A 72089-nucleotide genomic window follows, 5' to 3' on the forward strand; every position below is an offset into this window, starting at 1 on the left:
AGTACTAAACAAGACTGTGATCCAATAACTGAGATGATATTGCAGTAAACATCCTAAGCTTTGGGATGAACACTTGTGTTATGTGCAGCATGCTTACAACAGAGCCAAACACTCTTCTACACAAAGATCTCCTTTTGAGCCCTGCTTTGGTTTCACACCAAGGTCCCCTTTGGATTTTGTCTTTGGTAAAGATACCATGGTTGATGGGCACAGTGAGGATAACGCAACCAGGTTCATTGAACAGATCCATGAGATCCATCAGGCAGTACGGGAACAGTTAGAAAAGACCCAGGCCAAGTATAAGGCTAGGCATGATAAGCATCGGATGGAGCATAGTTTTCAAGTTGGAGACCAAGTCTGGTTGTATATCAGCAAGGACAGGATGCAAGGTGAAGGTAAAAAGCTAAAGCCTATCAGGTATGGACCTTTCAGGATACTTGAGAAGATTGGTGAAAATGTGTTTCACCTTGATCTACCAGCTTACATGCACATCTACTCAGTCGTAAATGCAGATTGTTTGAGATTGTTTGAACCTTCAATGATTGAGGACCCTGAAGAGCAAAGTCAATTGCCTTCTATTGATGACCTGCTACCTGAATACCTCAATGAGTTGCAGGAAGACATAGTGCTAGACAGGAAGGTGAGGACAACACGCAGGGGAGAAGTTGAGTACCTCAGGATTGGGCTCAAAGGTTCAAAGCCGAGCAGCGCAAGGTGGATTGAGATTGGACAAGTGAAGAAACAGTGTCCTCACTTAGTCGATGCTTAAAAACCAACTTTTGGTGGTCCAAAATATTTTTCAGTAGGGAGGCCATGATCCGAATTGGATCCATAGAAAGACTGTCAAGAACCATGACTGAATCAAGTCGAACAAATCTCTAAGGAAATCCAAAACAGTGTCAAAAACACCCTGAACCAGTGGCCATGGCAGCCGACGTGGAACGACGAGGACCTCAGTCAAAGCGCGCTGACCGAGGCCCATGGAGACCGCGCAGGAGGCCAAAGCAGCCCTTGGGAGCCCTGGAATGGGAAAAGGGCGAAGTTTTTGATGCGCGATTAGCGCTTAGCGAACAGGGCCAAAATGGGAAAGCTCGAGCACTCGGTCGCATGGGGGAACTGGAGGACCGCGGGCGGGAAAAGGTAAAAGCGCTAAAATACAAAGGTGGGACCCGCGCTCTAGAAACCGACGATTTTGATCGGGGTGCCCTTGAATGGTAAGAGGTTTTGGACAGGAGCGGAGCGATTCCATACACCGATCAACACGTGGCAGGTGGAGGTGAGAGAAAACCGTCATTGATCGCGCGCTATCAGTGGAGCAAGTCAACTGCGCGAAACGTGCGTATGGCGTTGGATCTGGAGGGCCCAAATCGGACCGCTGAGATTGCGCCCGATGGAAAGAAGTGGAATCGATGGGGAATTAAGCCGCGTTCTAAAGAGATTCGAAATCCTTTTGACCGCCACGATGGAGGAAGAACGCATCCACGGCGTAACCGAAGAAACGAATCGACAAAGCGTGTTGGCACCATTTAGAGGAGGACAAGTGGCCACTCCTTGAGCGTTCATGATGATGCCAAACGCAGGGAACTCCAAGCGCAGCTATAGAAGGCGAGTCGACAGGTGGAAGAGGAACCGAACAGGCATAGGGATCGAATGGCTAAAGCCATGAACAGAGACAGTCGAATCAGTCAGATTGGGAATCCGAATTGAGGAGAATCCAAGCGACCAAGAGAGACAGTGAATAGTGAACCCTGAGAGGAGGACTGAACACAGAGAATAGTAAAGCCAAGCAAAAGAGACAGAGGGCCGAGCTGACCACAGGCAGCGTCGAGCACCAGAGAGCTTGAAGATTCAAGCCTTCCCATAGAGGAATCTGTCCGGACTGAGCATCACATTTGGCTCTTTCCACTGTAGACCAAGGGTCACAGAGCTGGTAGGAAGAAGAAGAGTCTGTGTACTCCGAGTGGCTTGGGGAATCCAAGAACCACCCTACTAAGCAAAATCTGCTTCAGGAGAACTCATATTGAGTCCTTGTATTGTAATTTTCTCTGTTGAAAGACACAATAAAACAAGGCCACCACTAAAGCTGGACCGGAGACGTAGCCCTGGAGAATAGGGTGAACTCCTTATTAAAATTGTTTGTGTCTTTGTGTTGCTCACTGTATTTCTCTACTGTCTTTCCATTTCATTTTTTGTGTATTGGCAATCTGATAGATTCGTTGTTTCAATAACACAGAATACACCCACCAGCACATGAGTCTGTAATACCTTTAGTTTAATAAATCTTTAACTGATGGCACTCATAGGGTGAATATCAAATCACTAAAGGTGCATGAGCACTCATGGCACAGTCATCATATGTCTCAACTTCTTTCTCCGCCTTAGCTGGAGCTGCCTTGGAGTCAGAAGCCTCTCCCTTATTCTTCTTCCTAGAACACTGGGTTGCATAATGACCCATCTCCCCCTAATGAAAGTACTTTATCTTGGAGATTTCCTTTTTATTCCCCTGTTGTCCCACAGATGCTAGAGCTGCAACCTCTTCCTCCTCTTTCTTGATTCGACCTCCTTTGCTGCTACTCCCTGCCTTGGTCAGTCGTCTGATCTCTTCTTGGCAAAGAGCTTGCCACTTCTCTTCCCATCCTGGAAGAGTCGCTCTACCAAAATGCTTTGGACAAATGTCTCCCAATCCTCGAACACTGCATTCAGGGCGGTCCTCACCATGAACTCCTAATCTGGCGTGGCCCCTATGGAAGTAAGTTGGTCACGAATCTCCTGCAACCTGCTGAGGTATAGATCTATCTTCTCCCACTTCTGCATTTGGTATGACCGCATCTGATTCTCCAGTAGCATCTTCCTCTGCATGGAAGTGCCTTGATACAATCTCGTCAAGGTATCCCACATCTCCTTTGTCGTGTTCTTTTCGGCAATATGTTGTAATACATGATCCTTGACTCCATCAAAGATTATGCACTTTGCCTTGGCCATTGCATCCTCATACCTTTCATTATCAACTGGGTCGATTGGGATAGCCACGGTTCTCAACGCAAAGCCCTTGATGTGATGTCTATCCAAAACAGACAAGATCCTGGCCTTCTAGATGGAAAAATTGGAGGCCTCGTCCAACCTGTCCTGATCCCTCAGCCTATTCATTTCCATCTCCGCTCTTCTCCAAGACTCCCTCTGAGTCTCGACTTTCCTCCTGGAAGTTTTCTCCTTAACTCCCTATGAGTCTCGATTTCCCTCCTGGAAATCCTCCTGCCAACTGTCGAACTGCTCCTCTCTGATCCTCTTTGCACCTGCAACACGGATCTGGATTTCTTGGCTAGAAATCCCTTAAGGCAGCGGCTCCCTCTACCTTGGTTCTATTTCATTAGGTACTGTTCTACTTCGACAGCAACAACACCCCACCAGCTTCCCAATCCACAATTTGCCCACAGCTCCCTAGGCCCCAGCGACTGAAGAAATTGAGCCTCTTAGCTCTGTGCAATCCAAGAAAGGCTTAATTGCTCCTCTCGCAAATTGTGTCAAGCCTACTTAACTAAGTAGGAAGATGTGGCTCTTCGTGAGCCTCTTCTGCCTCTGTGTTGGCCCTTTCTCTGGCTCGAAATGATGACGCAGGCCCTCTGTGTCACTCCTTCTCTACTGCTTTCTGCATAGGAACAACTCCGTCTCTCAGAACTGTTGTCTCTGCTGCAAATTTTCTAATTTAGCTAGTGGCTTCAGCTCTCCTGTGATCTGCAATGCTATGATACCATGTTGAAATTTCTAAGTCTAACACGTCGGAAATTCTTCCTACATTATCTGGTTTATTTCACCTACTTGTTTATTCCTTTAAATAACTACCATATAAATACTGAAAATAAACACAAATTAGTCTCAACCATCTACAAATCATCAACTGAAATAACAGACAAACACACAAGGGACACCATTACTTTTGGACAATCGTTCCTGGAAAAACCCAACTTGGGAAACCCGGTGCAACAGTTCTTAGGGTTTTATTATTAAGCAGCTTTCTTGAGTACAACTAGGGTGCCAAACTGGCTTACCCAACAAAGATATCTATCTGGCAGTAATACCTCTCTTCGGAAGTAGATATTTAGCAAGTTTGCTCCATGAAAATACTTCCAACACTTCTCTGAGGCTCTGCGTCAGCCCTCCTAGCCTCTACATAGCTCTGGAACCTCCTACGTCAGCCCTTTGTTGCTCTGCGCTGGCTCTTTGGCCTTCTGCGTCACCCACGCAGGCCCTGCTAACCTCTACACAATCTCTTTGGCCCTTTGCGTGGCTCTTACTGGCTTTTTGTAGCCTCCTCAATCACTGCACTAGCCTTTCGGCATTATCTCTGCCTCTCTGCTATGCACTCACTGCCCCTCGCTGCAACTCAAATCACTTGTTCGAATTTTCTCAACAAACCCCACTCCAGAAAATTGAACTGACTGATCAATCTTGGTATATCTCCAACTGACCCTCAAGCCTCCTCTATATTTTTTCTGTTGAGTCTTCAACGCCCGAGATTAAGTCTCTAATCAACAGCTAAGATTAGATTTGGCTTGATCCATGTCATTTAGAACATTCTCACCCAGTTTTATATTAATACCCATTAATATTTTATTTTTCCTAATTTTAGACTTAGGAACTCTCATTAAAAATATTAATTATTTTAATATCTCTCTAACCGGGTAGAATTTCCCCAAACCATTTCTGGGTCTTGGAGATCTCATGTGCTTTAGCCCTTCCACCAATTCTAATGGCTAGAACACATCCGATGCTACCCCAAATCAACACCATAGTCACCATTTTATGGCTTCTCCAATAATCCTACTACTATGGTGATTTTCTACCAGAGACTGCAACAACCATGGGACTCCCCTTCAGCTTGACACATATGTTGCCATCACAGCTAGCCTAGTGGACATCAAAGCTAACATCTGTTGCCACAAACATCCATGCTAGTATGATTGACATCAATGCCAACACACTTGCCAACAATCAAATAAAGCCAATCTTCCCAACACATCTCCCAACATGATTGTTGACATCAATGCCAACACACGTGTAGCTGTTAGTCATCCAAACAATGTCAATTGTCTAACACTTACAACAAAAAGCATCGAGCTCTATCCCACTATCTCACCTACCCTGTGAGATTCAAGGGGGTTGTCAACGAAGCATAAAAACCTCACACACACACACACATAGAGAGAGGGAGAGAGATTATATTATTGAAAGATAAATATTTGAATTTTTTTATATTTGTAAAATCACACAAATTTAGATCAAGAATTATAACCAAAGGATATTTGTTTTTGGGAAAAAAATCATTATGGGAGTAAATTATACTAGTTTGAAAAATCAACAGATGAAAATGTCTTGATTCCATAATATTTACCGATAGAAGAGAATTTAGTCATATAACTTCTCAATTTAAAGAGGTCACCATATTAAATATATAAAAAGTTGTCATATTAAAGATAAACTCTTGCCATTATAGAGATAAAAACAAAGATTAAGACTACCACAATTAGAGCCATCCATTGTTATCAAGAAGAGAATCATCACAGTTAAGACAAACCGGAATATGAAAGTTATTTCTACTCTAGCTTGAGATACAACGCAACCACCACTAGTTAAACAAGTATCATTCAAAATTCAATTCATGTCATGATTTTGTTGCCATTGACTATTCTTAAAGAATGGGAGTGAACCAACATAAATGTTGTAGTTGTCGTATCAAATTGAGGAGGGTACAAACATCTACATAATTTAGACATAAAAAACCCTAATAGAATCATTTTGTATACCTTAGCATATATGTCTAAGAGGAAAAGATGACTTGTATATCATAGGCGGCACAAATTTAAAGGCATTTTTCAAAGATTTGAATATGATGTATGTTCAAAGATTTCATTTTTTTTGTTTCATTTCAAAAACCAATGAAAGAAAAATATTGTATAAGTTACATTATTTCCAATATTTATTTTCAACAAGTGTAATATTAACATTAATAATATCGATATTTTGTTCGAAAGCAAGGGCACTGCAATAGGTTATAGATTTGAGAAATGAATGGTGCCAGTGGTTCCATTCTGTTTTGTTTTACGGGTGAGCATCTTCACTAGCTATCTGAGTGATTCAACAATTAAGATATTTTCATAGGAACATTTTATGTTAAACCTTGTATCAATATTTCAATTGATGTAGAAAAAAAGCATTTAACCTTTGATCAAAACATAGAATAATAAAAACATATGATACTTTCATGTTTAAAAAGACCCACTTAGCAAACAATGAAGAGATCTAATGTATATACAACCCAACATGGATGGTTGCCAAAATAGTTTAGAATCTTGTGAATCTTGGAAATCATACCCGCAAATCACAAAACAGCGTGATATTGCATTGTGGATGTAGTTCAACATAAATGGTCGTTTGAGTTGGAACTTGAGAACAGGTATTTAGCTCAACACGCCTTTATAAAGGTTACAAGACATCTTCATGGAACCTACTCAATACAAGCATTTTTTGTCTACAAGAAACATCTAAAGAATGATTTAGTTGACATATTTTTTATTGTACCATAAACATTAAGGATGTTGAAATATAGAACTACCTAATGTGAGTCATATTAATATAAGTGATTAATAAAATAATATTTGACCATGTTTAAATAAGTTACAATATAACAATAACACAATTACTTAGTCAATTGATATAAAGGGGTCAATTCCATCATATCAAATTACTTCATTGCATTAAAAATAAATATTTACATTGAGCACACTAAATCTATTTCTAGTCATGTTTGTAAACTATCTTGTATATTTAAAGAAGTAACCAATACCATAAAACCAAATACTTTCAAAGATTTGATTAACTATTAAATTAAATTTTCATTCTACATGTCTCCAATAACACTATCAAAATGTAATTTTTCTTTTACTTAAAAGTATACTTTAATTTAAATATATATATAGAAAAAAAAACCATCATTTTATTTAAATTATAAATCAAAATTTAAAAAAATAATAATAATAATATATATATATATATATATATAACAAACAAAGAATAAAAATAGATAAATAATAATAATAGTCTGAACTTCATTTAGCATTTGAATCTTTGAATCTGTTATTTCAAAGTAATTTGCAATTGTAAATTTCAATTTATCTTTAAGAAAGTTTTAAAAAATGTCTAATTTTAATATTAACCGAAATCAATATTTATATATTTATAATGCAATTAATATAATTATTAACATGAAGCCTAACCGAATCAAATAAATCATAACTATTCATCAACCATTATAATGATATATAAAACAATAACGAAAGGAATAACCATTGTTTAATAAAAACAAATCCAAGCAATTCCGAAATTTATATAGCTATAATACAATTAATATAATTTTTAATGAACCAGAGCAGAATGAAATAAAAGATACCTATTCATTACTCATTGTAACGATAAATGAAACAATCATGAAGCTAATCCATTGTTTAATGGAAAGTCATAACTATTAATGATAAATGAAACAATAATCGTTGTAATGATAAATGAAACAATAATCGTTGTAATAACCATTGTTTAATGGAAAGCTTGACACTTATTGAAGATTACACAATATAGACCAGTACACCAAAATATAAAGCATTTTAATGAGAGTGCGTGAACCCAAACCAAAACAAATTTTTATTGAGTTTTGTAAGCAGCTATATAAACCAAGTGGAAGAATAAAAAAAGGTATAACACTTGATTATAAACCAGCATAGATCTATTTAAAGAGAGTTAATATGAGCTGAAAGATCAAATTTCTTTAGAATGCAAAATACAATATGTTATTTCTCATTGTTTAAATTGTATTTTTAAATGCTATATAGAGTGTATACAAAACCACAGGACCAAATAAACATTTCACACATAAAAACTCACCTATTTTTTTTACTTCTAATTACTTTACAAAATATTCATTCCTTTTATTATAGCCAACAATATTTTTCTATTTAGAGCATAATTTTTAATTTTTATTTTAAAGGGACAAGTGTCAACTCAACGGACAGATGGATTGATGGACAAACTTACACATCCCCTCATTCTGGGTTGTAGAATGAGCATCTCGGATAAATAATACAAACCAAAACATGGCTGGACAAAATAGTTTCAAGTTTGAATTATTTATGGCTGGACAAAATAGTTTCAAGTTTGCAAATAACTCAAAGAAAATTGCAAGTGCATATAGTTTTTAACATGAGAACATGAGTTATCCACTGGGCCTTAAATATACTGTGAACAGGTGCATTCTTAAAGTACTCCTCGATGTTAAGTCACTGGTTCAATTCCAAGCTCTATATGGATGTTATTCTTAAACATGATCATGATGTAACCTCACCAATGCCGAACTTTCAATTAAAAACAAAAAACAAACATACATGAGAAAACATCTGTTTGCCAAACCAAAACAAACCTTTATTTAATTTTCAAAACAGTGCCAAACCAAAACAAACCTTTATTTAGTTTTCAAAACAGTTACATAAACTAAGTGAAACAATAAAATATGATGATGTAACATTTGATTGATTGTGATGTGAATATGTTTGTTGCTGAAACTTAACCAAAATTTGAAGTTTGTAAATAATTCTAAGAAAATTGTATGACATGAAATTGACACCCACAACTGTTCAACTTGAAACAAATTGGAATACACATTATATTAACACCATAAATCAGGATACGATTGCAGCTCAAATGGACTAAATGACATTTTTTTAATCTTGACGGGATTTGACTGCAAAGCTAATGGATAATTTGATGTGAATGACAAACAGCAATAGCCCAACAAGAGCTACCTGAGTAGAAAGTCCAGATTGCTTGCAATTGCAATCTTACAATTTAATTCTTACAGACCCAAGAAGGATTAGCTAAGCTGATAGATGCTCATATCAAACCAGAAAAGAAAATTTCCCCTTTCTGTTAAAAAAAAATCAAAACAATGACAAATATTCCTTGTTTTGTGAAAATCAAAACAATGAACTCCACACACAATAGATAAGGTTCAAAAGCACAAAGGTTTTATTTTACGTTAATATATAAAATGACCCCTTGTAGAAAGTGCTTGGATTTTCACAAGGCCAACAAAGGTGGTTGAGATAACAATTATGAACAAATATATTTTAAAAAAATTCAAAGCAATCACCTCCACACACAACAGATGAGAAAAAAATTCCTTGTTTTGTGAAAATCAAAACAATGAACTCCATACACAATAGATAAGGTTCAAAAGCACAAAGGTTTTATTTTACGTTAATATATGAAATGAACCCTTGTAGAAAGTGCTTGGATTTTCACAAGACCAACAAAGGTAGTTGAGATAACAATTATGAACAAATATATTTTAAAAAGACTAACAAACATAATAAACATAAGAGTTATCTTCACTTAGGTAAAACATTATTATATGGAAAATGGAATTAAGAATATCAGCACAGAAGGTAACGGCCTTCTACTATTTTTAGTAAGCATTATTTGAGCCTTCTATATAATTTGGAAGAGAATCCAGGAGTTGGACTCTCTTTCCAAAAAAAAAGGGTAATTCGACTTGAAAATAGTGCTTCTCTGCAGTTCACTGACCTCATAAACAGGGAAGGAGCATCATATTTCAGTTATTGGTTTAAGTAAAGTATTCGGCATGTGATTGTACTATCTATCCATTCTGATTCTTTACAAGATATTGTTTAAGTACAAGAATGTCCGTTTTCCTCCCTTGTCATCGGTATCTCTCAATAAATTTATATTAGCAACTGTGCCCAGTACAAGCTAAAACATACCATCTTTATGAATGTATGTATATTCGATCTTCCAACATTAGCGGGTCGAAATAACCAAATCATTGCATTTTTTTAAGGAACATTTGCATACCATCTTCCAACGCTAGCGGGGGTCGAAATAACCAAATCATTGCATTTTTTAAGGAACATTTGCAATCCTTAAAAAAAAAAAATCTAATTATTACGGAGATTTAAATTGAGATTCATAGAATATGGATTACCCCAATATCGAAAGATTTTTTCTACACTAACAAGAAAATAACTAATGTAAATTGATTATAAACTTCTGAGCTAAAAGAGAAAATGCATTATATTACCATAAAACTCGAGGAACATTCAACAATTGTCAAACTCATAATTTTCACAGTATTTCCATGAGAATCTGAAAGTTTACAATTACCTAGTAAGAATCTTAATCAGAATTTTATTTGATCCGTTGAGAGAACCAGATAAATGAAAAAATCCAAGGATCTGAATTCACCTTCAACAGAACAGACACCAGAGAAATAAAACTATCCATGTTAAAAGCCATTGAGATCTAGCATGGTTTGCTTGATAGATTTCACCTGTACACATTAAAAAAAATGTTTTTGTTATGTCCAGAGACAGTAGAGCAAATATACACAATTAACTCCACCGAAGAGAAGTGCAATTGGAAAAATATAACGTGCGCCTAACACTATAATTTAAAGCATTGTAAGAAATAAACCCCCGACAACAAAAATGGATTTGAAACTAACAGCAAGAACATGACATGTTACCAGAGACGGAAATATGCTCATATCTAAGCAATATCAACACGAAGACTCAAGAATAGCCCGGAGATATCTGGGTTCCTCCAGATAGATAAAAAAGCTGTCTAACATAACCAATTGTGCTGAACAGTAACCAATAGCTAGCAGATTAGAAACAGCTGACCACATATGACACATTAGATGGTAAATAAATATTACTCTACGCTCTATATCCACCTTAACTCTAGATCTATTAACTCTAGATCTATTAAAACTGACAGGGATCAAAAAGAGGTTAACACGCAAATTTCTGTGTGTTGAAAATATCCTCCACAAATCTGTGTGTGCGTATTTCTTGAGATTTCCTTCATGGCTGTTATATTTTTTTAACAGATTATATTGAGCTGACTTATGACACATGTCAGATCATCTTTAGGCATGGACATTACACATCTCCTAGGCTGGAGAATACACCTCGTTTATCTCGGTACAATCAAAGATAAAAACAATCATGTTAAGAGCAGTGTAGATCCATCATAACTCGGGGTTTACACATCCACCATAACATTAGATGTTACACATCTCTTCAAACTGCATTGTTATTAATTTAACTTTTTTGAAATATTACATTGGGCTGACATGTGTCACATCAACCTTAGGTGTAATATCCCGTCTTAATGGAAATTTATCAATTTATACCACCAGAGCAATCGCCAACATAAAAATCAGAAATTAATAATCACTATAAACTCCAACAAAATTAATATCAAACATGGCAATTGCAATATAAAACAGATGCAGAAGATCTCAGTTTATTTATATTAATATAAATATGATATTACATGTCCATATAAATAATGGAAGAATGTTAAGATAAAACTCTCTGAGCTGCTGCAAACTGGATCATCTACTGCGACACTGGATCTGACCTCCAAACTGCAACTGCAACTGATAAGCACTCCGGTGAATTCTGAATGAATTCACCAAGGAATGAGATGGATTTTCGTCCACTCTCACCAAATCACCAGAAGGGTTTTCATCTAGGTTACCGGAAACATCCCTCCAACCCCAAAAACGCCATTCGGCATTTCGGAAACAGAAACACGTACGATTTGCAGGTGAAACGCCACTGTAATGTTTCGTAGCCATTTCAAATTTTCAGACACGCCAGATCCCAGTTCCGAAACGTTTCGGATGTTTGTAAATTTTTTTGGATCAGTTTCCAAAAATCCGAAAATGTATCACGTAAAATTGTGATCCTTTTCTGGATTTTCAGAAACGGATCCGCCCATAAAACGTAGGAAAAGTCACAGAGTTTTTGTGTTTTTGGGCCCACCCCCCTCTTAACCTATATCACCCCATTTCATTGTTGGAGGAGGTCGTCAACATTCATTTCGCGAAGGAGGCCGTCACTGCTTGGGGTTGGAGGAGGCTGTCTCAAGGAGAGCTTGGACTCAATATTATTGCCAGGGAAGAGGTAAGAGCAAAATATGTGCCTTCAATCAGTGACAGTCAGTGGCCAGTTAGCTAATATTCATAGGCAGACGGCTTATTCTCTCAGTCTCCCTACCTTCCTCCCTCTCTGGAGGGAAAGGAACAACTACCTTGATATTGGATTGGCCAACCGTAATCATCACGTGGGAGATCTTCTATAAGTTCATTGTCCAACCAACATGATCATTATAGGATTTATTTCTCATGGCGGAATGGGCTTCCCCGCTTCTGTGTCTGTCTCTGCCTTGAATAAAATGAGGGTCAAACCTACCCCTTGTTCCAGGCTTATAGACGAAGTGAGGCCAACTCAGCGAGTGACCGGCCTGTCCTCGTGTCACGTAGTGAGAAACTACAAACTTACAAAGCCCTTTCATTTCATTGATGAAGTGTTACACGTATAAGATGTTCCCATTACTTTCAACCACATACTTAAGAACTGTTGTAAATAAAACCCCTCTAAATTCATGGCTAAGAACCCTCGACTGGCATCATTATATGATAAAATTAGCAATAAGAAGGGTGACTATTAATTAAATTTTTAATATCTCTGTCAAATGAACCCCGAAGAATCAGTGGTGTCCTTACTACGATCCAACAAACCAGATCCTTTCAAGTTGAACCTATAAATACATTATTTATTTATGAACAGATGGTATAACTTCAGGCTCCAGGTACATTCGGAATAATAAAAAAATTGCACATTATTTATTTAGATTTAGTTCAACTTAAAGCCTTTGTGAAGAAGTTGATTACTCAACTCAAAGTTATTTAATTTTAATTAAGTGTGCAAAATAGCCCTTATTCTGAAAATAGTTGTTGCTAGAATTTGGAATGAAGTGGGGACTGAATATGACCTATAATTTATTCACTGAACATCAATAGATCTTAAATTTTCACCCTTTATAGTGTGGCAGGTGTTCTTGCCATGATACATTTCATCCATTGCTAAGTTACTGGAAACATCCCATTTCTGGCATCTTCAAGTTAATCCATTCATAATGAGGAACAAGAAATTGAATCGGCACCTAAAGTTGATACAAACTCACCACTTTGGAAATATGTAACTATTGTAGGGAAGATCCAAGGAGGGGGATCATTGGCATGGGTTTGCAATGAGTGTCAAAAGGAATTTAAAAGATCATACACCCAGCTTAAAGCACATTTACTTGTGTTCAAAACACTGGGATTTGAATATGCACTGGCCCACCTAAAGAGAATGGGATAGAGGGAAAAGGTTTAAGAAAGGAAAATGTTGCAAAATATAGGAACAAGACGAGACAAATTCTCAATTCAAGCAACCAACAAGGTTGGGCGCATCTTCATCAAAGCCTCTGCTTCCCTCCTATGGAATTGGCAGCCCTAGTTCAAAGCGATCTAATTTGGGACCATTTGAAAAGAGTTTTAATAATGATGCTCGAGAGAAGGCAGATGCCGCTATAGGTCAATGCATTTTGCAAATGGCTCTCCCTTTAACCTTTTGCAATCTCCTTATTGAGCAAAAATGATTAGAGCAATGAATGAATCCCCAAAAGGGTACAAGCGCCCTAGATATGAGAAGGTTTGAACAACATTGTTGAGTGCTGAGAAGTTAGATTTGGAGGCCAAATAAAACCCCATTTGTATTTCATGGTGCATTTCAAGGGTGTCCAACATTTCTAATGAATGGAAAGATCAAAGAAATAGGCCTATGATTAATGTGATTGCTCAGAGCCGAAAGGGGGCAATATTTTTAAGGCAGTGGATTGTGAGAGGCAACTAAAAGATTCTCAATTCATTGTTGACATCTTGATTGAAGCGATTGAAATGGTGGGGCTAGAAAATGTTGTCCAAACAATAACTGACAATGCAACGGTGTGTAGAGCAGCTAGCCTAATTATTGAAGGCAAATATCAGCGCATCTTTTGGACCCCTTGTGCTATACATTCATTGAACCTCATGTTCAGTAACATGGGGAAGCAAATTGAGTGGATTAGACTTATTTTTGAAAAGGCAAAAGAAATTCAAGCCTTCATCACAAACCACCACATGTCCCAAGGCATCTACAAGGAATTTGCGAAGTTGGAGCTCCTTAAGGTACCTAAACTTTAAAATATATTTCAAGAATTTCTAATTTCTATGACTCTAAATTTTAAATTCAAAAATGTAAATTGGATTCTCAAATAAGTAGAGAGTTCAAAACATTGGCTCTGAAAAATTGCTCGATGTGATCTCTCCGAAAAAATCTCTTCTAAACATTATGGATCACAGAAGTTTAGACTCAGAAACCGAAAAAAAAAGGTCATGCTTCGTGAATCATAATAGGTATTCTATCAATTATGATTTTTAATTTATTGAAACATTGGCACTTTCAAGTTGTCGAGACTCGTTTTGCTTCTCATGGCATAGTCTTAACAAGGCTTATGCAAGTGAAATAAACATTACAATCAATGGTATGCAGTTCTCTTTGGAATCAATGGAGGCAATCCCCAACTGAAAAAACACAAGCAGTGAAAAGTTTGGTTGTTGATGATGAATGGTGAGATAGAATGGAGTAACCCTTGGCATTTACTAAGCCAATTGTGGATTTGCTACAGATGTTTGACACAAATATGCTTAATTTGGGAGAGATGTTGAGGGCATTAACTCCATGACAGAGAAGATAAGGGTGGTTATAAATGCCATGGAGAAGGACTCAGATGAAGTCTTTTACAAATAAGTAAAAGATATATTGACCAAAAGGTGGAACAAAATGACCACACATTGCCCCTTTTCGCCTATGCAATGATTCCAAAGTATTATTCTACAGAGTTGCTAAGTAATCTAGAAAGAACCGCACCAAACAAAGACCCAAAAGTCTCACAAGGATTTAAGAAAGCTATTAGTAAATCTTGATATTGGGATTCGGATTCGTTTAGAATTTGCTCATTTTGTGGGATAAAGGGGTTGGGTGCAAATCTTGATTCTATGCGGGACAAGACCATATTAAGTCCAATTGATTAGTGGAACTACTATGGTGGGAAACTTCCACATATCCAAAAATTAGCCATCAAGATTTTGTCACAGGTTGCTAGATCCTCTTCAACAGAGAAGAACAGTATTACATATGGCTTCATCCATTCAGTGAAGCGAAACAGATTGGGCTCCAAGAAGGCTAAGGAACTAGTGTATGTTCATTCGAACCTTTGCCTTTTGTCACACGAGAGTGAAGAAAACAAATTTGGGCCCACCAAACTATGGGATGTGGAACCAGAGTTGCCTAACTTGGATATGAGGTTGAATGCCATGTCTCATATGACCTTGTTTAATGAGGAGGCAACAATAATTGCTTCTTCAAGTGGACATGGCAGCAATGCTCACACTCCTGGAGAGGATTCAAATGTAGATGTGGATCTTGAAGAAATATTTGATGATATGTAAATGTAATTTATGATGATGTTTTAAACTTTTGAACAATGAACATTGAATAACATAATATGTCGTATGATAGTAGACTATCAATGATAGTTCATTTTGTAATTTGTACCATGTAGTCTGCATTATTAATTTTGGTGATGATGTTGATAACTGAAATCTAAAACAAAAATTGGATGATATGTTGAATGTTATAATGATCATTGATGATGATAACAATCAAACATTGTTTACGTTGAATTGATGATGATGATTTCAAACCCTGTGTCTGTATCCATTGTCATATTTGTTTCAATGCAACTTAGGCTTTCGTCTTGGGCCTACTAAAGTTGAGAACCTAGTTCTCCAAACCTCACCAATCACAAAATACAAACCAAGCAAGATGTCCCAAATGATTTGCTTCCCCTCCTTTTAAAGGCTTGATGGATCCTTCTCCCGCTTTCTAAAAGCACTTTTTTATTATTTTATTTCTCGCTCTAGAAGGTTCCCATCTCGTCCTTATCTTATGTGACCTTTTATTTTGTTTTATTTTAGTCACTTGGCCTTTTTCCTTAATTAAGCATTTCCCCTATTTATATTTAATTAAATAACTAATTAAAGTCACTTTTAATCTAGGAAAATGGTAAATTTGCCTCTACAATCTCTCTTAAAGCCACATTTTACCATCCCATCTTGTAGATCTCTACATTCCAGTTCCAACGAGTTATTACACTAAGGTGTTTCATCAAATATTCTTCCCAAAATGACACCTTAAGCATATTTAATTAAGATATGCTCATTAATAACCTTGTTTTATGGGAATTGTTGAAATGCGGCAAAACCAAGAATAAATTGTGCGAAATTGGCCTTGATGATGAAATGTTGCGAGTGATCCATGTCGGATCCCATAAAACTCCTCCAAAACCTTTTGGGCCACTGACAACAGAATCTATTCACATAACCAAGTTATCACCAACCCTGGAAACCCATCCTAACGACATCATAAGGGAAACTGAAAATGAGGGCATTACAAATCCTCCCGCCCCAAGATTGTTTGCCCTTAAGTAATCTACATCTATCCACTGTAGAGGCATTTGTACATTGATACCAAGATCCCATACAAACCACTAGGTCACAACATGACTCCATGCCAACCAAACATGAATGTATCCCTCAATACCTGGATCCCAAACCCATCTTTGACTCAACCTACCATCAATAGATCGACCTGGATCCCAATGCCAACTAGGCTTTAGGACCTGTGGGTTATGACACCACCTTGGCCCTCCATCATTGCCCATGCCATGTTGTGCTATGCCCCCGACTAAGAATATCCTCCCAAGAATCACCCCATCAATAGGATACCAACTCATAATCTCCTACCAATCCATCCCGTGGGAAGAATCGAATGCATGAAATCCTATACATGGAACAAGTCTACTATGCCAATGTTGCTCCATGTTGTAGAATGGCATGGACTCTCTCCTTTTGAAAAAGGTTTGTTGTTTTATTTTGTTCTTTCGTCCAAAGAATCATTGTAGCCCAACGAACAAATTGATGCACAGTTGTGCTCATTCCACTTTCTGTCTAAGTTATTTATGGATTTTGTGAGGCCTTCTAAGGCATGTTTCCATTTGTCATCCATGAACAAAATTTTTAAATTCCACCTTTACAAATAGTCAACATGCTAATCACAATTTTTTTTTTTAATTTCTTAAGCAATCTCCAAAAGTAATTTTACTGAAAATTTTAATAAATTCCAATCGGTAAATCACAAATTTTTAGTTGAAAAATTCCATACCAAAAAACCCAACCATTAATACTGAGGAAGAATCTTTTTTGACTTGGAAAATTTAATCAACTACTCCGCCAATAAATTCAACTATTGCAATGATTCGACCTCTCCACCAAGAAATTCAGCCCAGCGAAATAATTCGACTTAACAAGAGAAATTTATAATAGCAAGAGAAAGTTGGTACGGCAAGATAAATTCAGCCGAGTAAAATAATTGTGACCCATCTGTTGGAGAATCTAGGGCAAAGTAGTGTAAAGTGATTCTTCGTTGCTTGATAACAATTTGTGATGCACTTTTACAATTTATCTTCTTTTTCTTATTAATGTGTGTGTTTCATCAAACTGCTACCAAAACAAAATAACAAGAACACAAAGTTTGGCTCTCTACAAGGGACAAACCCTCTCCACTCTTGAGAGGAAAACCCTTTGTAAGATTTCTCTTATTGAAGCTTCTTATTTGAACAACTGCCAAACCCTAGACCCTTGACTAGGATATCCTCCAAGCATAAGTCAAATCCTTCCTCTTTTTGCACTGTCACTTCCGCCACATCTTCCGACACTTCTTCTGGCACTTTGTCTTCCAACACTTCGTCTTCCAATTAGTCTTTTTCACCTTAGAGATGGACTCCTTCACTAGGCTTGTGAGTCCTTGGAGGCTTGATCTCTTCACCAAAACAAAAGATTGTTAGCTTGTTGTCATAGCCTTGGTGCACCTCACACGTGTGACTATTTCTAGCCCTAGAAACAATCCTTCATACTTTGATTTTCTGCTCCCTTAGTTTGCTTGAGAGTCCTTCCAAGCTGGAGTTGGAGGCCTTTGTAGGCCTAGTTACTAGCCCAAACCATGAAAACTATGCCACTGTAATTTCACTGTTGATCTGGTCGCAAACTGTCCTTATTCTTTCACAAGTGTGACTGTTTTCTACCATAAAAAATAGCCTTTCACCTTCATTGTCCTTCCTCCTTTCTTCGTTGTCCTTGTAACCATTTTCCTTGCCTTGTATTCGCCCTTCCTTGTCTTCTTTCTTGCTTACGGATTTCAGAGTGAGATTGGTGTCCTTATGAGGAGTGGACAACCTCTATAAATAGAGGTTTGTCCATCCTTTTCAAGCTGACATGACTGTCCTTAAAGCCGACTTGACTGTCCTTAAGGCCAACTTGACAGTTTGCTCTTAAATTCATTTTTATTCATTATTTTGTTGCTTGTAGACTTCGTTGGTGCTAGGAGAGGATTTGACTATGCTTGGAGGTGTTCCCATGACCTTGTATGTTGACATACATGATGTAACATGCCCTCAAAGGGTCTTATCATAATTACATTTTGACTTTGACTCTCTAGAAGCACTTCAAAATGTGCTTGTCCTATTTTCAATGAGCAAGAAACTCATTGACAAATAATATCAAAATAAATTCTCTTTTCTTGAATAAGTACAAATATCAAAATTACATTTATGAAGACCGAACCTAGTTACATTTCCTCCAACACTCCCTCTTAACTAGGGAGGTATTCATACAACATTACAAGGTGTTTGGCAATTTTCATCTTGAAGAATTCACATAAGAGAAACCGGATTAGCAATCCATCTGTTTATAGCATCATATTCATCAGCATTGTCATAGTGCAAGGCCTTGACTAACAGCTCCATCTCTTTACGAGACCATGAGCTACAATGCTGGCGAGACCAATGATTTATAGACACCTTCATCATTGTCTCTCAAGGTACATACCCACCCAGGTGTTCTCGAGTATGACCTTCTAGGACTATTCTTATCTTGGGTTCCCAGCCCTCGAAGAATATGCATCCTCTTGCCTACTCTTGTCTTGGATGCTCTACACATCCTCAAAGAGTATTAGATGCCAAATGATTACCTAATCCTCCCATTCTTTCTTCCCAAGTGAAGACAAGAATGTTGTGTCTATCTTGTGTTTACATTTCCATCTATGGCCTTCATCTAGACTTACGGGTTTTAGTCCTGGTCTAGTGCATGACCCATGAAATGGAAAACACAATTGTCACTCCTTTGTAATCAGGGGTGATTCAAAACTCCCTCTTGATCAGGGACATATCAGAGCTCCCTCTTAACAGGGGACTCTTTCCTTCATCAGTAGCTTCTTCGTGGGTCCTTCAGCTTGCTTGCTCTCCTTCATTTCTTGATGTCATGAAGTCTTCGATCGAACTTCTAGGTAGAGCACCATCCATTGATCATTGTCCTTCTTGGGTTTTCATGTCATTGCTTTGTGGAAAGTGATTATCAAGTTCTTCTTGTCATCTTGGCTACTCCTTTGTCATTTTGTCCATGCTTCGGAATGCTCTCCTTATGGATGCTCCATCGTACTTAGTACCCCATCATGACTTCATCCTGATATTGCTTCAACATTGCTTTTCCTTTTGTTGGATGGCTTCTTCATCACAACATCTTTGTAGAGTAGAATCAGTTATCTGCACCTTCATATCTCCAAGGCCTTCATAGTTGTCAAGGGTCCTTTTATCAGAGTTGTCCTGCCTTCTTTTGGGAGATATCTTCAAGGCATTTTGTCATATAGTGATTCTTGGTGATCATGGTGTTCTTCACATGCTTGATCTCTTTCTTCATTTGCTCTTCCTCAGATAGATAGGTCAACCATCTAATGCTTCTTATGAGAGCATTCTTTCATTGCCTGCTTTCTGGACTTGTCAGCATTTCTTCTTGCTTCTTAGTCAGCAACCTTATGCTCCTTATGTGAGCATGCTCTTTTGTTGACCTTCATTGCATTGTGGTACATGCCTTCAAGCATGTTCTTGGTGAAAGAGATTCTTCGATGCTTGATCATGTTATAGAACTATACCCATGACTTAGTAATATGCAAATGATAACATGACTAAACTTTGATGATACATACCTCATCTTGATTCTCCTTTGATCATCCTTTAGTGTGGTCCTTCTTGCTTCATCTTAGCTTGCCTGCATATCATCCTTTTCTTGAAACCCATGAATGGGATTCCCAATGAGATATTTGCCTTGGTTCATGAACCTTCTTTTGAAGATCCCATCATAGGATATTTAAGATCATAGCCTTGCAAACGTTTCCTTTCTTTTGACGATGTAGGTCTTCTATGATTCTTATCATGATCAATTTTCATTCATCATATATGAGGTCATATACTAGGTATGCTTCTTCTACATCAATATCTTGAGCTATATTTGCCATGCTCCTATATTCTAGAAGATATTTCAACTTACGCATTTTTGTTCTTCTCGTAAATGCTACATCTATATGAATGTTGGGAACTCTATGTACATAATGCTGCTAGATTCTAGAGGGTGATTCTAGCCATGCAATTTAATTTATTCCTACATGCTCCTATTCTACTTAAAACTTTGAAAGAAGTCTAGAAGTAAAGAGTTTGACCTAGTCATAGTAGAGATCAGGAGGATCTTCCTTCTTTTGCTTCTTTCCATCTTCTTTCACCTCTTGAGTTATGTGAGCTTCTTCCCTCTTCCTTTTGTTATTGTTGTCCTTCTTAAGCTTAGGACAATCCCTTTTGTAGTGTCCATATTCTTGGCATCCAAAACATTGGATCTTGGCCATGTCTTTGTTGTTTGTTCTTCGTGGACTAAACTTGCCAAATTTTACCCTTTCTTTTGGCCATGGTAGCAAATGCTTGCTCCTTTGATCCCACATCTTCTTTTGCCTTAAGTCTAGTTTCCTCTGTTCTGCATAGAAACCACATTTCACTGAGAGTGGTTGCTTCCTTCTTGGCATATATGCTTCATGTGAATTTCCCCACTCCTCAGGTAGAGCATTAAGGACAATAGTTGTCATCTCTCTGTCAGACATGACTTCCCCAAGCTCTTGAAGTTGATCTCTCATTTCAGAGATTTTCATGAAGTAGAGAGCTATTCCTTCCTTTGTTATCTTCATCTTGTATAATTCATTCCTCAGATATATTACTTCTCCAGTTGTGGATACCGCAAATAGCTCTACTAGCTTATCATAAATTTCTTTTGATGTCTCAAACTTGAAGACATAGGGAATGAGAGTCTTTGATTAATTCTATCAGAATCCTTTGAGCTCTTGTCTCATCCTTATTGTACTTGGCTAAGGCTTGAATCTGTTCATTAGCAGGGATAGTGATGTTCCCTTTGACATATTCTAGGAGTTCATTCTCCTCGGGTAGTAGATCAATCCTCTTCTTCCATGCAAGAAAGTTATTGGTGCCAGCCAATTTATTGCTTTCCTTGCAAAAAGACATTGATGTATATTCAGAAGGGGACATGTACTTACTTGATAAGATTTGAGATGTAATGGATTTGCTTCCTCCTTGAAGGCTTGATGGCTTGTCTTCCCTGGATCTTGATGTTCTTCAAATTGCCTTCTTCAAGTGGACTTGCTTGGTGATGAGGTTTGCTTGAAGACTTGTAGGTCTTCCTTCAATCTGCTCTTCTTTGTAGGTGCCTTTATATAAGGCTCTTCTTCTAGCTTTGTAGACCTCATTGATGAATGATGGATTGTAGACCCTTCTTGTCCTTGAAGTGGTTGAGAATTTTATGTTTGATGCTTCAACTTTGTAGATGCTTCTTTTGATCAGTGTTCTTGAGTTGCCCTTTCCTTGATGTGTCACCTACCCTTTGATACCATGTTGGAGAAATTACGGCAAAGTAGTGTAAAGTGATTCTTCATTTCTTGATAACAATTTGTGATGCACTTTTACAATTTATCTTCTTATTATTATTAATGTGTGTTTCATCAAACTGCTACCAAAACAAAATAACAAGAACACAAAGTTTGGCTCTCTGCCAGGGACAAACCCTATCCACTCTTGAGACGAAAACACTTTGTAATATTTCTCTAATTGAAGCTTCTTATTTGAACAATTGCCAACCCTAGACCCTTGACTAGGATATCTTCCAAAACACAAGTCAAATCCTTCCTCATTTTGCACTGTAACTTCTAGCACATCTTCCGAGACTTCTTTTGGCACTTTGTCTTCCAACACTTCATCTTCCAATTAGAGTCTTTTCACCTTAGAGAGATGGACTCCTTCACTAGGCTTGATCTCTTCACCCAAACAAAACATTGTTAGCTTGTTGTCATACCCTTGTTGCACCTTGCACGTGTGACTGTTTCTAGCCCTAGAAACATTCCTTCATACTTCGATTTTCTGCTCCCTTACTTTGCTTGAGAGTCCTCCTTCCACGCTAGAGTAGGAGGCCCTTTGTAGGCCTAGTTACTAGCCCAAACCATGAAAAATATGCCACTGCAATTTCACTGTTGATCTGCCTCATACCGTCCTCATTCTTTCGCACATGTGACTATTTTCTGCCCTAGAAAACAGTCTTGCACCTTCATTGTCCTTCCTCCTTTATCCGTTATCCTTGTAACCCTTTTCCTTGCCTTGTCTTCGTCCTTCCTTGTCTTCTTTCTTGCTTATGGATTTCAGAGTGAGATTGGTGTCTTTTTGAGTGGACAGCCTCTATAAATAGAGGTATGTCCCTCCTTTTCAACCAGCATGACTGTCCTTAAGGCCGACTTGACAGTTTGGTCTTAAATTCATTTTTATTCATTATTTTGTTGCTTGTAGTCTTTGAAAGTGCTAGGAGAGGATTTGACTATGCTTGGAGGTGTTCCCGTGACTGTAATGTGCCTAAACAAGAATGTAAGTGATATACAAAGCATGCAAACAATCCAGCAATCAGAAAAACGAAATATACATTAAGCACCCATGGAAACACTGGAAATAGAGAACTGCTGAGCCATTTTATTACTTCTTCGGGAGCAAATACAATAGTAAAATAGAATGGCGCACCTGGGCTTGTCTCAATGGACAAGCATGACAAATCCCAGGTGAGAAACTGTTGTACTGAAAGCTTCTACAACTACTGCACGAAACTGAACTGCGCTGCCCCCAAAAATTTGATCTGTCTACTGACTTAGAAGGGCTGGAATCATTGTTTCCCGTGCTCAGAAAATTATGAGATTTCAGCTCCTTACTCCTTGGCCTAAACCCAAGAAAACCCACGAAGGAATTGGCTAGATGTTGACCTCAGAATTTTGGCCCAAATTCCCCTTAGCTTCTCTGGTTGCTCACTGAGTCGGGACTCATGTTTGACCCCTTTAGATGTGCCCAGAAAATTCTACAAAATTAGGAGTGTGAGCCTTGCCCAAAACCCAGAAAGGGTTTCCCTTGGTTCCAACCTTCAAAAATTGACCCTTCACAGCTTGGCCCTCCTCCAATTTCGAATTTTTTTGTTGTCACTGATTTTGTCGATCTCTTCTCTCCCAACTCCAACAATCCTTCTCAAATGGCCCTCCAAGTGATCTCCTACTCCTGCCGGTTAGCTCCAGCTCTACAATTCCTTCCTCCAACTTCCACGTGAGCCTAGTGATGTCTCTCAGCACAGGCCCAGGTGTAAATCAAACTACTAGGATGTTGGCTCTGTTGGCTCCCAAACTCACAAGAAAGGTTGGCCCTTTGTTTCTCTCCTTCCTCTAACTCTCCCGGCAAATGCTTGATCACTGATAACTCCAAACTCCCCCTGCGTATTCTCCAACTAGCTAGAAATACGCACTCGCTGTTGTGGTTGAATGGTAGTGTTGTAACACTCTCCCGGAACTCCTGAAATACTTATGGAATTGCCTCTCTAGGGCGGGCACGAATTGTCCCCCGAAGTAGAGGTTGAATCTCCCGCTTGAGAGATTCGTGGCTAAACAGTCGGTTGACTCAGCTAAACAGCAAAGCAAACAGTGAAGTAATTTTGATTGCAAGGTGTAAGAATGAATCCAAAATGAGAGTTGCTCCCTCCTTATAACTCCTTGGGCCTCCCTAGTCTCATGTGGGCCCCTCCATCCACCTATTCGACTTTCTGTCCAAGCTATTCAAGTGGGCCAATTCAAACTCCCATGTGGGTAGCCCCCACATTGCACTAGCAAACAAATAAAGTCGAATTGCTTCCTAAGTCCCTAAGTCGAAAATGATGGGTTCTCTTCCTTAGCCAAAATTGTGCAAAATTGTGTAGCAACACCCTGTTATAAATGTGTTTGAGAAGGGACATGACAATCCTTCCCTCCCAAATGTTGCTTGCCCTCAAGCAACCTCAAAGCAGGGTGCTCCAAAATGTGCTCACCCTCCCAGGTGGCATCCTCATCCGGCAAGCTCTTCCAATGCACCAAAAATCGCTTGTCCTCAAGCAATGCATGAGCAAGCAACCTCTCTAACTATTGCTCCCAATTGTCACTAAAATAGTGTCGGGGTCCCAGATGTGCCATTGGGTCGTGCCTGACCTTTGCACTGTCTTGATATGGAAGAATCCTTCAATACCAGGATCCCAAGAAATCTTGTCCAACATGAAGCTCCCCTCGCTCCACTCACTATCCTACCCAGTGAAAATACCAAAAGTTCGTTGCTCCATCAGTGACTCGCTAAAGCCCAATTAAAGATCCGTATGATCTCCCCTACAGTAGTCGACGCATCCCTAAAGGTTATTAAGTTGTGAAGAGCTGTGGTGCTCCAGTTCCCTGCTATTCCCAGAGTGGTGCCACCATGTTGACGTTGCGCTACTTTGACTATGTCATACTCCACATCATGCGCAAGTCAATATCCTCCTCTCTTGGAACTCAATGGTGGAATACTGAAAGAGGCGAGACACATCCTGCCTGGGCATCTCCATGGCACCGAGGGCTACCCATCCAAATCTAACTCCGAACCTGTGCAGCAACAGAGAATATCTGCCTCCCCATATTATGAAACCCTCTGTGAACCCCCATGTATCATCCCAAGAGAGAACTATATCACTCTCTGTCGTGACTCTGCTCATCACGAGTGATCTATCGATCAATTGAATCCCTACATCCCATAGCCAGACCTGTTGTAGCATAGTCCTGTCAACTGATGGAATCCCTCTAGCCCTCGTCTCTAGTCCCTACATGTGATCACTATATAGGCTCCATATATCGTGGGCTAATATGATGCATGCTAATCTGCCTTGTGCCTACCACTGTGTAGTACCGATGATCGTTGGAAGCCATGTGTGCCAAAGAGCTACCCCTTGAATGCAACCAAAATATGGGTATTTGATACTCGTAATCAACTTAGGGTATGTGGATCCCTCCTGTCCCTACCAACCATATCCCATGGGTCTGCCATCCACCTTCTCGATAATGTGCCAATATAAGGTCTGGAGCCCAAACACATACTAGGAAACAACCTCAATCGTACCAAGTATCCACTGCTCATGCATGGTCCCGACATGCCTTGAGAAAACAGTGACACATGTCTCCCTCGTGACTAGCTCCCTAGATGTAGGCTCGAAGATGAACGATATGCCACCCCTGCAGATGATCACCTCATCCCTGAACCTATAGTTGTCAACCGATACACCAACCCAATGCCACTACTGAAAAGTCTCCCCCCTAATGCACTGAGTGTCACCCAAATATCTTGGGTGAGCTCCTCGTCCTCCGCTACTCATGCCCAAAGTGCAGAAAGTCGACAACAAAATCGACTGCGCCCATGAGAGATGTAGAAGAGGGTCAAGCATGTGAGTCCCTGCGAGTACTATCAAGTATCGCTCCTCTGTGTCCCCGTCAATCCTGGTTGAACTAAGCCCAAAGGTATGCTCGGTGTTTTCGTCCAAGGGTCTCCCTAGAGGCAACACTCCAAGACCTCGTTGCGTGGCACTAAACACCCATGCATACCACCAATCATCCCAATACTCCTGGACATGCCAGTGTACATTGCGACCTACCCCTATACACCGCTGGATATCCTCAGCTATGGCTATGCCATCCTGTATTGGCTTGTGTCCCACCTGTCACTGTACCTGTCACTCCCTGCATGTACTCAATGCGATGTGAAGCACTCCCACTCCACAATACAGTCCAACATACTACGACACACCACCATGCATCTTCATGCTCCTCTGCAAGCCCCTTCTCCTCGCTCCATAGCCCCACACACCACTAGATGTTATGGCCTAACATTGGGTCTGTATGCACCAGACTACATCCCTCTACATAACACTGGACCCTATGACATAACTTTGTGTAGTCCTATGTACCTGACCACTGTCGTACCACCCTGTAACATACAGTATCCTGCATAGGCCAAAATATCCACCTCTTTGCTAGTACGCCCTCCATGATGTGGGCTACATCCCCCCATCTACTCTGAAAGACCTAAGTGGCCCGACTCCCCACATGCTAACGGAAATGACACTATTGCGCCTATCCTCAATAGTCCCTGCGTTCCGTATGCTAGTAAGAGAGCACTCTCTCCATACAATTCCCTGTCTGATAACTTGTCGATGCCACCTCCTCCTACCAGCTCCTGCCAGAGTAAGCTAGTCACCCTGTGACTCCACGCACTGTCAATATGCCAAGACAACTCATGAAATATGTCTGCTCACTTGTCAAACCATCTTGTCACTAGTGCTGACTAGGGCTTTGATGGAGATATGAAAATGCGGATGCACTCAAGCATCAAATCCATCCCGTAGCTACTACCATCACCTACCAGCTCTATGATGTGATGGAAAATCCCCCCTAGATCCCAAAAATAGTTCGGCCCTCGAGTCTCTTTGGTAATCCATGGCCTCTGCTAACATGTGGCCATGAATGTATCCAACCACCTAACCTGCTCCATCAAGTACCATCTTAGTACCTCTCGCCATCCAATCCCAAAGGAGAGATAAAATTTGTAATCCCTCGTGGAAGGAACAAGCCCTCCAAGATGATGTGGTATCATGCCCAGGTCAGTCCTGCTAACCTGTCCACCCCCTTGGGTACGTCTAAACAACTTGGCCTCCCTCAATCCAATGCATAAGGGTGGGTTGGTAACATTATAAACCCCGCCAGTTGGCCTCTGAAGTGAACTGTGCTGAAAACCTAATGTGTGACCTCTATGTTGCCCCTCATCAATGGCTAGCCCAAGAGATGGTTGCACATCCTCCTTCATCACAGGCTCGACATGAGCTTTCGGCTGCTCCTCCATAGACAACCCAATATGCACGATATGCTCACCAGTCAGTTGTAGGCGACTGCCGTCTGGAAACTTCGTCATAGATCTGGAGGCCTCTGTACCTATTGGCTCCTCAACAACAGCAGAGCTGTCTTCCGGCACCTCACCAACCTGTGGTGCATTGTTATCACCTGAGAACTCAGTCACAACCCCGGATACTTCAACAACGGATGGCACCTCCTCAATGATGGACACCTCAGTGTCTCTTGGCACCTCGTCAATGGAAGGCCATGTGGGTGTGTGCTCTGCTCTCTCCTCAAGGTGTCTGCCAGAGCTATTAAAGGAATCTCGAACAAGGGTGACTCCTTCATCACACAGGACACATTGACATGCTTCTTATGCTCTAGTGTGCCCAAAAAAACCTCCTCCTTAAGCTCCTGATATCTAAAGCTAGGTCTCCACCAGCAAAAGCGCCCCTTGGTCTCACCCTCTAACTATCCCTGTCCTGTCTGTTCCTTTTAAGGAGATCTGATGCCTTGATTCTATTGACTTTCCCAACACAATGTAGATAGTTGCACCCCCACAGCATGTGCACCACTAATGTCTCTAATGTAAGGATGATAATGGATTTGGTCCAACACCTTCCTCAACTGGGTCAATCTCTCATCATTCCAACGGATTCCACCTGAGAATTCCTGCATACTAAATCTTCTTTGAGCCATAAGTTGTCTATGGTTTAACCTGTCATTGTGCATACATGCCCAAATCTTCCATGATCTATATGGCTACCCCACAGCGGCCCAAGATCATGGCTCTGATAGCACATGTAATGTTCCAAAACAAGAATGTAAGTGATATACAAAGCATGCAAACAATCCAGCAATCAAGAAAACGAAATATACATTAAGCACCCATGGAAACGTTGGAAATAGAGAACTGTTAAGCCATTTTATTACTTCTTCGGGAGAAAATACAATAGTAAAATAGAATGGTGCACCTGGGCTTGTCTCAATGGACAAGCATGACAAATCCCAGGGGAGAAAATCTTGAACTGAAGGCTTCTACAACTGTTGCACCAAACTAAACTGCGCTGCCCCAAAAAACTGATCTGTCTGTTGACTTAGAAGGGCTGGAATCACTGCTTCTCGTGCTCAGAAAATTATGAGATTTCAACTCCTTGCATCTTGGCCTAAACCCAGAAAAACCCACTAAGGAATTAGCCAAATGTTGACCTCGGAATTTTGGCCCAAATTCCACTTAGCTCCTCTAACTGCTAGCTGAGTTGGGACCCCTATTTGACCCCTTAGATCTACTTAGAAAATTCTACAAAATCAGGAGTGTAATCCTTGCCCAAAACCCAAAAAAAAACTCAAACAAGATTACCCTTAGTTCCAACCTTCAAAAATTGACCCTTCACAGTTTGGCCCTCCTCCAATTTCGAATTTTGTTGTTGTGATTGATCTTGTCAATCTCTTCTCTCCCAACTCCAGCAATCCTCCTCAAATGGCCCTCCAAGTGATCTCCTACTCCTCCCGACCAGCTCCAACTCTACAATTCCTTCCTCCAACTCCCACATGAGCCTAGTGATGTCTCTCTGCATAGGCCCGAGTAACTATAAATCAAATTGTTGGGATTCTGTCTCTACTAGCTCCCAACTCACAAGAAAGGTTGGCCCTTTGTTGCTCTCCCAATCCTCTAACTCTCTCAGCAAATGCTTGATCACTGATAACTCCAAACCTCCCCTGCATATTCTCCAGCTAGCCAGAAATATGCACTCCCTGTTGTCGCTGAATGGTAGTGTTGTAACACACTCGTGGAACTCCTTAAATACTTATGGAACTGCCTCTCTAGGGTGAGCATGAATGGTCCCTCGAAATAGAGGTTGAATCTCCCGCTTGAGAGATTCGTGGCTAAACAGTTTGTTGACTTAGCTAAACGGCAGAGCGAACAGTCAAGTAATTTTGAATGCAAGGTGTAAGAATGAATCCAAAATGAGAGTTGGAAATCCTTATAACTCCTTGGGCCTCCCCAGTCTCATGTGGGCCCCTCCATACACCTATTCAACTTTCCTTCCAAGCTATTCGAATGGGCCAATTCGAACTCCCATGTGGGTGGCCCCCACATTCCACTAGCAACCAAATAAAGTCGAATTGCCTCCTAAGTCCCTAAGTCGAAAATGATGGGTTCTCTTCCTTATAGCCAAAATTGTGCAAAAATGTGTAGTAGCACCCCGTTACAAATGTGTTTGAAAAGGGACATGACAATGACCTTGTATGTTGACATACATGATGTAACATGCTCTCAAAGGGTTTTATCATAATTACATTTTGAATTTGACTCTCTAGAAGCACATCAAAATGTGCTTGTCCTATTTTCAATGAGCAAGAAACTCATTGACAAATAATATCAAAATAAATTCTCTTTTCTTGAATAAGTTACATTTATGAAGACCAAACCTAGTTACATGTCCTCCAACACCATCAAGAGAAATTTGGCACCATAAAATAATTTTGACCCAATAACAAGAATTCGGCACAACAAGATAAATTTGGCTTAGCAAAATAATTTCGTCCCAACAGAATAATTTCGGGCATGCAAGAGAAATTTGGCTCGTAGGATATAAATTCATCCCAATAAGATAATTTTGGCCCAACAAAATAATTTCAACCCATCAAGATGAATTCAGCTCGGAAAAATAAATTCAGCCCAACAAAATAAAATCAATCTCAACCCTTTGAAGAATGATGTGATTTCCCGCAATTTCAACACCTACAAACAATATTATTACTTCGGCCAATAGGTTCCTTTTTCGACAGTTATGGATAAATCACCTACAACAATTATTTTCCGAAAAATAGATTAAGAATTCTAACCCACGAACTTGGCTCCTTTAATCTTCGGGAACAATACGGCAATACGAAAAACTTTGATTTTAACCCACAATTGGCCAAAATCATGCTCTAATACCACTGTAACATCTCATCCTAATTATTTGTGTTATATTATAGAATATTTTCTTCATAAAATTATGGCATATATTTTATCCAGAAATACCAACGAAATTTATCAATATATACTAGAGAAATCGACAAAATAAAAACTCATAAATTAATGCAACTCTGACAAAATTAATATTAAATATGGCAATTGCAATATAATACAAATGTAGCAGATCTCAACTTATTTATATTGAAATAGATATGATATTACATGCCATACAAATAATGGAAGAATGTTGAGATAAAACTCTCTGAGTTGTTACAAACTGGATTTGGCCTCAAAATATATCTACTACAACATTGTATCTGACCTCCAAACTAAAACCATAACTGATAAGCACACCTATCAATTTGAATGAACTCACCAAGAAATGAGATGGATTTTCGTCCACTCACCAAATCACATAAGGTTTTTCACCCTAGGGCTACTGTAGTTGAGAACATGATTCTCCAAGCCTCAGCAATCAGAAAAACAAACCAACCAAGATGTCTCAAATGATTTGCTTCCCCTCCCTTTAAAGGCTTGATGGATCCTTCTCCCACTTTATAGAAGCACTTTTTTATTATTTTATTTCCCACTCTAGTATTGAGAAATCTAGGGCATTAGAATTAAGGGATTTCTCTTCCATTAGTGATTGCTTGTGAATGCTTTTTACTTCTTAGATTAGGATCCTCTTCATGTTAGATTATTAGTGTTCTTATTCATCAAACAGTAACCAATGCGAACATAAATACACAAGAGACACATCATGTAGGCTATAAGCCAGGGCCAAAAACCTCTCACTCTTTGAGAGGAAAACCCGCACAAATTCTTCTTATAGAGGTTCCAATTGATGAATACCAAGACCAAGACCCTTGACCTATTAGCCCCTCCAAGACCAAGACACACATTCCCTTAACAGTGACCATTCTTCCAGACTCCTCTTCCACTTCGACCCGTGAGATCTCCACGCTCTCATATTACCGAGATCTTTCTTTATGATGGCAGAGATATAGCATCAAGACCCTTACTGAGGTTCCACCAAGGTTGTGGCACTATTTCATCATTGTGTATATTGCAGACTTGTCACTTATTCACTGTGATCTGAATTATATATAGCTCCTAGACTTCACACCTTACTGTAGCCTCCTCTCCGAACTGAGTTTTTTTGTTTAGGGTACCAAAACTTCTTCTTCAAATCAGTCATCCGAATCTCAAAATTTTCATTGTCCCTGTCTACCTGGATTTACAGAGGGGCAAATCTGAACTTCATACAAACTCCTGAAATATCCAAACTGTAATCCTTCACTCGGCCACCCGAGATTTGAACTTGCTTATGTACTGTCACCCGAAAATCTCAGAAAAAAATCGAACCCGTGTACTATTCTTCTGCGAAGATCATAGCCACATATTTATAGTAGTTTGTCCTACATATAAGCTGACCTGACATATAGGGAAGGGGTGTGTCTCTTTAGGTGAGCCAACATGTATTATTCCATACAGTTTTGGAGGCCGATTTCAAGAGAGGATTGTGCTTGTCTTTTGGAAGGTTCTTAGACACTTTAATAGACTACATATATATATATATATATGACACATGCTGAAGAATAGCTCTTCATTCATGACATAAATTCTTTTGACTCTAATGATAAATCCTAAGGCTCTCAATGGGAGCCACTAATAAAATAAAATATCTTGCTCATGAAACCCATGAAGCAAGGCATACAAAAATAATTTTATTTCATTTCATCATTTACAAAGATCATAATTACATGTCATTATAAAGATCGAAACTAATTACACTTTTCAACACTCCCTCTTAACTAGGGAGGTATTCATACGTACTTGGTCATTCTCAATATGAAGAATGTCTCATAAGAAGAATTCGGATTTGTAACTCATTTGTATAGCATCATACCAACCAGCATTGTTATATAGCAAGGCCTTGACTAACAGCTTTATCTCTCCACAAGATCAAAGCACAATGTTGGTGATACCAATGATTTATAGACATACTCATCATTGTCTCTCTAGGAACATACCCCACCCGGGTTCACTCAGGATATGCTCCATAAGAACTATTCTTTTCCTAGACTCCCCAGTCCCACAAAGAATATCGGTCCTCCAAGTCTACTCTTACTGTTGGATGCCCTATCTCATCCTCAAAGAGCATCAGATGCCAAATGATTACGCAATCCTCCATTCTGTCTTCCTAGGTGAAGAACAGAACGACATGTCTCTCTCCTTTTTCAACCCAGGAGGATATATTCCATTAAAGGAATGTACCTAAGCTCCCTGCTTGGGAATTTCCAAGTTTCTTCCAAGTAAGAGACTTCTTTTCAAGTTCCCTCTTAACTAGGGACCTATCGTAGCTTCTCATGTGGAGATCTTGGAACAACCAACTGCTTGAAGAGCTCCTTTTTTCGATTTCATGAAGTTCTTCTTCGTCAAGGAGTCTTCATGTTTGGGGACTTCTACATAGGGCACAATTCATGTATCACTTTGGTCCATGAGTTAGTCATGTTCTCAACTCATCATAAAGTGATCCATCAAATTTTCCATCTAGCTTTGCTTCATGTCATTTTGCTTTCATACCTTTGTGATGATCTTTCACCATGACATCTTCCTATAAGTATTAGCATCCTGCATACATATTGACACATCTCCCACAGATATTCAGTTTCAAGGGTCTCTATCTTTTTCTTACTTCCATCAGAGTCTTCACATCCTTCCAAGAGATCTTCTAGTCAAATCTTCTTGGACTTCAGATGTTGAATGCCTTCTACCTTCGTTCCATATTATCACGATCTCTTCTTACCTTTTCACACACTTCATTCCTAGGGGCTTCTAATCAGAGTTCCTCATCGTGGTCAACCACCTCATACTTCATATGAGGGAATATTATGTTGATTTCATCTAGAGTGACTCATGCCTTCCGACATTCTTTCATCCGAGGAGATTCCTTTTCTTTGATCATGCTTCTCAAAATAGAAGTAGTGATCCTTGTTACATGCAACCATACGACATGACTTTATAATATTAAATACAAGCATACATACCTTATTTACCTTTAAGTCATCTAGGCTTCTTTCAGCAACTTCCTTGATTGAAAATATCTTCAACCCCTTGATCTGCTTCATCTCTTATGTCATCATACCATCATCCCATGAACTTCACAAGTTGGAGTTCGTGATGAAACACTTGCTTCCTTTCTAGATCGGTGAATCCTTCAATGAGGATTCCATCTTGCATATCCTTATTCAACAGATGTTTCCCTTTTAAACTGATGTATGATGAGACTTGTCCTGGATGACTTCTTCCTTTGATTTTTCAATGAGGTCACCAAGAGCTATATCCTTTGACCATCAAACATCCTTCATGTCTCCTATGGTGATGTCACGAGCTCTTGCTTCTAATGCTTCTCTTCCTTGGACTTCCTTCTTTCAGCTTCCTCCACTTCTTCGGTGAAATTGACTTCTTCTCTATCCTTCTTGTTATTGTCCTTCTTAAGTTAAGGACAATCTTTCCTGTAATGTTCATAGTCTTTGCATCCATAGCATTGAGCTATGCTTTTCTTTTCTTTTTGAGAACCAAAATTTTCCAAACTTCCTTTCCTTCCAACAAATGTTTGAGTCCTTAACCTTCAACACTTTTGCCCTCAACTTGTCTTCTTCTACCTTGCATAGAAATCACAAGTTGTCGAATGAGGTAACTTTCTTATCCCATGGATATTTGTTACCTTGATTATCAGTTAATGCATTATAGATCAATGATGATTATCTTCTTTCCTAGATCTTGTAGATGAGATCTTATGAAGATATCCTTCATCCTTTGATACCTTTACTTTTTGTGTAGATCAAATCTAAGTCGTGTGACCTTCTTTCTCGCTTCTTCAAAGAGTATTCTTACGAGTTTATAATATGCATCTCTTTGATGTCTCTGATATTGCTATATGAGAGGATCTTTCATAAGAATCCCTTTCCATGAATTCAGAGGAGACCTTTTAATATGTTCAGTAACATCACCTTCTTAGAGGACTATGCTTATCCTCCTTTTCATGCAAGGAATTTTGAGGACCTATCCAACTTATAGATCTCCTTGCAAACACAAAGTCATTTTACCAAATTGATTAAAGAATGACAGATACTTAACAAGTGAAGATGAAATCTTCACCTTAATCACTTTGACGATGGTTGAAGAAGATGTATTAGTGCTCCCTCTTGGATGATCTTCTTCCAAATTTAAAAGCCTTTCTATAGTAGACAAGGTTGTTCCTTTTGATGAGAATGATTTGCTGCTTCTTTGGACGAACTTCTTCAAGGGCAAGGAGAGGATCCTTGCTTGGTTTATAACCTTGAAAATGATGATAATGCCTTCTTGCCTTCAATAGACTTCGACTTCTCTTGTAATGTAGATCATAAATGCTTCTAGGGGTTCTCGAGCTATGTTGCCTTCTAGACAACTTGATGAGGGTCTTTGTGGCCTTTTGATGATGTCTATAGAAACAAAAACTCTTGTTTTTGTAGACTGCTTCTTTGATCTAGGGTTTGATTCTTCAATGTAGATCTTGATCTTTTGCTTTGATAACCTTCAACTTGCTTTGATGCTTTCCTTGGAACTTGAACCTTGAATGTCTCTTTGATTAGATGCCCTTCCTTTGACTAGAGCACCTTAGCTCTGATTCCATGTTGAGAAATCTAGGGCATTAGCATTAGGGGATTTCTCTTCCATTAGTGACTGCTTGTGAATGCTTTTTACTTCTTAGATTAGGATCTTCTTCATGTTAGATTATTAGTGTTCTTATTCATCAAACAGTAACCAATGTGTGAACATAAAATACACAAGAGACACATCATGTAGACTACAAGCCAAGGCCAAAAACCTCTCACTCTTTGAGAGGAAAACCCGCACAAATTCTTCTTATAGAGATCCAATTGACAAATACCAAGACCAAGACCCTTGACCTATTAGCCCCTCCAAGACCAAGACACATGTTCTCTTAACAATCACCATTCTCCTTGACTCCTCTTCCACTTTGACCTCTGAGATCTCCACATTGTCATATTGTTAAAATTGGCAACTAGGGCCAAACTCCACATGGGTCATCTTATTTATGACAACTGATATTTTTCTTGGGTTCCTCTCTCCGAGAGGTGTAGGATTGATCTAAAGATCATCCGATTCTGACATGTACAAATAAAGTTATGAATTTATTTTGATTATGATCAAATTGTTAAGGTCAGCCAACAAACTTATGTAGGCTCAGAAGCCCAACAGTCACGTCTATTCATCCTCAATGTTGCATATAAATAGAAGGTGACTTAGCCTCATTTGGACACACTCATCTTCACACTTCTCTCTCTCTCCTCATTGATTGGGTACAGATTTCTGGGTCTCTCTCTCTCCACACGTCTAAAATTTTGGGCGGCTGAAATTTCAAGAGACTAAATGTCTGAACAGTTTGACCAAGTGTTGACCAACGTTGACTGCAGCTAGGGTTGACCGTAGGTGGGTTGTTTGACCAAACTTTGACTAGGCTGAATTTGACTGTTTTGAGGGTTGTTTTATCTTACTATTTAGAGGTTGAAGTTGACCAATTTGTTAAGGGTCAAATCTACCCTGTTGACCAACGTTGACTTTTCTAGTTAGGGCTCTTTTGATGCTGTTATAAATTATCATATTTGTAAATTGTACTATCTCTCTCTGTTGAACTATTGAAGACTAAAAGAAGACTTGATCAAGGGTTTCCCCACATTGGGGTTTGTCCCTGGCTGGTGCCACATCTTGTGTCCTCTTGTCTGGCTTGTCTTCTACTATTTATGTTTATTTTCTATCTGCATTTTACTATCATGTTGATGTGATTGCTAATCTGAATATTGATACTGGGCTAATAAAGAAATTGAAGTAAAATTGCTCTAAAGCATAAAACATACAATTGTTGCCTAAAACTAACATGGTATCGGAGCTGAGGTGAAGACAAAGCCCAAGTAAGAGTGAAAGAGCAATCACCAAAGACATTTGGACAAGGACAAAAGGCTCAATGGGTTCCTCGTCCCACTTCCCAGCTAAAGACAAGCTCCATGATAAATCTGACTATCATGGATGGAAGATGTCTCTTGATTTGACCTTGGAAGAACAAGAAGTGATGGATTATGTGCAGGGTAAAATCCCTGAGCCTCCTTCAAATGCACAAGCTACTGTGAATACCAAGTACAATAGGGTTGAAGTCAAAGCAAAGAAGATTATCAAGGATTCCATTGACAAGCATCTGGTGGCCTACATCTCTGAATTGAAGACCTCCAAGGAGATCTACGACAGGTTGGTTGGCATGTTCAAGGTCAGTAATGCTAATCAAATTCTAATTCTCAAGAATAAGTTGAAGGATATTAAGAAGGGAAAGGACGAGGATATTCAATCCTATTTCTTTAGGATCACTGAGATCAAGAATGATCTACTTTTGATTGGAGAAGTCATTCCTGACAGGGAACTTACTCTCACCACCCTTGGAGGACTCCCACCTGAGTGGTATGTATTTAGAACCATTGTCCTCAACAATGATCGAATCCAGGGTTTGAAGAATTGATGTCGAGATGCATTCAAGAAGAAACAAGAATGGTGGAGCAAGAAATGTCTTCTAATAGAAGCAACCCCATTGCATTCTCCACTCATGCCAAAAGGAGAAATAATGCAGGGTCTAAAGGTCATTTCCATGGAAAGCCTGGATCTAAGAGAGGAAGGAAGGGCAGGTGCTTTGTTTGCAATAAGTTTGGCCACTATGTAAGGGGTTGTCCAAATAGAAGGGACACATCGCATGATGATGATCACAATCATTCCAGGGGAAACTTCAACAACAACGATAAAAGGAATGGCAGGTCCAATGGCGGTAAAGGAAAAAGGAATGCAGGACATCAAGGAAATGGTTGACCCTCCAAGAAATCAAGTAACTCCAGGTATGAAGAATCAAATGTTGTTAACAATAAGCAAAAAGAGTACTATCTTATATCGGCCCTCTCCATTGCCTCTCCTCCGGACACTTTGGGAAATTGGCTGATTGATAGTGGTGCCTCAAGGCACTTCACCGGATACAAGGAAGCCCTCTCTAATCTGATAGAAAAGGAGACAAACTTGGAGATCATCCTTGGAGACAATGCCACCTATCCCGTGAAGGGAGTAGGGAATGTTACCCTTCAATTGAATCAAGGTAACATTATTCATTTGCAAGAAGTACTATATGTACCTGATCTCAAGAAGAACTTGGTGTCCATTTCAGCCATGGAGGACAAAGGATTCAAGGTGGCATTCATCGATGGAAAGGTATGTGTTTGGAAAAGAAATTTTAAAGATGCTTTTACTCTTGGGTTCAGGGTTGAAACTTTGTATCAAGTTGGAGGAAGTCCATTGGGAGCCATGTCTTGCGACACATCTCTACAATCTGAACTATGGCACCGGAGGTTTGCCCACCTTCATTATAAGGCCCTACCTAATGTGAGACAGATGGTGACAGGTATGCCTGAGTTCAAAGTAGAGCATAAAAGTGTATGTCCAGGATGTGTCGAAGGAAAACTTACAAGGGGACCATTCCCCTCAAGTAATAGCAAGACCACAGATATATTGCAATTGATCCACTCTGACATATCTGGTATGATGCCCATAAACTCTTTGGGAGGATACTTATATTATCTCACCTTTACAGAGGATTATTCTCGCAAGACTTGGATCTACTTCTTGAAGAAGAAGGATGAAGTGTTCACCTGGTTCCGATACTTCAAAGCCTTGATCGAAGACTAATCCCAGAAGAAAATCAAGATATTGAGGAGTGATAATGGGACCAAGTACAAATCCAATGAATTCCAAGATTATTGCAGAAAATTTGGCATTAAGAGGGAGACTACAACGCCATACACTCCTGAGCATAATGGTGTGGCTGAAAGGAAGAATCGCTCCATTGTAGAAGCAGTTGTGCCATGCTTCATGATCAAGGCCTTCTGAAGTTCCTATGCACTGAAGCTGCAAATACTATCGTGTATGTTCAAAACCAATGCCCTCATCAAGCATTGGAATCCAAGACTCCCGAAGAAATGTTCACTGTAAGAAACCCGATGTCTCTCATTTTAGAATTTTTGGAAGCCCCATATATTTTCATATGCCAAAAGAGCAAAGAAGCAAATTGGGTGCATCTAGGAAGAAAAGAATCTTTGTGGGCTATAGTGAAAATTCTAAGGGATATAGAATTTATGTGGCTAGTCAAAGGGAAGTTGAGATAAGTCATGATGTCACCATCGACAAAGATATGGCCCTCAAGTAGATCAACAACCTTCCTATCCCAAGGAAGGACAGAGAAGCTGACACTGGAAAACAGGGTGCAAAAGAAGACGAAACTATGCCTGATGTTGATGAACCTATGGATCCTATTGATCCTCCTCCTAAAGAACCCTCCTCCTAAAGGAGACCCTCATGGATTAGGGAGACTCTCGAAGATGCCGAGAGACATATTGCACCAAGGGCGACTTTCTGTGAAAGCAAGAAGCCAAACAGGGATCAAGGATACTTGACCTTCATGAGCATTATCATTCAAAATGAGCCTTCATCATTCGAAAAAGTCGTGAAGCAACAAGTATGGAAGGATGCTATGAATGAAGAAGACGAGTCAATTATGAAGAATGATGTCTAGGATGTGGTCCCTAGACCCCAAAACAAATCAATTGTCACCTCTAAGTGGCTCTACAAAATCAAGCATGGAACTGATGGAAGTGCAGAAAAGTTCACAGCTCGCTACGATTAGATTACGATGAGATATTTGTACCTGTTGCCCAATACACCACCATCCGCTTGATCATAGCTCTTGTTGCGTCACAAGAATGGAACCTACATCAGATGGATGTCAAGACCGCTTTCTTGCTCGGTTAAAGAGGAAGTCTATGTGGAACAACCCGAGGGGTTTGAGGTTAATGACTGGGAATCTCATGTATGTAGGTTGAAGAAATCCCTCTATGGATTGAAGCAACCACCCCGGGCTTGGTATGAGAGGATCGATAACTATGTGATGACACTGGGATTCACTAGAAGTGAAGTAGATCTGAACCTTTACTTTAAGGTTGAAAATGATAAACCTCTCATTCTAGTACTTTATGTGGACGACCTATTTCTGACAGGTGCAGACCCTCTCATTCACAAATGTAAGAGGGAGTTGGCTTCTGAATTTGAGATGAAGGACCTAGGACCGATGCACTACTTCCTAGGGTTGGAGGTTTGGCAAAAGCCAAGTGAAATTTTCCTATCTCAAGGAAAATATGTTGTGAAGACATTGGAAGGATTTGGGATGGTGGACTGCAAGCCAGTGACTACCCCGATGGAATTCAACTTTAAGAAGTTATGTGGTAGTGTTGCTGGACCTGAATTAGGAAATGCTTTTGAGTATCGTCAACTCATAGGAGCACTGATGTTCTTGGTGAACTCTCGTCCAGACATATGTTTTGCAGTTAACACATTGAGCCAATATATGGTTGAGCCTCATCATATACATTGGATTGGTGCCAAGAATCTTCTGAGATATCTTCGGGGCACAATCACTCATGGACTGAGATACACTGTCGGAGATGTGAGGCTGCATGGTTATTCTAATGTTGATTGGGTTGGCAGTGTGGTGGATCGCAAGAGCACTTCTGGATGTTGTTTTTCTTTGGGTTCTACTTCGATATCCTGGATGAGCAGGAAGCAGAAATCGGTTGCCTTGAGCACTGCCGAGGCCGAATACATAGCTGCTAGTATGGCCTCCTGTGAAGTTGTCTGGTTGAGGAAGCTCTTCAATGAGCTGTTTGGACATGTGTTGGATACCACCGTGATCCTCTACGACAAGCAGAGTGGGATCCGATTATCAAAGAATCTTGTGTTTCATGATTTCTCCAAGCATATAGATATCAGGTACCACTTTATCCAGGATATGGTATAATGAGGAGCAACAAGGCTCCATCACATTGGGACTAATGAGCAAGTTGATGATATTCTGACAAAGCCACTAGGGAAGGTCAAGTTCTTGGCCTTCGGAGAACGACTTGGAGTTGTGGAGAGACCCTCTTATGAGGGTCCTGTATGAGATGGACATTAAGCTCTGGGAGCTTCGAGGGGCTTGGGGTACTTCTTAGAGCGATGAGCAACCATAGGGTGAGTGGTTCAGCCTTCACCTAGTGATTTCCTGCGTACATGGTGAGTGGTTCAACCTTCCCTTGCGATACCCCTTGGCGACATGTAGGCAGGATGAGTGGTTCATCCTTCTCCTGCTGAGACATTCTACCCATGTAGTCTGGGACTCACAAGAAGTACCTCTCATCTGGCCAATGAGTAGGGAAATGAGGATAGGGACCATAATACTACTGATGGACGCATCGTGTACTACCGTACTCCCTATGCTAGGATGACTGATATTGATCTGGGATCAATTGGAACTGACTTCGGGTCAGTAAGAGTGGTATGAGACACTCTCTTTTGATTGGAACTGACTTTGGGTCAGTGAGAGTGGTATGACACAGTCTCCTTTGATTGGGACTGACTTCGGATCAGTAGATAATGGTACGATACATTCTCGATCACTTCTTCTTCATAGTTCAGCAGAGCAGAGCAATGCATTGATGGCAGAGATAGTACAGATTGGAAGATGGAGTTCTCCCTAGTTGAGAGGGAGTGTTAAAATTAGCAACTAGGGCCAAACTCCACATGGTTCATCTTATTTATGACAACTGATATTTTTCTTAGATTCCTCTCTCTAATAGGTGTAGAATTGATGTAAAGATCATCCGATTTTGACATGTACAAATGAAGCCATGAATTTATTTTGATTATGGTCAAATTGTCAAGGTTGGCCAGCAAACTTATGTAGGCTCAGAAGCCCAACAGTGACGTCTATTCATCCTCAACGTTGCATATAAATAGAAGGTGACTAAGCCTCATTTGGACACACTCATCTTCACTCTTCTCTCTCTCTCTCTCCTCATTGATTGGGTACGGATTTCTGGGCCTCTATTTCTCCACACGTCCGAAATTTCAGGAGGCCGAAATTTCAAGAGGCCGAAATTTTAGGAGACCAAAATTTCAGGAGACCAAATTCTTGGACAATTCGACCAAGTGTTGAACAGCGTTGACTATAGCTAGGGCTGACCGCAAGTGGATTGTTTGACCAGACTTTGACTGGGCTGAATTTGACTGTTTTGAGGGTTATTTTATCTTGTTGTTTAGAAACTAAACTTGACCAATTTGTTGAGGCTCAAATCTTTCCTGTTGACTAATATTGACTTTTCTGGTTAGGGCTCTTTTGCTGCTATTATAAATTATCAAATTTCTAAATTGTACTATCTCTCTCTGCTGAACTATTGAAGACTAAAAGAAGATTTGATCAAGGGTTTCCCCACATTGGGGTTTGTCCCTAGCTAGTGGCACATCTTGTGTCCTCTTGTCTTGGCTTGTCTTCTACTGTTTTTGTTTATGTTATATCTGCATTTTACTGTCATGTTGATGTGATTGTTAATCTGAATATTGATACTAGGCTAATAAAGAAATTGAAGTAAAATTGCTCTAAATCAAAGAACATACAATTGTTGCCTAAAATTAACACATATTATTGAGATTTTTCTTCTATTATGGCACAGATATAGCATCAAGACACTTACTGAGGTTCCACCGAGATTGTGGCACTATTTCATCACTGTGTATAAACTAAACTTGACCAATTTGTTGAGGCTCAAATCTTTCTTGTTGACTAATATTGACTTTTCTGGTTAGGGCTCTTTTGCTGCTATTATAAATTATCAAATTTCTAAATTGTACTATCTCTCTCTGCTGAACTATTGAAGACTAAAAGAAGATTTGATCAAGGGTTTCCCCACATTGGGGTTTGTCCCTAGCTAGTGGCACATCTTGTGTCCTCTTGTCTTGGCTTGTCTTCTACTGTTTTTGTTTATGTTATATCTGCATTTTACTGTCATGTTGATGTGATTGTTAATCTGAATATTGATACTGGGCTAATAAAGAAATTGAAGTAAAATTGCTCTAAATCAAAGAACATACAATTGTTGCCTAAAATTAACACATATTATTGAGATCTTTCTTCTATTATGGCACAGATATAGCATCAAGACACTTACTGAGGTTCCACTGAGATTGTGGCACTATTTCATCACTGTGTATACTGCTTACTTGTCACTTATTCACTATGATCTAAATTATATATAGCTCCTAAACATCACACGTTACTGTAGCATCCTCTCTGAACTGAGTTTTTCTGTTTAGGGTACCAAAACTTCTTCAAAACAGTCATCCGAATCTCAAATTTTTCACTATCCCTATCTACTCGAATTTAAAGAGGGACAAATCCGAACTTCATACAAACTACTGAAATACCCAAACTGTAATACTTCACTGGCCCACCGAGATTTGAACTTGCTTCTGTACTATCACCGGAAAATCTCAAAGAAACTGTCCGAAAATCTCAAAAGAAAATCGAACCAGTGTATTGTTCTTCTGCGAAGATCATAGCCACATATTTATAGTGGTTTGTCCTGTATATAAGCCGACATGACATATAGCGAAGGGGCATGTCTCTTTAGGTGAGCCGAGATGTGTTATTCCATACGGTTTTGGAGGCCGACTTCAAGAGAGGACTGTGTTTGTCTTTTGGAAGGTTGTTAGACACTTTAATAGACTACATATATATATGACACATGCTCAAGAAGAGCTCCTCATTCATGACATTAATTCTTTTGACTCTAATGATAAATCCTAAGGCTCTCAATGGGAACCACTAATAAAATAAAATCTCTTGCTCATGAAACCAATGAAGAAAGGCATACAAAAATAATTTTATTTCATTTCATCATTTAAAAAGATCATAATTACATGTCATTATGAAGAGCTAACCTAGTTACACTTTTCAACATCTAGAAGCTTCTCTGCTTATCCTTATCTTAAGTGACTTTTTATTTTATTTAATTTTAGTCACTTGGACTTTTTCCTTGATTAAGCATTTCCCCTTCTTTTATTTAATTAAATGACTAATTAAAGTCACTTTTAATGTAGGAAAATGGTGAATATGCCTCTATGATCTCTCAGGCCACTGAAAGTCACTTTTCACCATCCCATATTGTAGATCTCTTCATTTGTGTTCCATCAAGCTATTACACTAAGGTGTTTCATCAAATATTCTTCCCAAAATGACACCTTGAGTGCATTTAATTAATAACCCTGTTTTATGAGAATTGCCGAAATGCGACAAAACCAAGAATTAATTGTGCGAAACTAGCCCTGATGATGAGATGTTGTGAGCGATCCCCGTCAAACCCCATAAAACTCCTCCAGAGTCCAAAACCTTCCAGGTCGCATCCTAGCCGCATCATAAGGGAAACTAAAAATAGGCACATTACATTAGGCACGAACATTACATGTATTTTCTCTCTGCAATAATCAAACATTCGCAAACATTAGCAAACTGGGCAATCAAATTACACCAGTCTCCTGGAATCTTTTGTATCTAGGAGGAGGTATGTCCTTTTCTGTAGTTGAGGCATTGGAATCTACCTCTTAAAATTTTTTGTAATGTCCTCATAATCTACCTCTTAAAAGTTATTGTAATGTCCTCAACTACTAAAAATAAGAAGTACTCGATAACTCACTTTTAATCCTAAATAATAACTCCATCCCTTTGCATATGCCCCTAAAATGAATGTTTATTGAGAGTGCTATGTGGACAAATATCAAAATTATCACTAAGAGGTTATTTGGATTTATCTAAATGATGCATATAACACTACTCTTGCCAAAGTGAAAACTTTTAAGGTCACCAATGTAGATATTTCACTACCAGATATTTGCACAAATATTAGGAATTTCACTAGCAAGTTATGTGGATTTATCTGGATGATGCATATAACACTGCTCTTAACAACGTGAAAATTTTTAGGGTCAACAATGTAGATATTTCACCTCATGATAATCCAAGCTACACACAAAGAATAAATTCCTACAACTAACATCTGAAGGTTAGGAAACAAGTGTCAAAACAGCATATCCGCTTAAATCAAAGCACTATATGAACAATTCCAAACTAGAAAGTGTAGGTACTACATATCACTAGGTTAGATAAATCTAGCAAAAAACTAATGGTTAGATCTACATAAACAAACTTTTCAAAATCAAGTTAGCGAGCTGGAATTAGTAACGGCAATCACATTTCTTATCAATTATTAAATAGATATTACATGGACTTTACAACACTCTTTGCTCACACGCTTGTTGCAAATCCACACTTACTTGCCACTAGCAAAGTCTCTTGAAAAAACTGAAAGAACTAAAACGACCACTAACGTATCATGCACACTACCCACAGAAAACTTCACACTATGACCATTTAACTAGCGTATCCTGCTCTCCTTCATATAAGATGAGGAAGAAAGTTACAAAACAAGCCATAAATGGCCTAGAGTAGTGTGCTCAACTTTTACATGAGTAAGTCACTCGTAAGTGCACCTTAAGTCCAACAAATTACTCCTTAGATAATGTGCCCTCCAAGAATCGAACTCACTATATGTAAGCATGTAAGAATGAATAAGAATCTCTCTCATGCATGTCCTTCATTTCCTTGAAATTGTGCCCCATTAACTATGAATCTATCTCATGCATGTACTTCATTTCCTTGAAATTGTGCCCCATTAACTATGTCTTCATAAGCAGCTCATCGTCCTTGCAAGAAAAACTCCCTCACACAAGTGCACTCGTTCTCCAATGGAAGCCAAGCTCAACAATTCAAATTCCTAGAGGTGAAACGAAATGGACAATAGGATCAACGCAACCAAGTAAACTAACACCCCTCTTTACAAGGAAAATGTTCTCAACCAAGCCAAGCTACTCTTCTTCATCTTGAACTTCCCCTCCCCTCGAGGCTTCCATATAAAGTTGACTACTTGTGAATATGAACATACCCCTAGGCCATTGTTCCCTTCTATACTCTAAAACCTCTTCAAAATCTTCAAGTGTATTCCCTTGTTCAAAGATGACTTCATCAACAACTTGCCAACCTCCAATGTCCTTCATGTTAACTTCATGGGCCAAATTCTTCATACACCACAATATGAGCAATTCAAGACTTCCTGCAATGCACATAGATTGGAAGAGCTCAACAAGAGTAACAACTCATTCGTCCGAAAATATCAAGCTTGTGGTGCATGCATCAACCCATAATGAACCTTCTTCATTCTGCAAGCATATCTCAATAATACACTCCTAGCAACCAGAGCAAAAGTCTCAACAAGGCCAACCCAGCCTCACTCTTAGAATCCTCTAGCAAAAAACTTGCCTTTGCACTCTTCAATGCTCACATTAGATGCATGCTTGAAAACAATCAATGATTCCACAATAAATTTTGGAACTATCTCCAAATAATCATTCTCCTTCATCATGGAATCCCACAAACCTATTTTGGATGTGCCTCCTCAAAGCTAGTAGGATATTCCTCCATCCACATCTCAACTTTTCACTTCAATGAGATGAATTTAGAAGATCCTTCTAGTCAATGACACTCTCTAGGATCAAACATCCCAAACTTAGCCATTCCTACTACTTCAAACAAAATAGATCAACAAAAAATCATCAACCTATCACAAGTTTAGTTGTGCCTATCTTAGGTGACAAATCCACTCCAATCACTAGGGCAAGCAACCTTTCACAAATGTATGAACAATCATTAGAGCTTCCTAAGCATCAAACCCACGAAAAGCGTCCAACGACAACTACTCACAATCAACAATCTACTCCAATCTCTAGAGCTTCTTGGACATCACATCCATTGAAATATTCCATTCTCGACTCTCTCTCACAAGTAGCTCAATCCTTAGCACAAACCACTCCAAACAATGGAGTATCACAAGCATTACACCACCAACCTCTCACAAATCCTGAAACCTATTTTAGACATTTATTGTCTCCAAATCTTGAAGCTTTCTAGCGCATCACTCCCACAACATATCATAGGTACAAATTTGCACTCAGAATTAATTCCTCCAACTTTCAATTGAAGATTATGAAACACTTATGAAATAACAAATTTGCTTAAACCAAAGCACTATATGAAAACTCAAGAGTGTAGAAAAGGCATATCACTAGGTCAAATCAAACCTGCAAAAAACTAATGGTTAAATTTAAATAACATAATTCCATAAATAAAACAAATAAGTTAGAATTTGAAGCATCAATCACATATCTTCTTATCAACTATAAAAGAAATATTGCACAGGCTTAACAACACTCTCCACTCACACCCTTACTAAAAAACCACACTAGCAAAATCCCTCTACATAGCTAGATCAACTAAAGCATCATACGATGTAACACGCACTCTTCCCACACGAAAGCAAAATTTCATGCTCTATCTATTTAATTAGTGCAACTTTATATCCGTTGTATAAGATGAGGAAAAGAAAGTTACAAAACAAGCCATAAATGGCCTCAAGTGGAGCACCTCATTTATGCATGAGTAACATCCTGTAATTGCACCTTAATTCCAATGAATCACTTCTTGGGTAGTGCACCCTGAGAATAGAACTCGCTATATTTATGCATGAATGCATGCTTGATAATCTCTCTCATGCATGTGCCTCTCTTCCTTGAAATTGTGCCCTCCAAGAATAGACAACCTCCAAATGTGATGCACCCTACATGCATCACAACCTACACCCTCTAAAATACAACATGCATGCAACATCATGGACAAGACGTCATGCGTGCATAAGCTTCCTAAAATATAACACCACATAAGACAAGTAACTACTAACATGCATGAGAATCTCTCCCATGCATAAACCTATTAATCACTATTGCACCACATTAATGAAGTCTTCATAAGCAACTTGCCATCCTTGCATGACAATCTCCCTCACATAAGTGCACCCTTCCTCGAGGAGGACCTAAGCCAATCAACAACTTGAATTCCTAAGGTGAAAGAAAATGGAGAACGTCATCCAAAAAACCAAGTAAACTAATAACCAAGAATGGCACAACACATGACCCACTAATCATGGACATTATATTTTCTACACAATATACAAAGTATTTCGATGGCATTGTTAAGTTAATAAACAAACATCTATGTTACCTCAAGTTGAGGCAATAGGACAACAATCAAAGAAAAAGATTTAAATATTTAAAAATTAAAGATCTAAAATACAACTCCTACATATCTTTGAACAATTAATTAGCAACGCATACATATAAATAAATAGGCATGTATCATAATGGATGAATCTTTGACTTTTCTCACCCCTAGTGAAACTGGAAAACAGTAAGTCAATGACACATCTCATTGATCAATCAAAAATTGATCATGTCCATAATGAACATAATACCTTCAACATAATCACCATCTCTGTTTGTCGCAACATCTCACTTCAAGACTTTTGAAGCCATTCTTATCTCTAGGTGGAGATAACTGTATACACATGCCAATTTTTCAACTCCCTTGGAAGTAAGTTTGTTTCTCTTGACACAGTGGATAAAGTTTTAACCTGTACGTCAACTAATTCTTCATGAAAACCAAGAAACTAAGGACCTATGACAATGATTAAAAGGGAAAATTATAGAATATCTATAACTACCCCATGCATCCTCCGGTTCCCCTTGGACAATGATTAGTTTATCCTCTCTTCAATTTATTGTGTTGCATGATTGTTACCAAGTCACCCTTGCAACTCTAGAGCACATATCCTTGAGATGGCCACTCCTAAACCTCCTTGACCTTAAATCCCTTTGCTAGAAGAAATTGGTTGAAAATTTTTACCTACCCAAAAAGCCAAATTCATGAACAGTGTTCATGTGAATTACTCTTGTTTATGGAGCATATGTATTATATTTTTGTCGTGCAATATGAAGAACTTATCATGCTTCGCTTAATAATATTAAAAGATCATATGAAAAATCTCAATTGGCAGCTCAAGCAGTTACGGGCTTTGAGCTCCATGCAAGAGATCCCAGGGTTGATTTCTAGAGCTTGTTGCCTCTAATGCATTTCTCACTCAATGTCCCTACTGCATGAGGCACCATAGTCAACATTAGCCAGTTTGCACTATGTACCACCTGCAAATGTGGGGTAGTGCACGAGGGTTTCCAAAAAAAAATCAAAATAAAAATGTCATTTTTGGCCTATAAAACCCTTGGGATAGCACCTACCTTAATATCCTTAAAAGTGTTGCCCAAATATTTCTCTCAACCAAGAAAGTGTGAAAGTCGTAAAGATCTATTATTTGGAAACGTTTGTTAGTATTGTATAAATATACATTATTGGCTCTGAAACAGGATTCGTCCAAAACAGGCCACGTGTCCGAATCCCACGAATCCGACACGATTCGATGGGAATTCAAATCCAAAAATGGGGCACGATTGAATCTCGGTTGTGTCCCGTTAGGACACAAAGTGTCCCGATTTTGGGATTCAAATCCCAAAAAAGTGAAACCCGCGGCATAAAAACAATGTTGTTCTTTTCATTATTTACCATTTCTCTCATTCGTTTTTGCAAATAGTGAGCTGTGGGCAAGGAGCTAAGGGTTTGGAGCAAGGAGCTAAGGGTTTGGAGCGTTTGGCAAGGAGATTCAAGCACCAGGTAAGTGCATTTCATCTCTATTTTTTTGCATTTCTATTACAGCAGTTTGTATATGAATTTTTTTTTACAAATTTGTGCATGTTTTGTCTTTTTACTGTATTCATGGCTCAATCAAGGGCAGTAGGTAGGGGGCAAAGGAAGGGGAAGAATGTCTCCATTAGAGATGCCCTCCTCCCCCAATATCATCAGAGTTTGCTGCAAGTAATTTTGAGGGAAGGCTTCCTCCTAAAGACAACATTGAGAGATATCCCTTGTGGAAATATGTCACAAGAGAGGATGGGACAAGCACCAAGGGGAAGGGAGGAGACAATGTGCAATGGAGATGCAACTTTTGCCACAATTCTTTCAAAAGCACATATTACCGTGTGAAAGGCCATTTGTTGGCTTTACCAGGTTGTGGAGTTGGAGCTTGTAAAGTTGTTCCTTTACAAAAGAGGAAAGAAATGGAAAAAGAGTTCACTGTTGGTATGGCAAATGTGGCTGCAAAATCAAGAAAAACCAAGAATGAAGACCCCCTTCCATTTTTGAGGAAAGGCACCACCAAATTTCCATTTGAGAGTTCTATTGGGGGACAAGCAGCAAAAAGAAAAGCAATTTCACTTGGTCCAATGGACAAGATTTTTCAAAAAGAGAAACGGGAAGAGCTTGATCTCACCATTGCCTTCTTTTTCTATCAAAACTTCATATCATTTAATGTTGCACGCTCACCTCTATTTATTGAGATGTGTCGAGCTCTAACTCACGGGTCTCCATCATGGTATGTGCCTCCTGGTTCAAAGAAGCTTAGAACCACATTGTTGACGAAGGCAAAAAAAGAGGTGCAAAAAATGCTTGAGCCTATTAAAGCATCATGGCCAACATCTGGGGTTAGCATTGTTTCTGATGGATGGACAGATCCAACACGACACCCACTCATCAACTTCATGGTGTCTTCCTTGAATGGTCCAGTTTTCTTGAAAGCAGTGGATACACTTGGAGAATACAAGGATGCACAATTTATGGGTGAGTTATTTATTAAAGTTATTGAAGATGTAGGTGTTGATTCTTGTGTGCAAATCATTACAGATAATGCACCTGTTTGCAAGGCTGCTGGCATGATTGTGGAAGCTAAATATCCACAAGTGTTTTGGACACCTTGCATTGTCCATTCATTGAACTTAGCACTAAAATCCATTGCTTCTGATGTGCTTTGGATTGGTAACATTATTGAGGATGCACGACATATCTGTAACTTTGTGCAAAATCATACAAATGCCCTCACTATCTACAAGGAGTACAACAATCTATCATTGTTGAAGATTGTTGATACATGGTTTGCCTCTTCATTCATCATGTTGAAGAGGTTGAGGGAAGTCAAGACTGCTCTTGGGTCCATGGTCATTTCTGAGTTTTGGTCTTTCTGGAGAAAGACAGATCAAGTAGCCTCTAAAAGAGTGAAGGACACAATGCTAGATGATGCTTGGTGGGAGAGGGTAGATCTAATTATTCAGATCATGGACCCTATCATTTCTTTGCTTCGATTTGCAGATACAGACAAACCCATCCTAGGAGAGGTTTATGAGGGATGGGATTCCATGATTGAGTCCGTGAGGAGCATTATTCTACAGAGTGAGTGCCCCGAGTATGAGACATCACCAGAGGCCTTTTGTGGTACTATACAGGATATTCTTCTCAACAAATGGGACAAGAATTGCACACCTTTACATTGTTTGGCTCACTCATTGAACCCAAAATACTACAGTCGTGAGTGGCTGAATGGTGGACCTTCCCGCAGATTCCCTCCTCACATGGATGGTGAAATCTCACAGGGGAGGAAAGATACATTCAGGCAGGTTTTCCATGATAGAGTATTGCTTGATGAGGTTGAGGATGCCTTTGCAGAGTTTTCCACTGGCACTGGTCGATTTGCAGGATATGATGTGATTAGAGACAAGGGGCTAAGAAGCCCTATTCTTGGTGGGAAAATCATGGGGCAACAAGCCCTCCTCTTCAGCAATTAGCCATGAGGCTCCTCTCTCAGGTGACTTCATCTTCTTGTTGCGAGAGGAATTGGAGCACATATGGGAATTTGTATAGTGTGAAGAAGAGCAGGCTTGAGCAGTCCAGGGCAGAGATAATGGTGTATGTGCACACCAACCTTCGTCTTATTTACAGGCAGAGGGAAGAGTGGTTGAGGGGAAAGACAAAGATGTGGGATGTCTTCCCTGATGATATGGGTCTAGACAGCAATGTTGAGTTGGCATTGGCCAACATGGATCTCAATGATCCAATGCTAGAGCCTATTAGATTTGATGACGGTGATATTTTAGAGGGGTCATCTTCCACACCAGCAGATGCAAAGGCGACTATGGATACAGGGGAGGAGGAGGATGCAGGGGAGAGCAGTGGGGACCATGATGATGAGGACATTGATGTTGATTGTGATGATGACTATGAGGATTGATGACTCATGAGTCATGGGCTACCTATTGCCTTGAGGCTTGTATACCTGTAGTTGTTTTATATTTTCTATTTCTATTTGCCATTGGCATTGCACTACCTAAGTAACACATTTTGATTTGATGACTTAATGAGAAAACTACAGCTATCAGTGTCTTGGTCTTACTATCTTGTAAGTTGTCTTTCATTTACTATCTTGTAAGTTGTATGTACTATGCATGCTATAATGTTACTAACTTACTTTGTAAAGAGTAAAACTAGCATCTAGATGAAGATCTATGTTTGAAACCAATGAATTTGTATCATTAATGAGAATTTGTGAAAGAAATATCTAATTTTTAATATATATATATATATATATATATATATATAATAAAATAATATATAACGAATCTTACGTGTCCTGTTCCGGGGGGTCAACGTGTCCGAATCCGACACTTGAATCCCCATATCCTACGAATCCCCGTGTCAGGTTACTTAGATTATTGATATTTCAACATTTGTCAACAGTTTCTAAGCCAATATAAGGATCACATATTAGAACCTCTAGGGTCGAAAGCTTAATGTGCTCCAACCAAAATAATTTGCTCCATTTTAAAATAGCTAAGTTTGTGAATATTTACTTGTCTGCAAAAAAAATATGCTAAATTGTATGGGTATGATCTTGCACACTCACCTTGGGAATGATCAGATCTTCCCTTAGCAGATATTTCTATTATTGTTTAAAACATGTCTTGGGATGTTTCAAGGATTGTGTTTACAAGAGGTTTCTAGTTTAATTTTCTGACTTCCACCAGGGCTTTGAATGATCGTGTTTAGGTTCTGAATGGTGAGAAGCATTTCTGTTGAAAGAATGAAACTTCCTTTTGTTCCCTGATCTTCTAAGATTTTGTTGAAACTAAAGAATCAACATTCCTATACTATGATTTGTGTTTTCCACATACACACACTGAATGTATCACTACCATTTCTACTTGAAATCATAGTGATGCAAAGCTTTTCTACGGGAAAAATAAATCTTACACCCTCACTTGGAAAACTGAGTTCGACATCCCCTACTGATATTTGCTCGTAATATCAATCCCGGTTCAGAATGCATTTCCTTAACAATCCATTCACTTCATACACATATAATGTCGATTTTCTTTATTAATTATGAATTTGTGCAGCAATGCAAATGTTGAATGCTATTTAACTGATTGCTCCTTCCTCTCCCTCCCTCTCAATCACAACTACTTTTTGGCCCTCTCGTGCACTCCCTGCATTTCTCCTTCTCCTCTGCTCTTCTCTTCAGTGAGGCCACAAGAACGTTAAGAAAGCCATGGATAGTATGATCAGAAACAACGTTTTGATCAGTGTTGAGGCAATCAACCGACTGATAAATGAAGTAATTTAGCAGGAGGAAAGCCATGAAATTCTGCAAGCTAGTTTCATCCGTATGGAATATCTTCTGCCTTATATTACGATCTTCCTCCAAGATCAACTGCTTAAAGCGTTCTCTGAGACCCTGAAGCTGTGGCTGCCAGTGTTGCATAATTGCCTCACACACGCCAAAAGCAAACGCCATCGCTCCAATTCACAGCAACGGTGTCTCGATTGTCTCAGCAACAACCTTGGGAGAGCGTCAACAAAAATTGAAAATTGGAGGGTACGTTTAATTACCTCATTAAAGCCCTTGAAAGTGACTTTTCAGTAATTGTTAGAGATCACGAAGTTGTCATTGCTCCAATCCTTCCCCTAATGAAGCATGTTATTGAGGAGGAGGAAAACCATCAGATTCCGCAAACTAAGTTGAGGCATGTCCACAATCTTTTGCTGGTTATAAGCGTCGTCTTCCAAGATCAACAGAAAGCTGCCCCTAAGCGCCTCAAGATTTGGTTGCAACTGTTGTATAAATCCCTTACAGAGGCCAATACCATACTCCAAACCTACGGTCCATCACACAACAAGGGCGGCGTCTGGATTATCTCATTGGCAACCGCAGGATATCCACTGGACAAGACAAAAAATGGAAGGTACCTTTTAATTTCCTCTTTCAAGGCCTTCAACAAGAATTTTCAATGTTTGTTACTTCTACTTCACACCTCATTGTCAAGAGGGATCCGATCCAAATGGAATTGGCGAGCGCGCAAGAGTCCAGAAAAGGACAACCTCTTTCTACAGATGAAGCAGAAGAGTCAACACGACCACTCCCCAAAGATGAAACAGAAGTTTCCGTAGATGAAGCACAAGAGTTAGGGCGACCTCCCTCTAGAGATGAAGCAGAAATCTCTACATATAAAGCAAAAGAGTCTATGGATGAAGCAGAAGCCTCTAGGGATGAAAGAGAAGGGTCTACAGATGAAGCAGAACAGCTAGAACAACCACTCTCTAAAGATGAAGCATGGATGTTATTCAGAAGAATTGCTTTCAAAGACAACCCTGCTCCTCCTATGGATATAGAGGAGTGTTCTAAGAATATTGCAGACAAGTGTAAAGGTTTTGTTTTGGCCATAACCTTAGTGGCCGCAGCAATGAGGGGAAAAGGCAGAGTAGATGAATGGGAGACTTCTTTATCTTCCATTAAAAATGCAGATTCTTCTTCTTCTGCAGATACTCTGCATCCTCGCATTGAACCACAACTCTATCCACTATTAAGATGGTGTTATGATGCATTGCCCAATTCAGACATCAAAAATTGCTTCCTATATTGTGCCATGTATGCGGAAAATGAAAAAATCTCTGTGCAGGAATTAGTGCAGATGTGGGTTGCAGAGGGTCTTGTGAGAAGCAAACAGGGGAACCATTTAATGGACATAGCCATTAGGCAAAGATACGTGAACCTTCTTGTAGATCGTTGCTTCTTCCAAAATGCTACCGCTGACAAGGGTATCATGTTTGCTTGGCTGAATCCAGAGCATGAATGTATAAGAGTTCACCATTTGGTTCGCGAGATGGCAATATATGTTGGCGAGAAGGAGGAGAATTGTTTACTCATGGCAGGTCAAGGGCTGCAAAATTTTCTTTATTAATTATGAATTTGTTTCAGTGTGATGGTATAGAGTAGTCCCGCCCTAAAAGTCAAGCAATTTTATTCAACAACAAAAATCCGTAGCCACAAAAGATTCATAGGCAATAACCAAAACATTCGCTATGAAAACGTAAATCACTGTCTCCATGGCTACGGATTTGCAGCAAGTTGTAAGCAAAATCTCAATATCCTTCTGAATGGAAAAAATCAAATCCCAATGAACACCGTCACTAATAAATCCACATGAACTGGAAAGGGAATAATATTCAAAAACCGGGGGATCTACGGGGATCTGAAAGTATAAATATTGAAATTTGGATTAGTAAGATACAATACCTCTTTCCATGGCGCTGCACGAAAGGGGAATTTTTTGCATCCTCCTCTGTGAAATCAAACCATCAACAAACCGTAAATACATACAGATAATCAACTAAAACTTTACTTCAGGCAAGACTGCAAAGGAATACGTAACGAAGATCAGGGAAGATACCTGTCAAGCCAAGGGACATCTTGGTTACGATGGCGAATGTAATGCCAAAACCGACCAGAAATGGCCAGTTTCTGTTCAATTCCCTCTTCAAAAACACCCTCATTGGCTCGTTCAAACCCATTGCTCTGCTCTGCTCCGCTCCTGACCAAATCCTACCGGAATGACCAACTTCTTTACTGGCGGCTCTTAGCAATGACCTTAAGGCAAGTACTGCGGCTTTGTCCGTCTACTTCCCCTCTTTTGTCCGTCTACTTCCCCTCTTGATATAGATGGCTGATGTTCTCCGTCACCCCTATCAAAGGACGTGGGCAATTAATCTCCGCCATCACCCACTACCAGATGCGCTATTCATTCTTATTTTGACCCACAGCTCTTTAGAAGCAGCTAGTTAGCTTAGTCGCCCTATAATGCCCGATAGAATAGCCGTTCTCCCCATCGACAGAACATTAGCATCCTATAAGAGCCTATTTAGTCAGCCCTATTCACTATCGCCCTAGAACCGATCAGTTGCGTGTTCATTATATGGCCTACCTTTTTAATAACGTGACATTGGACCTTCACTATAATATAAAACTAATGTAGGCTTTTTTTCCTTGAGGAAGAATAGAAAATACTATTAATGTAACACTTTGGTTTGTGCGGAGTTAATGAATGAGTTTGTGTGTAGTTTAGTTATTTCAAGATTTTAGATTTGAATTTTATGGAAAAAAATTGAGGATATAGTCATTTGTTGGGATTATATTGTGTTATGGTGTGGATTATATTGTGTTATGGTATGGTCAAAGTTTGATAAAGGCTCGTTCAAACCTATTGCTTTGCTCTACTAATGAATGAGTTTGTGTGTAGTTTAGTTATTTCGAGATTTTAGATTCGAATTTTATGGAAAAAAATTGAGAATATAGTCATTTGTTGGGATTATATTGTGTTATGGTGTGGATTATATTGCACTATGGTATGGTCAAGTTTGTTAAGGCTCGTTCAAACCCATTGCTTTGCTCTACTCAGCTCCTGACCAAACCCTACCAGAATGCACAAACTTCTACCGCAGTGTAGGTATAATATAAAAGCATCGCAGAAACCTTTGTTTTCTCTATTATATAGAGGCTTTCTTTGAATGGGGAATATTATTAATTGGTTTGGTTTGTGTGGAGTTAATGAATGGGTTTGTGTGTAGTTTAGTTATTTCTTTGCTCTGCTTTGCTCGGCTCCTGACCAAACCCTACTGGAATGCACAAACTTCTACCGCAATATAGGTATAATATAATAGCACCTGAGAAACCTTTGTTTTCTCTATTATATAGAGGATTTCTTTGAATATACAATACTATTAATTGGTTTGGTTTGTGTGGAGTTAATGAATGGGTTTGTGTGTAGTTTAGTTATTTTTAGATTTTAGATTCGAATTTTATGGAAAGAATTTGAGAATATAGTCATTTGTTGGGATTATATTGTGTTATGGTATGGTCAAGTTTTATAAAGGCTTGTTCAAACCCATTGCTCTGCTTTGCTCGGCTCCTAACCAAACCCTACCGTAATGCACGAATTTCTACCGCAATGTAGGTATATAATAAAAGCACCCCATAAACCTTTCTTTTCTCTATTATATAGAGGCTTTCTTTTCTGAGGAAGAATAGACAATACTATTAATTGGTTTGGTTTGTGTGAAGTTCATGAATGGGTTTGTGTGTAGTTTAGTTATTTCTAGATTTTAGGTTCGAATTTTATGGAAAAAATTTGAGAATATAGTCATTTGTTGGGATTATATTGTGTTATAGTGTGGATTATATTGTGTTATGGTGTGCTCAAGTTTGATAAAGTTTTGCATAATTTTGGTGACAGTATTTTATATTTGGGTATATTATTTTTTTATCCAACAAATGGATTAGTCTTAGCCTAGGCTAAGCCTAGCCAGGGAAAAGAAATGAGACATTGTTTATAAATTTAGGATAGGTGTCCACAAATGGGCATAGAATAAAAGTGATTGAACATGAGACATTGTTTATAAATTTATGATAGGTGTCCACAAATGGTCATAGAATAAAAGTGATTGAACATGTATAGGGTTTAAATATTCACAAATTTAGAATGGGTGTCCACAAATAGACAAAAAATAAACAACATTGAACATGTGCGGGGTTCAAATAATGGTGATAAGCATTGGAGTGAAAATGGTATATAGTAATACTAACAATATGTGTAGTAAGACTTTGCATGTGATGTTGGTGTTCACATTTGTGGTGTTTGTAAAGTGGTGTTACTTGTTTATGTATGGTGTACATTTAACCATTAGTTCTCACACAACATTGAAGTGGGTATAATGATATTTGTTCTTCAAAGATAAAGGTAGTGACCTTTTTATTAATATAATAACAAATTATTTTGTTATGGGATCAACATACATATTTTTTTATAGGAATCATCTAATCTTGAAAGCAAATTTCACTTTGGTCATTGGAGTCTAATGACATAGGAAGTCAATGTTCTCAATGTTCTCAGACATTGGATGGAAAAGGAGGCACAAAAAGAACTCATGTATCAGAGAGTTTGGCTTCAGACAAAGATGTTTCTCAAATGGGACAAGAATTGGCTTTGGTTCTTGCTTAACTAAATTTCAATGGTTGGCATAAAGTGCAAAAAAGGAAAGGTAAAAAAGAAAAGACAAATGCTAGTTTTCAATCCTATCTTTCCTTCCTCTTTTGTTGTTTTTTCACGGCTTATGCTGTGGCGTTCATAGTCATTTTTTGAACCTTTTTTTGTTGCTTAATTTTCTCTTTTGTTCCCACATGTATTTTATGTCTCTATATGAATACACACTATGTGTGTCTATAAAATGTAATTTTTATATCATTAATGAAATTACAGTGTTTTTTTTTTGGCAGAAGAAAAAAAATCCAAATTTAAATTAACTTAATAGTGACATGGATAAATGGAAATAAGATTCACAGAGGAGACATACAAGAAGAAAAAACCATAAACTATAAGGAATTTGAAGTGAGGAGTAAGTATAATGACACTTGGCTCAACAAGGTAGAGAAAAATAAGCTACATTAAAACATAATAAGATTTAACTTGGTTACTGCATTACTCTTACAATTGTTCCGGACTCCCTGAAAGGGAGTGAATCACTATGTATGCACTTGGGGTGAGGCAAGAACCTCTGGACTCCCTGTGTTGAGAAGATGGCAGCATCAACTAGTGGGATTGAGGAAGAGGCCCTCTAGATTCTCTGTTTTTGTTGGCAGTTGGTGTTCTAATCCCTTAAGCAAGCATCCCTCTCAAAATATGGAATCTGGCTTGGGGGTGACAGCTGCAAGTAAGTGTGGTTGCAGTTGTTTATGGTTGGGTGGAGAGTCCTTGTCCCAGACTCAGTTTCCCTGCAACTTTAAATATGTATTTGTTTGTGTTGCTTAAATATTAATGAACTTATGATGCATTTCTGGATGAAATGGTTTGGATTATTTTAGGACTATAACAACATTATTAATGTCATGAACATGTGGATGCCTCTCTATGCAAAGATATATTTATAGTTATGATAAATAAATGCATGCATAAACATATATGTCACACCTCCAAAATGAACAGTGTTGATAAAAAAGTTGAACTAGTGTATGCATCTACAATGAAATGAAGTGTTGTGTTAAATGCTCATTACCACATTTCATAACATATACTTTGCAGCATAGTATGTAATGTTATATACAATAAACTAACTTGAGTCATGTTCCTGAAACGGAATCCTGTCTTGGGATAAATGCTCATTCATACTAATTGACAGTGTATATGTAAGTAATACAAAGATGTCATGAAACGTCACAGGAAGCGGAAGGATCCATAAGGATATGGAATAAAAACTTGGAACATTGGGCACAAAGACCCTTTTTATTAACATAAAATAAGTACATAGGAGACTACTTGCTTGGCAGGGTCTATACATATACATGGATGTTCCTTCATTGGGCTATAATCCCTTGAACATGTCCAAAAGGCGTTGAGTCAACACTGGAAAGGGTTATCCTTCCTTTAAATGTAGGAATATCTGAAAATCATGCAGGAAGGCTTCACCAACCTTTCATTATTAGCAACATTATTGCATCAAGGTGTAGCTAGATCAGCCCTAGAAGTATCTGCATATCACCATGGAGTTTCTTACAGGCCTCCTTTGAAGCCTGGAACCCTTAGCATGTGGTAGGCTTGGTGGAGACCTCTCAAGATTTCACACAAATCCGATGGTAGCTAAGGGTTGCAGGACTGCTTACGAGAGCACACGTGGGATTCCCTGTCCGAGAACTGGGAATGCAGAAGGGTCGGGAAATCCTTGGAGTTGGATTGGTTCAAGCTCAGAAGGGGCAGTAACATATGGCACCTTGATAAGCCATCAACGTCGGAACCAAGTATTGTCATTGATCCAAAGGTCTGCAAGACCTCTGACAGAGCCATGGTTGAAATAACCGGCTCAGGGGAATTATGGTTGGGTTGAGACTTGCTCTTATAACGACAATAAAGATCCACGTCTGATGCATTACTTAAAGCAAGGTCAAGATCCCTTAGTTGATCCATGGTAGAGATTGAAGGCAAGCTCAATGCAGCGTAGGAGGGCAATCCTTAAACTTATAACAAAAACAAAAAACAAAAAAAACCAACACCTTATAATTGAACCAATCTAAACCTTGGTCGTGGAGACTCTTCATTGACGCGTCCTGATTTTTCCTTTAATGCAATTGGATGAGCAAGTGATGACATGGACCAGAGGTACAAACCCGAAGGATTGTGTGGGACAGTTATGGGATCAACCGGGATGATTTAGCTAGGATGAGTTGGTTGACACGCGAACTCGAAAGTCCTACAATTGGTCAGAGGTGAACCCTCTTGACAAGTCGGCAACGAGATGATGCAGTGAGCGGAGTTTGTTGCATTCAACCCACAAAATATATATATATATATATATATATTAGCATAAGCATGTAGAGTAACAACTCTAGTGGTGAGGCCCTTATGATGAGTTGGGATGTCAAGTAGAGTTCGGAGGAAATAAATAAATAAATAAATATGTTTTACCCCATTCCTCTAACAATATGAGGGTTTGGGTGATGTTACACATCTATTGTTACAACATCTACTTCTCAATCCACAATTACCTACGTTTTTGCTTCTCTATTTTTTTTCTTGATCCCCCAAGATTCGGTTTGGTGTTGGGTGGCAAAAACACCTCTTTGGCTACCAAACTTCAAGCTTTGACGAGCAAGATGAAATGGCTTTCTACCCCCTCAATTGTTACAACATCTGCTATTACAACATTCATTGTTTCAACATTTGTTGTAATGGTCATTGTTTCAGTAGTTTAAATAGTAGCAGTTGTTATAGCATCATATTTTACAGCAGTTTCAGCATTTTCAATAGTAATAGGTTTACACCATAAATTGCTACAACATTTTCAGCATATTTAACATTGACATGTTGTTATGGCATCTTTTCTTACAACATCCATTGTTATAACATATGCTTCTCAATCTGTTGTTACCTATGTTTTTGCTTCTCAATTTGTTTTATTGATCCCCCAACTGTCGATGTAGTGTTGGGTGGTAGAAATACCTCTTTGGATGCCCACTTTCAAGCTTTGACAAGCAAGATGAAATGGCTTGCTATTACAACATATGTTATGGCATATGTTTAGCATATGTTGTTACAACATCCATTGTTACATCATCTACTTCTCAATTCGTTGTTACCTATGTTTGTGCTTCTCAATTTTTTTTCTTGATCCCCCAAGTGCTAGTGTAGTGTTAGGTGGAAAAAACATTTCTTTGGATACTCACTTTCAAGCTTTGAAAAGCAAGATGAAATGGCTTTCTACCCCCTCTATTGTTATAGCATCTACTATTACAATATCCATTGTTACATCATCTGTTGTTACATCATCCATAAATAATCACTCTTTCAGTAGCTTCAATAGTAGTAGTTGTTATAGCATAAGTTTTTACAACAATTTCATCATTTTCAATGGTAATGGGTGTTATAACATCAGTTGTTATAGCATTTTCAATAGATTTAACATTGTATGTTGTTATGGCATCTGTTGTTACATCATCTATTGTTACAACATCCGTTGTTACAACATTTACTTCTCAATTTGTTGTTACCTATGTTTGTGCTTCTCAATTTGTTTCTTGATCCCCCAAGTGATGGTGTAGTGTTTGGTGGCAGAAACACCTCTTTGGATGCCCACTTTCAAACTTTGAAAAGCAAGATGAAATGACTTGTTGTTACAACATTCATTGTTACAGCATTCAGTGTTACATCACCTTAGTTGTAACTTATTTTAAATTTTATTAACATATGTGCACTTTGATATGATGTAATATGATTATTGTTTCATTTCATATGTTATAATATTAGATATATAATAGAGAAATTAATTATTGCTTGAAATAAATAATAATTTTTCATTCTAAATGTTTTTTTCTGCAGAACAAGGATCTTCCAAAAGATCCAAATGATATTCATCACATAGATCCAGATCACGTTGGGTCTGATGCTGAGATGGCAGATGATGCTCATGATGACACAGATACAGATGACAATGAGGCCAATGTTGATATAGATCATGATCATGATCGTGATCACGATGGTGATGATGATCATGAGGCAGTTGTTGGTAGTAGCCAATGACATTCATGATCATAGACTGCATTATGGATCATTTTTTATATATTGTTATGATGTTAATTTTCATGGTTACTATCATATGTATCATTTTCACGGCCTCCTGTACCATATTATTGAGTTGTATCTTTTTTACGTGTATCATTTTAACTTATATCATTTGGACATGACGTATCATATTGACTTGTATCATTTTCTCTTACATAATTCATCATTTTTATTTGTATCATTTGTACATGATGTGTCATTTTGACTTATGTCAACTGTTGGGCATGCATCATTTTCACAAATTATTGATCTAATAGTATATTTGAATTTCACTTGTTTTAGTTATGCTTGATGATGATCTTGTTAGTATCAACTCGTCAATTTTTATATGTTAAAAGTGGTTGATGATTTGGATGTTATTTATTACGTATGATGGTTTTGATTTACTGCTCATGATGGATGTTGTCAAATTCACGTAAATTATAGTTATTTGACTCACTTGTTTTAACTATAAATGATGATCATGTTACAATAATTATCTTGTTATTATATATATATTGGATGTTGTAGATTCTATTTTGATGGAGATTTAACAAGTATAATGATGTTGTTAATTTGTATGGATGTTTGTTTCCCTAAAATTTCTTTATAAATGTTATCTTATAAAATATTTTAGATGCATTCATATGATGTATAATCATATAACTTATTTAAGAGACATGATATATTTAACTAAGTAAATTGAAATAAAACATATTAATTTAACTGTACGCAAAACAATAATTATTTTTGGAAGCAAAAAAAAAAGCAACAATGAAAGCCAAATTGGAAGCCGCACTAGAAGCAAAACTAGAAGCCAAATCAAAATCCAAACTGGACGTAAATCCTAGCACTATTTTCGATGCTTGGAAGAAAAAAAATAAGCAACAATGGAAGCAAAATTGAAAGCCACACTAGAAGCAGAATTGGAAGCCACAGTGGAAGCAAAATTGGAAGTCATACTAGAAGCAAAATTGAAAGCTACATTAGAAGTAAAATTGGAAGCAAAATTGGAAGCCAAGCTAGAAGAAACACTGGAAGCAAAATTGGAAGCCACACTAGAAGCATAAATGGAAGTAAAACGAGAAGCAAAACTAGACATGAAACTGGAAGCCAAACCAGGATCCAAATTGTATGCAAATCCTGGCACTATTTTCGGCGCTAAAACTGGTCCGCTATACCCGGCTCTATTCCTGGAACTTTTTCTAGCACTATTCAGACGCTATTTACGACGTAATTTCCGGTGCAACTCCTGGAAAGATTTTAGGCATTATTTCGGGCGTTATTTTTGGCACTATTTTTTTAGTGCTATTACGACATTATTTCTAGAGCAATTTACGGCGCAAAATCTGGCGATATGATAAACATACTTGGTTGCGCCCATTTTTCCCCATAAAGGTGTCCAATTTGTGAACTGAAAAATACTAAATTATGGCGCTATTTTAGGCATTATTTGCATGTTCTGTTGTAGTGGAAAGATTAAAAAGATCCTGCTACACACCAGTAAAATTATGGAAATGGAAGAAAAACATAACTATGTAAGCCTTGATGAGAAGACGATGTTAGAATTCTTCAGGTTGAGTGAAAGTGGATGTCAAGGAAATCCCTTCCAACCAACTCGTTCATTTCTGCAACATGTTTAGGCAGTGGTGTGCTAGATTAGCCAAACCGAAGGGGGAGCGGAAGAACGGTAATCAAAGTAAAGAAGGGAACCAATTTAGCCTCATGGTGGTAGATCAGATGGCAGTAAATCAAGGAAATAAGGGATGCAAATCCACCAGGGAAATGTTGAAGGAAGCAAGGGATTTTATACTCAACTCGAGGAAAATGAGACAACTCACAGAATACTACCCCCACACCCTACACCTTTCTTAATGAAGGTTGTATCGTGGAACATTCGAGGCCTAAACAGCGCAGGTAAGATTTGATATCTTAAAGCTAGAATTACCAAAGAAACACCAGAGACAATGTTGATGTAAGAAACAAAAATGCAAGGTACAAGATTAGAAGGGCTAAAAAAAAAATTAGAAGGAATGTAGACTAATGGCCATAGATGCTCATGGCTGGGTTGGAGGTTTGGCTATACTATGGGACCCCACTCACGTGATATTATAAAATTGGATAGCTACAAGATTCATTGTCACAGGCAAATTTCGTTGCCTAGGTATGGAGGAATGGTCTAGCTTGACAATTGTATGTGGTCCTCATACTATGATGCACAAAGATCACTTGATGGACAAGCTAAAAATGTTAAAGGAAGCCTCAATAAAAAATTGTTGGATCATAGGGGGGATTTGACATGATCTGAAACCTGGAATGTTAAATTTTCTTATTGTTCTATGATGTATTAATTACTTTCGCCCAATTCATCTTTTCATTAACAATGCATCCAATTATTAGTAGTATAATCAATCATAATCGTAACTGAAGAAAGAATAATATATGCAATTGTGACTGCAAGGTTTCTCTCAGGAAGTATTTATGCGTGCGACTGTGGCATAATACAGCTAAAACCCATATTTTCTCCTTTATTTTTGTTGTGTGAACATCCGAGATGTCCTGGTCGCTCCTAGGACTACTTTGTGCAAGCGACTGGGGACCTGAATCTTCTGATCTGCCTCTAAACCCAAAGTCGCTCTCACTAAACTATGTCCGAGCGACCAGAGAGCCAAAGTCACTCCCTTGCCTACTTTGTGCCCTCGACCAGGGATGAAAATGTCATGTTTTGTGCCAATGACCAAGATCCAGAAAACCCAAACTCAAAGCAAACCTTTCTCCTGTGATTTTGGACCATGTGCAAACTCCTTCCGACGTACTTGTGCGAGCCAAGACAAAATAGAAAGGTGATGTCTTGAAATGAACTTGAGTTCGCTTCCTTTTATAGGTTTTCTTGAGGGTTAAATTGGGGTTAAGATTGACCCAAGCAGTTACCCATGTGGTTAGAGCTTACCCATTCCATAATGTATGTATGAATAGCATAATTCAAAACTTAACTTCCGCTTAACCAAATTAGGTGATCTTTAGGTCAATTTTAGTCCTCCCAAAAAGAGTTATTGAATGAAAGCATCATCTTGTTCATCTGATTTATCTAGTGTGGAATTTGACCCCAGTTGTAAAAATTAACATGGAAGAGAAAAGAGAAGGTTGGATCCCTCCTCCTTAATGATTAGTGATTCCATTCAAGATCTCAAACTTGCCGAAGTGGAAACCAGGAATGGAGTGCACACTTGGAACGACACGAGAGGGGGGAGGCATCAAATTTCTTACAAGTTAGATAGATTCCTCCTTTCTAAGGAAATACTGCTACGGGATGTCCCTATGGAAGCCAAAATCCTGCCTAGTTTGGGATCAAATCATTAGCCTATCCAACTAGAAATCGATTGGAATCCAAATCCAACCAATAGACCATTCCATTTTGAAGGTTTTTGGCTAAGACATCTAGACTTTATCAATAACCCGGAACAATGATGGTGGGATATAAAAGTGGAAGGAAATAGAAAAATGCAGATCTTTCAAAAGAAACTAGATCTAAAACTCAGGATCAAGGCCTAGAATCGGCAAGTGTTTAGCGACATCCACAAAGGTAAGAAGCATTAGGAGGATACGATGCAAGGAATCCAAGCAAGGATAATACGGGAGGGAAGAAAAGAGGCTCTCGCGGAGGAGGAGGGACAAACAACTCAAGAGCTAGAGGAGTGGTGCAAACAGGAAGAGACTTTATGGAGACAAAAATAACGGATCTGATGGCTTCGGGAGGGGGAATGCAATACATGTTTCTTCCACCGATCCATGATTAATCATCGTCGCCATAATAGAATCTTCTCACATGTCATCCTCTATCACCATTCTTATTCATTATTGTAGTAGAAGGGCTAGGCTAAATTCTAAAACATGCAACCCAATCAGTACGAATCCATGGCTTGAAAATCCCCAACATGGATCTTAGGAAACCCATTAGCAATTTGTGGATGACAATTTGCTCTTTGGTGAGCCAATGGTGAAGGAGAATTGAGCTATCACCAACATTCTCGTGGATTTTCAAGAGGTGCCAGGGATGTTGATAAATAACCAAAATCTAATATTTATTTCTTTAATACTGTGATCCTGATCCAAAAAAAATTAGCCCGTCCCATTGGATTCCAAATAAAGGTCCAAGCTATCCCGATCTACCAGCTTTTAGTCCTTCCAGCCCCAAGGTGGATATATTCAGACATCGTAGCTATCTTTAGAAAATTCTTATGGCAAGGGACATATCCTAATAAAAAGTGGGCTCTAGTATCCTGGGATAAACTTTCTATTCCCAAATTGAGTGGAGGAATGGACCTGCGTGACCCAAAACTCTTAAACAAAGTAATTGGAGCCAAGCTATGGTGGTGATGGCTACAAGGAGGTTCAGAACTATGGAAAAGAATCTAGGATAAAAAATATGGCCATAATCATTCTCAGGTAGAGAAGCTACGAATGGAGGACTTCCTGAAAGGTTTAGCCTTATGGAACTTGGCAAGGAACAACAATAGCATCATTAAAGATCATTTCTTTAGGGAAGTTAGGGATGGGACCACGACAAGATTCTAGGATGAATCGTGGCAACAAATGCCATGGATGGACAGAGAGGTAGATCTAAACAATGTGAAGGACATCCTTCAAGGCCAAAACGCACAACTTGTAACATATTGTTGGTCAATTGCAATGCCCCAATATGAATGGAGATGATGGAAATAGTTGGAGGACTGGAACTCTGCTAACAAATTCATAAATTGGACATTATTTGGATCCATTATGAGGGAGAGGCAGATTCCAAAATTGGAAAGAAGTGGTGGCTTAAGATGGGTTCATAATCCAAAAGGGACCTTTTCGATCAAAGAGGCATACAAATTGATCGTAGGGCACAACTCTTTACCAACAGATCTAGTATGGTGCAATATATGGTCCAAGAACTTGTGGTCAAAGGTGGCACACTTCCCCTGGTTGGTGGGTAGGAGACGCATTCTAACTTGGGATCAGTGAATTCAGAAAGGTTATCAAGGTCTCTCAAGATGTGCACTATGTCAGTCCCAGGAGGAAACCTTTGAACATCTTCTAAACTTATGCCCAGAAATAAAAGCCCTTTAGAAGAAGCTAGAGATCACAATTGAGCAATGGCAATAGTGCCTCTTCAAAAATCAGATTGTAAACCACGAGTGGATCTTGGCCCTCGAGTTTCTCTTATGGAATACCTAGAAGAGCAAGAACATGATGATATTTAAAAATCAAAGCATGACATCACAAGAAATATGGGATACTACTCTATCTAATATTCAGGAATCAATATTAGCAGAGACATGACCAAAGGTGGATTGGAAGGCTTCAGAGGTGGAAAACCAGACCTTGGTAAGGTTGAACTTATCCTCATCCATGGTGTTTTCCCCTAGGGTTTGGGAGTCGCAAGACCAAGTAGAGTGCCCTTCTTCCTTTATTCCCCCCGCCCCCCATAGGGCTTTGTGAAGCTAAAATTCAATAGTGCAACAAAAGGAAACCCAGGCTCAGCGGGTTATGTGGGACTACTCTAGAATGTTGAGGGACACCCACTAGGGATATGTGTTCGATATTGTGGTTCTACCACCAAATAATGTAGCAGAGTTCACAACCCTGGATAAGGGGTTGCGATTAACAACAAAATTAGGAATACCCAAACTCTAGATAACAGGTGACTCATCCATGGTGATATAGGTGGCTCAAAATATACCCATTGTCATACCAACGTCTAAAGTAATCAAGAGCTAGCAGCTAGAAACCCAGGCAATCTGCATCAGGGAACTCCTCTCCTTACCATATGTCATCACTTCCCACACCAAATGGAAAGGTAATGCGGTGGCAGATTGGATGGAAAACTGGGGAATTCTCCACCCCAAAAGGGAACTGACCTCTTGTTGGCCTCTTGACCTACTCCCCCAGGACATTGAAATGGTACATAGATTGATTGATCAAGATACTCCTTCCTTGATGGGGGTGTGCACTCAACGATCACATGAGGGAATAGATTGGAGGGATGATTCGACACACATCCCCACTGATGGGATCGATGGCAAGGATGCGTATTGATGTTACAAGGGCAGAGAGCCCCAAGTGGTGAAAACCAAGAACAATCATGAAGGAGGCTTGCAGTGTTTTATACGGTTGTTAGAGTTTGATTTGCATTTCACGTTGGTTGGTTATGGGAGTAAGATGTAGAGGGGGCCGAAGTAGTGGTGTGTGGACGGGTACTCCTCTTGTGCATGCAAGCTCAAGCTTGTAGATTTGAAGGTATTTTTTGTGAGGGTGATGGGGGCTTGGTGGTGTTGGTTTACTTCTATTCCACTAGGAGGGAGATATGGGACCTAGGTTCACACTGTGAATTCGATGGCTTGGTAGCCACTGCAACTCTCGCCTTCCTCAATTATCCTCTGAGTGATAGGGAGGGGTCTCGTGAAGGACATCCCATGTGTTGGTTAGTGTTGCTCCCTTTTGCTTGGTTTTTGACACTGGGTGGTATACGACACTACTTTGTGGCTTTGCGTCTTTAGGGTATTATTGGAATTTGGCACTGGTTACCAACACCTGGGAGTTAGGGGGGTGAATTGAATCGTGTAGGAGATCTACAGCGGTGGAGAGCAGCATCAGGTGGGAGGTGGAGAGTTAGGGACCCAATGAATTTGGCCTGGAAGTGGGCAACGGTAGCCTCATTAAGGAAAGCGAGCCCGACGACTCTAGGTAGAGCTAGAAGGAGGGTGCATTGGGTTAACGGGGAACGATGTATAGTGGGGTTTGGCTAATCTTAGCAGAGAAGTAATGCAACGGAAAAGGGGTAGGCCAAGACATGGAGTTGGACATAGGGGCTAGTTGGAAGGAAGGGTTGCACAAGGTGACGACCGCGAGGAGGAGGGCGCTTTGATCGAAGAGGAGGTGGCAGAGGAGTTGCCCCAGTGGTTGGGTCATGTCGAACATCCTCCAACAATGCATACCATCGTGGAGCAGTTGCAAGGAATCCAATACATTCTCCAAGAGCAGAGATATGAAGAACAAAATGAGGTAATTACATATATAAATGATTTAGAACTTTCTGAAGAAGAAATTTTGGAACCCCTAGCCTCTGTCTGTCGCAGCCAACACCGAGTTGATGAGTGTTTGGACGAGATAGAGGTTAGATTGGCACACATATATTTTCATGTCCACGAGGGACAAGGTCCATTGGGGGCCCAGAGTCCTATCCAAAGGCAAAATCCTCTTATGTAATTGTGATGGCAGTTGATAGCTTTTTGGTTCTGGCAGTTTTTGGGGCATTAGAGCATGTTTGTTTTATGGTGTTTTGTAGCAGTCACTTTTTGTTCTCAAGGTACTGCATAGCTCTCTCAGCCGAAAAATATGGTCGGAGTGAGGCTAGGAGAGCTAAGAAAACTTTGTTCATATGTACTTCTTTTTTGAGAGACTAATATAGTGAACTATCGACCAAAAAAAAGAAAAAGAAAACTCAAATATTTAGGCTTACTTGTTTTTGCTGACAACAAAATCATTTGAGGAGTGCCAAGAAGGAAGTAAATACATCATTCAATGATTGATTTATTCAAGTTGTTCTATTTTTACTACAATATTTGTGTTGTTGGAAAGTCTGATATATTTCATATCAGTGCTAATTGGTGCACCTTTTGCTGAAATATTTGTTGATTCAATCTTATCAGAAATATCAAAGCCTTCCCAACTACATTACCTTACTTTTTTTTAGCATTCAATTGACCATGTATGCGTCTGTTACAACTTAAGCATCTAAAATAAATTATGGTCAAGATTTTCACAGAAATCTGCCATAACAATTTGTTATACTTGCATATTTTTAATAAAAAAATCAGCGTTTGATAGTCTTTTTTATTATACACTAAATTTTTTATGCTTTACTCTTTGAACCTTATGTGTAGAATCATTGGCATATGTTGTTGAAGTTATGAATTGAATTGTGCCAGCGTTAATTGTATTCACGTGGTCTTGTGGCGAACGAAATGCAATTATAAATCTACTACTATTTTATAAATTTGTTTATTATTTTGCAATTTTATCATTTGTACAATTTACCTATTATGCAAATTGTTGCGCTAATTTTATTTACTTCTTGTACAAATTTCTTTTGTTTTTGTTTTAGCTTATTTCATTTAATTGGAATTAACACACTTACTGTTGGAAACAATGTTAACACTGAGAAGGGGGGTGAATTAGTATTAAGGCTAATTTTAACTTTTATGCCAATTTATATTTCTTCATTCAAACTTGGCACCCATTATATGTGAGCAACCATTAACAAACCATAACAACAACCATATCAACCCATAGAAGCATATACATCATGAACAACAAACACATGAGACAATGAGGTTTTACATGGAAACACTTTCGGGAAAAAAACCACTAATGCTTGTTGTCGTTATTGATGTAAAATAAGAGCACCTACTTTATTACATCAATCTATTTGTGAGTCACCATTCATAGGAAACACCAACATTCTTTGATTGTTTACTAACACCCACTAGCAGGAAGCACCAACTCCATCCTTTTGTAGAAACTTTTCCATCTTACCAAAAGCACCATGTGAAGCACCAACTCTCTTTGATTGTTTACTAGCACCCACTAGCAAGAAGCACCAACTCCATCCTTTTGTAGACACTTTTCCATCTTACCAAAAGCACCATGTGAAGCACCAACTTCACGTATTTGTTGCAAGCACCTACTTGCATCTCCTTGGATTTATGTAAGTACCAACTTGCAGGAGGCACCAACCCCCAAGCCTTCTTAAGCACCCACTAGAGATGGATATGCAGGCTCCAACCCACACTCAAAAGGAACTAATGTTCTCAGTCTATGGCAGCGACTCTGTCTAATATCATCTTGGTTCTCTGTTCACTCTACTGCAACCCACTCCTCTGCTCAACGGCATTCACTCATCACAGCCTATCGCAACACTTTGTCCTCTACTCTTCAACAACATGCACTTCAACTCTCGACCCCTTCTATTCCATAGGCTCTCTCGACCTCTTCCACCGTAGCATAGGCTCTCTCAGTCTTCTCCCTCTGAACATGCACCTTTAGCCTTTCTCACAACAACATTGACTTTCTCGAGGTCTTTCCTCTGCATAGGCACTCTCCATCTTTTCTCTGCAGAATAAGCTCACTTGGCCTCACACAGCGATGCACTCACAGACAGATCTCTCCACTTAGCTATCTCACGACAATGCTGCTTTTCCCCACATTGATCAATTGTGCTCCTTTGTTTTGTTCCTCTACTGCACTATGCTCAATGCTGCCTCTACTACTTGTTTCCACACTGCTCGAGTGTACCTATGCATGGCTCTCCATTCTGTTGTTGCGTCTGACTAGGCCACTTCTGCCTCATTAAACATTGAGAATGGGCATCTGAGTGATCTTCATACTGAGAATTAATCCTTGGTCCACCGACACACTCCAACGAGGCTCTCCATGCTTATGCATGGCTCACAGAGCTAGATTGTACTTTAGGATGGCTTCTCTGCACATCGTGGTCCTCGTTGCATTGACCCAATGATCTTTGCAGTCACCATTAGTTCTGCAACACAAATCCCTCTGCACAATCATGGTCCTTGCTTCCGACTCATCCATTTGTCATACACCTATGTGTTGCCATTTCGAAGCTTTTACACCATAGTGAAATTTCGGAGCCATTGCATATCGTAACTTTTATTGAAAATACCTTACCAAATTGCAAAATACAGATTGGGTTTTAGCTCCTTCTTCTTATCACTTTATCGCATTTCCTCCATAGGATCAGGTGTCGTGACCGGCGACATAACATTCAAGTGCTAAGGCCTTCAGGGCCCTGTCGGGGTCTTATCTCCCTGTGTTATAGCTCTCGCCCTTGGTTCTTTGGATCTCCCTCGACCATGTGCCACTCAACATCGGAAGCTCCCTCCATCGTAACTTTTTCAAATTACAATTACAGAGTTCTGAAATTCTGACCTCTTAAATACTTCCCACATAACATCACATAACACTTGGGTGCTAAGCTCTTCTCTACGCCCTTGGTTCTATTGGTTTCCTTGTCTAGACACCAATACATCAGAGCCCCTTTCATCGGAATTTTTTCATAAAGCATTTGCAGAAGAGTTACGATACTCTGAGCTTTGATATGATCCATAACACTTAGATGTTAATCCTGCTCTATGCCCTTGGTCCCTTGGGTCTCCAGGACCAAGTGCCAAGCAACATCGAAGCCCCTTTCCTATAAAACTCATCATCGCCACATGGTGTCTCCTTAGTGGTGACATGTGTCACACGAATTTTCCCTATTAAGCCACCCAAAATGTCGAATCTGACTACCACATGTCCTCCGTACTGCCACATCATGCTTCTTAGGGCCAATCACCTACTGCCAAGTGTCCTATTGGAGGAGAGAGAAAAGGGTCCCTCATTCTTTGGTTTTGCAACAAAATTCCTTTGTAATTCTCAGCTCCTTACAACCTCGGCGCTTTTAAATAATTCAATAGTTAAGAACTTACGAGATTTTGAGGTTCTGAAATCTCTAGGCTTTAATATCCGCCTACTACGAGGCCCAACCTCCGATATTTCGGTCTTCCGAATTTTCGCCTACTGCCCTAATTCCATGCCATCTCGGATCCCTTTTAAGTAAATTGTAGAGGTCCCAATGTTCCGACCTTCCAAGG

General features: G+C 39.1%; 1 protein-coding gene across 1 annotated transcript; it reads right to left on the reverse strand.

Annotated features, from left to right (window-relative positions):
* Positions 1-10116: 10116 nt before the first annotated feature.
* Positions 10117-55123, reverse strand: LOC149260604 (ATP synthase small subunit 6, mitochondrial-like). Its single transcript, XM_089380329.1, has 3 exons — positions 54703-55123; positions 54549-54594; positions 10117-10390 (listed from the first exon to the last, which is right to left on the reverse strand). The coding sequence occupies exons 1-3, from the start codon at positions 54821-54823 to the stop codon at positions 10387-10389; spliced, it is 171 nt and encodes a 56-aa protein (XP_089236455.1). The 5' UTR covers positions 54824-55123; the 3' UTR covers positions 10117-10386.
* Positions 55124-72089: the final 16966 nt, after the last annotated feature.

The sequence above is a fragment of the Pinus tabuliformis genome, chromosome 6, assembly GCF_031772625.1.
Source record: "Pinus tabuliformis cultivar Carrire ecotype Pingquan chromosome 6, CPIR1, whole genome shotgun sequence".
Classification (NCBI taxonomy): Eukaryota; Viridiplantae; Streptophyta; class Pinopsida; order Pinales; family Pinaceae; genus Pinus; species Pinus tabuliformis.

What these genes read in the sequence shown, in the direction of transcription:
- LOC149260604 (XM_089380329.1), bottom strand. Translation starts at nt 54,823, where the DNA reads ATGGGTTTGAACGAGCCAATGAGGGTGTTTTTGAAGAGGGAATTGAAC. An exon ending in GATGTCCCTTGGCTTGACAG is followed by an intron (nt 54,595 to 54,702) that starts GTATCTTCCCTG and finishes TTGATTTCACAG; the next exon opens with AGGAGGATGCAAAAAATTCC.